At 41.5% G+C, this 65,137-nt stretch overlaps 1 protein-coding gene across 2 annotated transcripts; it reads left to right on the forward strand.

Annotated features, from left to right (window-relative positions):
* The first annotated feature begins 8,753 nt into the window (after nt 1-8,753).
* Nucleotides 8,754-50,572, forward strand: TSC22D2 (TSC22 domain family member 2). Of its 2 annotated transcripts, XM_044432804.1 has the most exons (4): nt 8,754-11,583; nt 32,203-32,283; nt 46,236-46,287; nt 48,907-50,572. In XM_044432804.1, the coding sequence occupies exons 1-4, from the start codon at nt 9,656-9,658 to the stop codon at nt 49,165-49,167; spliced, it is 2,322 nt and encodes a 773-aa protein (XP_044288739.1). In that variant the 5' UTR covers nt 8,754-9,655; the 3' UTR covers nt 49,168-50,572. The 2 variants fall into 2 exon arrangements, with proteins under 2 accessions (XP_044288739.1, XP_044288740.1); XM_044432805.1 differs by lacking the exon at nt 32,203-32,283.
* The last annotated feature ends 14,565 nt before the right edge of the window (nt 50,573-65,137 follow it).

Raw genomic sequence — 65,137 nt, forward strand, 5'->3', positions numbered from 1 at the left:
ATACTGTAGATTCTGGTTTAGGAATCATTGCAAACTACCCAGACACCTTCAGCTATTAGACAGTGCTGGAATGAAATAAAGAAGTAAATAAAATAACAACTTTTAGGCATTCAGTAAATGTTCTGTGGGCCACCAGGTATCTCCTTTCATGTGATGAAATGATTTTCTTTACTAATAGTTAATAAAGACTAGTATAACAGAAGAATACTAAGCCCAAGAATAAATAGGTCACCTCCACTTTCTGGTAGGGCTTCTGTGCCTCTGACTGCACTAAGATGGGAAATAGTTAATTGCAAGGCTTTTCTGACAGAGATGTGCTGATGGGAAAATATTCACCTGTAGCATTTCTGCCTGTCATGCCATGCAGAAGGCTTAATATAATAAGGGTGCCAACAGTATGTGGGAATGACTGCAGAATTAGCAGACATGAGGTGGAGACTAGGGTGGCCAAGTGAAAAAGAAGGCAAGACCTGTGTTTTTAACAGTTGTGTGGAAGAGTGAATTTCAGCAACTTCACATGCACCTAAAGGAGACAGATTGTGCAAAAGCATCAGCTTCTTGTCTCTGCTTTTCTCTATCTCATCCAAAACTTCTCATCGCCTTTCTTAGACTCCCCATGGGTAAACATGCATTGATAGCTTGCACATGTCCTCAAAGAAAGAGATGCAGAATATCTATTGCAGAGAAGAAGTATGATAGGAACAGGAAGTGCAACATATCTGTATTTTCTGCTCATGTTGCATCTGCATTACATCAAAAGCCTGACAACAGTTACCTTTCCATGTGTGCTGTATCCCCAGCACGTGTGTGTGCACGTGAATGTGTCTGAAATACCTACCTCGATAGTTACTCCTGATTTTAGAGAGTATGTGGTAACACCATTCAGAGTTTCTACATGGCATACAAAGTAAAGTATATTGAAACCATGTTGAGAAATTCTCTGAAACATGCATATTCATCTGCATCCTAAATTGAGAACTTATATAGATCATTGGCCCATATGCACAGTCAAATGTGAGTTGTCTTACCTGGAATTTTCTGCTCATTCAACAGCAGCAGTTTTTCACACCAGGAGCAAAAAGAAATACATGAATGCAAAACACTGAATAACAGTACTGGCATGCCTCTTTCCAACACACTAGAACAATAGCTGTTGAACCTTTCAAAAATATTATCCCTGTCATGCTGCCAAAGCCATTGTATGGATTATTTGTGAATTTCAGCCAGCTTATTCAGGGGCTGTAAGTGGACAGATACTTGACTTATAATACACTTTTCTGTTTTGTTAATGAAGCAGGGCATCTTGTGCATTCCAGTTCCTCTTCTGCCCCTCCCCCATCCATTTTTCCATTCCTTGTCCAGTTCCATTCTCCTTCCTTGGGCCAAGACAGATTCAGCCAAATAATCCATGTTGATGAACACTCATTAACTATAGCCTGCTTGAAAGAGCCTCATTACAGGGTTGTTTCAAGTTACACCAAAATCCTTGTGCAAACAATGCTCTTGAATGGAGCATTTAGTGATTAACTCTTTCAAGTTAGGATTTGGAAGTTCCTAACCTAAGTCCCAAATGTCAATGTGTTTTGCAGAATGCTCTAAGTGTGGGTTAGATCAGGATGTTTTGCATTGTGGGCCAGTGAGAACCAAGAATGAGCAAAATAATTTAGCTAGGCTTTTGTTTTACAACTATTGTTCTTCCAGAAGTATTAGATTTAGTGCATAATACTTGGTAGCTTATTTCTAAACATTTGTGTTGAGACTGGAGTAAACTTGTAATTTTCTTTCCAAACTAAGCACACATCCTTTTGAGACCACTGCATTGGAAAACAGCCCAAAAGGAACATGGGAGAAGTTAAATGGGAATCAGGTAGATGAGTCAGGCAATTGCACAATGATTTAACACAAGATCAATTGATGGTTTGCACTCTGGACAAGACTTGTGTCAAGGGAAGCAAAAGCATGGTCAACCCCATAAGCTCCGTATTGTCAGGAGCTACCACATGGCTAGCCCAACCATTAGGAAAAGTGAGGTAGTTGCCTTAGATAGCTAGCATGTCATGAAAGGGAAACAAATTGTTAGGCATTTCAACTGCTGTTCTGTTGTTGGTTGTCTTTGTATTTTTACTTCTGGATGTGGCAAGAATTTTTTACTCCTGGGTGTGGCAATAAATTTTTACTGCTAGATGTGGCACTTGTGCTATTTTCTGCATCAGCTGCCAAAGTAATTTGACTCGGCTTAGGTACTATGCACCTTGCATTGAAGTGAGGGTACCATTTGCTGTTCTGCATCAGGAGACAAAATGGCTTGCACCAGCCCAACGCTATGTTGTTGTAGTTAGTCGCGAAGTTGTGTCTGACCCATCGCGACCCCATGAACAACATTCCTCCAGGCCTTCCTGTCCTCCACCATCCCCCGGAGTCCACAACTGTTTCAGTGACTCCATCTAGCCACCTCATCCTCTGCTGTCCCCTTCTTCTTTTGCCATCTATTGTTCCCAGCATCAGGATCTTCTCCAGGGAGTCCTTCCTTCTCATTAGGTGGCCAAAGTATTTGAGTTTCATCTTCAGCACCTGGCCTTCTAAAGAGCAGTCAGGGTTGATCTCCTCTAGGACTGACCTGTCTGATTGCCTTGCGGTCCAAGAGACTCACAGGAGTCTCCTCCAGCACCACAAATCAAAGGCTTCAATCCTTTGGCGCTCAGCCTTCCTTATGGTCCAGCTTTCACAGCCATACATTGCAATTGGTACTGTCCATGGGGCTTTCATGGCAAAGATACTGGAGTGGGTTGCCATTTCCTTCTCCAGTGGTTCACGTTTTGTCAGAGCTCTCTCCTATGACCTGTCCGTCTTGGGTGGCCCTGCACAGCATAGCTCATAGCTTCATTGAGCTACGCAAGCCCCTTTGCCACGACAAGGCAATGATCCATGAAGGAGGCCCAAAGCTATAGTACAACTTAAACATGGTTTTTACAAAATAATCTTGGGTAGTTACTTATCACACTGCATGCAAAGAACAAAACCTCATTGACAGTTACATCATGAGCTAATTATCAATCTGTGCAGATTGATGTGGGCGAATCTGGGTTTGAGAAAGCATGAAATCTTAGTGGGGTAAAGCTCTGTATTTACAGAGATGCCCACTTTGCTTCATGAATTTAGACTCTTTTAATGGTTTCCTTTTGGGAAAAGTGATGATCAGCACCAGGGTACATATCATTTTTACATTATAGTCATGAAAGAAAAAAAAGCCCTGAAACTTCATTTTCTATATTCCTGGAATTATACCATAGCCAACATTATCCTGACCCCAGAAGTCTGACAAAGCTTACTAATTATAATTTTTTATTTTTTTCATTAGTCCCAATAAAGGCTGTTTCCCATCTATGTTCTGTTTTTTAAACACTGGTGAACTAGTTAAATTCTAGTGAACTGCAAACCTTTAATAAATAGACCTGCTCACTTTAAAGCTTGGGGCCTTGTTACAGATTTTCCCACTACAAAATCCTTAATTCTTGCCCCACACTCAAGTGATTCAATTTGTACAATCACCATGGTGGCTTGTTTAACCCAAGTATTATTTGCCTAATCACTCACCTGGGTATCACTGCTCACGTTGTCTGAACTTGGGACACATGTTTTGTTGGATGGGAAACAAACCTCACATACCACACAGGCTGTTGCTGAGTTATCTTTGGGTTGTTTTCCCATCCAAGGCACACCATCTGAGTTTGAATGACATGACAAGCCATGCTTTGGCAAGTGATTAGGAAAATGACATTCATCATGCTTTTTGAATCCATGGTTCATGTGCAAATGAGGTAAAAAGTTCAAACTCATTAAACAGTATAGGCAGGTGGTTTAACTCTTCTTGTCTCTTACTAGAAGATGACCTGCAGTTTTTGATGACTGGTAGCTTGCCGATACCTCTTTCTGCAACAGCCACTGACATTGTGCAAAAACCCTATTGAACTAGTCACACACTGAAAATTAGCTGCCTCCAAAAGCAGACACGAAGGGTTTTTTCCCCAGACACAACCTTTTAAAAAGAATATTTGCAAAAAGAGCTGTAAGATACTTGTGCAATAGGCCTTTACTCACATATATTTTGTCCCTGTAAATTTGACCATTCCACCAGCAACACTGCGGTAACTATCACAGTCCTTGATATCAATGCACTGATTATGACACTTTGTTCCTCCAACAAGCTGTCACTCTCTCCTGCGTGTGCATAAGAAATTCTGGGACTGGGGCATCTTCAAACGACGTATCATAGAAGGAAGCACAAATTTGTCTATTTCAGACTACAGGCTATAATTCATCTACACATAATCACACTCTCAGAAGGACTCGAACCAGTGACTCCCTGTTCAGAACACTGCTTGTTTTCCACCAGCACAGATTCTGAATGGCCTCAGCAAATCTCTTAAGATCTAGACCAGTGGTTCCCAAACTTACCGGGTTGCTGCCCCTTTTCTCTTGGGTGACAACCCTAGCACCCCCATGCCTGTTTCTGTGTATTAGATCTATTGCAATAGTAAAAGAACCAATCACTACCCCACTGGTTCTTTCTACCACCCTCAGAGGGGCAGTACCACCCATTTTAGGAATTACTGACCTCAGCAAATGGTAACAGGGAAGTGTTTACAAAAAATATTCTCAATCTACAACAACTACAGTTCTTTTCCTCTTGCTAATGGAGTTGCAACCTAGGCAACCTGGATTCCTGGACCCAGGTAAGTGTACTCTTCCTATTGTTCATCACCTTCTGAGGCACACTGTTCTACTTTCAAGTAGTACACACTGTCAAAGAGTTCTTCCTAATATTTAATCTAAATCCTTTCCCCTGTAACTTAAACCATTGTTTTGGATCCTACCCTCCGAAACAACAGAAAACAAATTTGATCCCTCAGCTATGTAACAGCAGTAGTGTAGTGCAGCCAGGGCTCACAGGATCAAAGTACCAGGACTTTTTGATCAGCAGGGACAGTGTAATCATCTGCTATCCAAATCAGACTTCCCTGATCTCTCTGAGCTTAGCTGCAAACTTCACAATAGGTAGGGTGGGTGAATGGATTTTTCCAAGCAACTAGGACATGGTTGTGAGCTATCCCTGTTGGAATGCCAAGTATTTTGGAATGGCTTAGTCTTAAATGGACAATTATGACCATTAGCCTTATAGAAGAAGATCAGTGCCTGGTGCAGATGAGCATTCTTAGAAGTAGCTCCTTACCTTTGAGATAAAATGTTTCTCTCTGGTGCTCGGAAAAAATGACTTGGAAAGCTTGAGATAGTATGTGTACACACACAGAGAAAGAGAAATGGATCACAGTTCCCTGCATTTTGGACTGTTTGGGGACATGGCTTTGGGGACTTTCATAATGAGCACCTGCACTTCAAAAAGTATCACTACACCACTAGTAACAAACAGCCCTTTGAATATTGAAGATGGCATGCTATCTGAACCTTCAAATAACACGGACAGCTGTTGGGTTCTCAAAACAAGCCATGCCACCCAATTCACGTGACGCAGCACACTACATCTGGGCAGGTGATCAAGCAAATGACACCTGACACCCACCATGGTTCAAACAAGTTGCTGTGGCTTATCTAATGGACAATGATTGCGCAGACTGGCTCTTGGTCTCCAGGTCCCTCTCATCTTAGTCACTGTCCTCTGGACTTGTTCCAGGACAATGTTTAGCTCTCCCCTGCCAACTGGCAAACCCTTTAGAGAAGTCTGCTTCAGATGTACTTGAAATTGTGACATGCTCTGAGATAATATTTTGAGATTTAGTTTTCTGAGCTATAAAGCATAAAATTGAGGTACAATGGTGCATTACGATTGAATTTTCATGAGAACTATAGTTAATGGAAGCTATTTATTTTGCAGTTTAGACAGTAAAAAGATTAATATATCATGCAAACTATCTGAACCATGTATAAACAGAAGTAACTGATGATGCAAATTTAGCTTGTTCATTTTAACACATACACACATTTCTAACCACGGAAAATTTGGGTGAAGACACCTTCACCTACCATAAGGGTTCAGTGTAAGAAGATAAACATAGTATTTTTTTCCTGTAAAAAAAGATATGCACCCTATATAAGACCTTGCAATGTACATCCACATGAGATACAAAGGACTGCGAAGTATGTAATATTTCTGGCAGCAATCTTATACAGACACTGAAGAGTCTCTTTGAATTCAGTGCAGTTTGCTTCCATTAATTAATTAATTTCTACACCACCCAATAGTCAAAGCACTCTGGGCAGTTTACAAGAGTAGGAATGCATAAGGTTCCACTGTTGATTAGATATGACATTAGACATGAAGCATTTATTTATTTATTTATTTATTTTTCGATTTATATCCTACCCTTTTCCTACAAAGGGCTCAAGGCAGCTTACATCATTCTCCTCCTCCATCTTATCCCCACAACAACCCTGTGAGGTAGGATGGGCTGAGAGTCTGTGACTGGCCCAAAGTCACCCAGTTGGCTCCATGGCTGAGCGGGGACTCGAACCCAGATCTCCTGAGTCCCAGTCCCATGCTGTTAACCACTACACAATATATTTGAAACTTGGGTTTTTTGGATATTTTATTTATTTATTTATTTATTTATTTATTTAGTAAACTTCTATGCTGCCCCATTCGCCGAAGCCTTGGGGCGGCTTACAACAATAAATACATACATATAATCATATAAAAACAATATAATGGGAAACGCCCTGGCTAAAGATATAAAATCAATAAATAAGCTAACAATTAAACATGTCCCAAAACCAATAAAAGAAAAATAATGGACCAATAATAACACTACAAAGACTTGAGCAAGCTTTCAAATTCCATATAACTTTTTTTCAGACTAGATGTTCAGCAAAAACAAGAAAAATCTGAGGCCACTAAGCTCCTGTTTTTTTAATGAATACACAGCCATTCCTTTTCTGTCCTGGTAGGTCTTGATACAACCAAAAATATATTTTGCACCTAGCCCAGTAATCTAATGTGCAACACAATCCATTGCAAGCTTGTGCAAAGAGAAATCCTATTGTGATAGGGCTTACTCACAATAAAGATAGATAGGATTGCAGCCTTGAAGTGCTTCCGGACAAGGTTTTTTTAATTGCACCATATCGCCCAACACTATCATGGAATTTTACTGGGTGTGCAGATGATGTAGCCTTCCACTTGCAAGCCTTCTGTTTTTCCCAGTGCTTCTTCAACCCCCCCCCCTTTAAACCATGGAACTTTGTTTAAAAAAAAGAATGGACAGAGTAAGTACCTTCTAATGGTTAATGTTAGGAGGCCTCCTTTGGGAAGCAAATTTAGTCAGCAAAATTATTTCCTGTATTTCATCTTGTTATATTTGTTAATGTCCAACTTTTCCATAAAGGCCTAAAACATGTTATTTTCTCCTGCAGTTACCCCCTTCCTTGTAATTTTACTAAACTAGCCTGATGGAAGAATGTTGGGGATTCTGAAAGCTTGGGCTTCATTTTAGTATGATTGTTCCTTATGAAGAGTTTTCTACTGTGTTTTACTAATTTTATAATTCAGCCTCAATGCTAGGTAGCGAGGTACATTTGCAAGTTCAGGGCATCGGAAGACTAGGTATTCGTTCTGAGATCCCCATGAGAGGCACAGATCAGGTACCTGTTACAACGCTTGTAATTGCCTTTTTGTACTCACAGACAGGATGGTTAGTGTTATAAATGCACACACCCAGACTTTCTAAGCAAACTTCATTTTAAGACAGATCGGTTCAGCTGTTAAAATCATTCATAATACCCTGCCAGAATGTCATGACACTGACTTTTTAATATTTGGAATAAATGTCTTAATTTAAAAACATTCTTAAGTTGCAGCCCTACACATTCTTACATGGGAGTAGATCCCATTAAACTCAGGAACTTTTAAGCGAACAAATACTGGATTGTACTGTAAAATGTTAAATTTAACCAGTAAGAGAATGAATTTGTTTCCATCTAATGCTCATCTAAGCACATTGGGTAGATAAAAGTGCGCCATGAAGTTACTTCGTATACTGCTCGATCTTTTATTTCGCCACACTTGGCAATAAAACTGGGCGAAAGATCTCCGAAAAATGAATTGCCGGCCATAATCTGAATCAGAGGATGTGCCTACGAAATTAGAATACCTGATCCTTAATCCGGATAGTGACACAGAATGGGGTGGTTTTGTTGTAAACGCAGCCCGAGGGCAGATGGGGGGGGCAGGAAGTTTACCTATTAGAAAGGCCATCAGCGAGACAGAAGGCTATTTAAAAAAAGGTCGTATTGCGTTTAAATCGTTAAACCACCCCAAACGGGCGCATGGGCCTTCTGGTAATTTAAAACCACTGCCTGAGGGTTTGCTTTCCCAAACCCTCCCGGACAGGGCCGGACAAGGTTAAGATCTGCACCCCACTCGCAATCTGGAACAAAATGAAGGCTGCACGACGGTTATCACATCACCGTCTCCTCCCAGAAGATACCAAAAAAGAAAGGGAGGGTCAGCGCAGTGCGAATGGAACATTCCAAACGGTTAGAATGACGAACACTGTGGGAAGGTCTTTCCCTCTGCGAAGACCCGCCTCTTCCTTATGCTCGGCCGAATTCGACCGAGGGAAGGGGCGTGTAGCATGACGTCAGCGCGCTTTTGCGTGGGGGCCGGGAGCTCTGTCTGCTGCCGCAGTAGCAGCAGCAGCGGCTTAGTTCCAGTTCCCAGGTTGCCTCGCGGCTCCATTTGAGCCCCATCTTAAGCGAGAGGAGAGAGCAGTTTGAATTTCAGCTCCTTCGGCGGCGCTTGAGAGCGGAGTGACAAAAAGGGCCCAACCCACTCTGCTCCGCCTCGCTGCCACCTCGCTGGGCAGACGGGAGAGTTGGTCCGTCGGCAGAGAGGGAGAGCGCCGAGTCCAAGAGGCCCGCCTGCTCGCTTGCCTGAGGGGGCCGCTGTGAGCCGGGATCGTTCGTCTCCCACCACCCTTTTCCCTCCTCCCAAGAAGATGCGTCTGGTGCTGATCTCCAGGTAGAAAGCGGAGGCAGGGCGGCCTGCGCCTCGCTTGGGCTCGCCGGCTGGTGCCGCCGCCCCTCTCCGAGACCTGACGGACAGACGGACTTGTGGCCTTGGACCCGCCTCGGGGACCCCGGGTCTCGCCGGAAGCTGAGCGGAGCGACTTAACTGATAGCGCCACCCCAGCCTCGCTACCCCAGAAGGACTGTGAAAGGAACCGCAGCTGCGAAAGGGGTCAGCGGAACTCCACGGAGAGGAGAGGGGGTGGTGGTGGTGGCGCCTCCGCCCGCCCGCCGAGGGGCCCGCAGCTTTACTCAGGGGGAGGAAGAGGAGGAGCCCGGCTACCGCCCCCCTTCTCTCTTTTCCCTCATCTCTAGACCCAGGCCTGCTGGCCGCCTGCTGAGCCGGGACTGCGTCGTGAGGCCGGAGGAATGTGCGATACCGCCGGCGTCTGCGCCGTAGACAGAACGTGATCCTCCCCCCTGCTACGCCAGGGCCGGCTTGTGTGTCCGGCTTGGACTAATTTCCTTCACTGCCTTCACCTAGTTTTTCACAGACTCCAGCGAGGGCAGGTGGGCGGAACCCCTCCCCGTCCTCTTTCTTCTTGTAGTCCTTGCCCCTTTCCCTCGAGAAGGCACGATGTCCAAGATGCCGGCCAAGAAGAAGAGCTGTTTCCAGATCACTAGCGTGACGACGGCCCAGGTGGCCAGCAGCATCACTGAGGACACCGAGAGCCTGGATGACCCGGACGAATCCCACACTGAGGATGTTTCTTCTGAGATCTTCGATGTGTCCCGTGCCACCGACTATGGACCTGAAGATGCTTGTGAGCGCAGCTCTTCTGAGGAGACTCTCAACAACGTGGGTGATGCCGAGACTCCTGGGACAGTTTCTCCCAACCTGCTTCTGGATGGGCAAGTAGCTGCTGCTGCTGCAGCCTCTGGAGGGATACAACCACCACTGCCTTCCCCTGTTGTGCCTGCTGCTAACGGAGGAGCTGTTCCTAGGAGCATCGCGGTGCCCCCGGCGGCTGCCACCCAAGCCTCCTCCGTGGCGACAGGAGGCAGCAGTGTGCAAGCAGTGGCTGGTACTGGAGCCATGCCTCTAACGGCTGCATGCAGTTCCCGCTTTAGGGTGATCAAGCTGGACCATGGTACTGGAGAGCCCTACAGACGGGGCCGATGGACGTGTATGGAATACTATGATCGGGACTCAGATGGTGGGGCTGTTTTAGCTAGGACTGGGGATTGCATTAGACACAATAGTACTTTTGAACAGGTTGTTCAAGATAGGGACAGTGGCCTAGGTGCTACTGGCAGCTCATTGATAGTGGCCACTTCAGTGCATGGTCCCGACTCCCTGGCTGACAGCTCTCTTGCTGCTGTGTCACAGTTACTCCAGCCAGAAAAAATAAACCAGTCCTCTCCACAGCAACCTAATTTTGTCATTGGGCAGCAGCCCATAGGCGGGGCTGTGCCTCACAGTAGTGCTCAGCCAGTCTATTCAGGAGCTACAGCAGCAAGCCAGCAAATGATGGGGCCCCTGCTGCAGACACAGGCACAGATAAATGCACAGAACATGGGACAGGCTGGACCCAATGGGAAAGGCATGCCATCTTCGAATGTAGCAATAGCCCAGACAAGTTTGCCCATACAACAACAGCAGGTACAGCAAGCTAATGTACCGGTGGCTCAGACTCAGCAATTTGCTTATTCTCAGTCGCAGATTCCACCAGTGCATTTGGTGCAAACCCAGACTCCTGGCCAGCCAGAATACATTCAACATATGACAGTACTGCAGTCTCAAGGAGCTACTCAACAGGCTGCTTCAGGCTCTGTCCCAAGCACTGGAGCATCCAGTCTTCCAGCACCCCAAGTAGCTGGTCAGAATCCCTCATCTATAGCACCAGTGATGGGAGTTTCTTCACAAACGGGTGAAACAGGACAGGGATCTGGGCTAATACAGAGTGGCCTGACAACTCCAATTCAGACTGTCATTCCTCAGCCAGGAGGTGTGGTGCAGCAAGGCATTGGACATGCAGGGGTTGTGCAACAGAAATCCATGACTCAGCAGCAAATGGCTGGAAGCAGTCAAGTGGCTGGTGCTCCTCACAGTGGAGTTGCTGGAGTTCAGAATGTGCCTGCAGCTGTACCTGGTACTACTGTGCCTACTGTGTCTACAACTTCTGTTACTATGCCAAATGCCCCTGTTACTTTGGTCCAGTCCCAGCTGACGAGCCATACATCTGTCAGTAGAAGTTCCAGTGTTGTCCAGCAGCATGTTGGACTTCCACTAATGCAAGGCACAACCAATGTACCTGCAAATCTGCCACAATCTAACATTGGACAGTTTCAGACTCAACCTTTAGGCCAGATTGATGATACTAGAAGAAAATCTGAACCCCTACCTCAACCATCACTTTCTCTTGTTGCTGAAAGTAAACTTGTGAAGCCACCTATTCCGGACACTTTAACAAACCCTCTTAATTTACCTGCAACTACTCCTATGAACAGTCTTGCCAGCTCTGTCTTTGGCATACCTATTCCTGTTGATGGTGATGAAGACAGGTATTTATCTTTTATACATATTTACTCAATGCTAATATTTAGTTGCAAATATTTCTTATCAACATTTATCAATTTTGAATACTTTGAAAAGTATTTCAAAGGTCTTTGCTAATAAGATGTGACAAGGGGAATAAATTTTATATAAGTTCATTATGTAGCAAAAATGTATAAAATAGAATGGAATACTTAGGACATGAGACAATTTAGTTATACAATTTAGGCTACTTTGTAGACTTGAACAGCAATTGAAATGAAAGAAGGAACATGTCATATTTCCATTATTTAATACAAAAAGTGGAAATAGTCTCTATATAATTGGTTAAATTTGGCCACGTTTACTTTTTTTCAAAGTGTTAATTATACATATACAAAACAGCAATGGGAATGTAATTATTAATAGGAAGTAAAATGCTACTTAAGAAAACGTGTTTACAAGGCTTTGTTGGATTTTTGCTGCCACAGACCAACAATGCTACTCCAGTGAAAAATGTTTCCTCCAGCAGTTTCAGTACTACAAAATCTTAATAACAAAAACTGTTTTGTTGAAGAAGCAAGCAAGCTGGATAAATGCATCTTCACATTAGCTTGCTTTTAAGTAAAACCATTGCTTTATAGGTGTTAGAAGAATGTGGTTATTCCAGAAAGAAAATATTCTTGATTACTTAGCAATTAATAACACTCTTCTTAAGGATGTTTATTCAGAAACAAGCCCCACTGAGTTCAGTGTCACTTCTTTCCTGGTAAGCAACTGTCTGGGATTGCTCTTTTAGCATGCTTAGTCATAAAGGAAGTGGGTTATAGACACAGCTTGTTTTAGTTTGAAGTATTTTATAGGACTTTCCTTGACACTGAGGAGAGGTTTTGTGGATAAACTATTTTATGTGGTCTCTTAATTCACTTCCTTTGAGGAAAGCATCAAATGTGAAAATGTAGTGCTCTGACATAATAGAAAGTACAGGATAGCTTTAAGCAGATAATACTTTAGCAGATCATGTCCATTCTATTTTTCTTATGAACTAAGTAGACTTGTAGTCATGAAGAGAAAGGGGTGGGATTTGGGGAAAGCCTGACAGCTTTTGCTGGAATTGAACTTAAAGTGAGAGAGAGAGAGAGAGCTGACTTGCTCAGAATTTCTGGCCTTGAAGGTATAAAGATGGAAATAGTTTTTCATCTAAAGTTACAGTCCTAGACTCACCTGGGAGTAATCCCCTGGAACTCGAGGACTTCTCATAAATGCAAATATAGGACTGCTCTGTTAACATTATTTTAGAAGTATAGAGTAACTTCTGCTAAATGTACTTTTAAGAATCTTTCAAAAATGGTATGATATCACTATGTGCATCAAGTTTTCTGTTATATTTGAATTGTATCAGATAAAAATTCTCTACTTAAGGAAATACAGGTATGAGTTGTAATTGTCAACAAATCCACTTGACTGTGGCATTGCAGCAATTTGGTAGCATATCCTTAGCAATTGGGTATTAAATTTAAAGCAATATTAATATGGTATAGTGAAGATAAAATCACTGATAACAGAGGCATGGATTTTATTTTGTCTTAGCCCTCGTTTCAATCTCTATATAAAAAACATTGATAGCAGGTTTGATATACTGACCCAGGAATTTTTTAAAAAATGGATGGGCTATATGTTAATACATCTGATGTACCAATATATGTATGATCTAATTATATTTACTTTGAAGCAAGTTGTGCTAACTTTTTGTTCCTTAGAAAACTAGCTTAGAATCCCACCTGTAGTTTTCCAACTAATGATGCTTGGTGCAAAACACCTTTATTATGGTATCCTGGAATAATGCATATAAGTAGTACCTGAAATCAAGCTTTTTTGAACTGATTCTTTCCCTCTCCTCTCTGTCTGGAGTATTTTGTGAATGTCAAGCATAGTTTAATAGCTTAGGCTACAAAGAATGTAAATGCAAAGCTATATTCCTGCGTAATGTATGCCAATGGAGATGTCTGTCGTTCTATCAAAGGCTTTCCCCCAGAATTGATACTATTAGGAGTGTGTCAACATGTGTATGCTGTTCCACAATTCCCCTCTTTCTTCTTTCTCTTTCCACCACTTTTTTATAGTAGAGATCTTCCATAGCAACAGAAGAGTGGCTTGTTCAGCTTCTTCATGTAACTCCTTGTGTGCTGAAAAGTGAGAGAAAATGTGTAGGAAAAACTTTTAGGGCAAAGCATTCTTCAGAATGCAGTGCAAGGTGGGAAAAGTGTTCTGCTTGGGTTTAACGTTATTATTTCTGTGGGTAGCTTAAGATAGCTTTGTCCCAATTTAAACAATTCTAGACTTGGCTTCCATGAGTATTCTGTCAGCATGGGGTTTACAGGAGAAACCTGTTATCTCAGTGTGAGACCATTTTTATTGATCTTGTTGTACTTTTATAAAATAACTTTTCATTTAGCCTCTCTAAGTCATAAAAGGTGCTAAGTGGAGCATATAAGGAAATATAGAACATATCCACAGTGAATTTTATTGGAAACAAATTCAGTTCTTTTTTTTAACCATGCTGTTACTATTTCTACTAGTACCAATATGTAAAAATTGTACATTAGAACAGATTGGTTCCTTGCTCCCAATTCAGAATTGGTGCTTAGTTACTCATGTCTGGTCTGGTTTTGGTTTTTGTTTTTTTGTTTTTTGTTTTTTTTAAGATGAGGAATATAGGGAGGGGTTAACCAGAAAGTTAAGAATGAAATAACATCTTTGTTTTAGGCATTGACATGAGGCAGTCAAGCAGCCCTAGTACTGTTAGGAGCATCTGTAACATGATTTGATGAGCTTTATTGGTAGTTCACCATAGCACTTCTTTGTAGTCACCCAGCAAGATACTGAAAAGTTACAGTGGAAGATAACATAAGTGGTGTTGACTGTATTGGTCTCCTCAAGAATTTAATGTAGCTGTTTCTCCTTTTGATTATTATGGTAATTACATCATTACTTTGTTCCTGTGTTGTATAAAGATGTTAAATTGCTGGCAGAGCTGTCATTTACAGAATCAGTTTTGGCAGCTAAATAATCCATATGACATATTATCCCATACCTATGGGATAATATGCCACATTAAAAGAATGTATGCAATTTATACTATATTTTATTTAGTAAATATTTGATTATGTGCTTCAGATGGCAAATTATCTTTAGTTTTATTTTTCAAAGCACACTGGCATAGATTAAACTGCCAGAAATAAAATCATAAATATCTTACTATTGTCAGTTCCATCTGCTGGGCTTCTAAAAATATAATTAACTTAATGCTATACTTTTGGCTCTTGAGAAAAATGCTGCACTCTTTAAAGAATACATCATTGGAAAAGCTTGTTTAAACCTCCTACATGTTTGGCAGAAACTTGATGCAAAATTATCAGGCTGGTTAGAAAAGCCATAGCTAGCAGACCAATATGAACTATGCAGGCCTTATTCCAAGACTCTGATGAATGGCTGCATTTGTGAACTCTCAACAGCAGCCACTAGATGGTTGAAAACCTGATTGTAAGGATTTCTTCATAGACTATCCCTCTGTGTTCAGTTAAAAAGCTTATTTGTTGTAGTGTCCTAATTGTTGCTGATAAAGATTATAAATGGTAAAAATGAACTCTTGAAGCCTTTTTCATCGAGGAACAAAACCTTGCATTGGCATCAACATTGATAAGGGTTGCCTAATGCATTACAAGTATTTTATTTAATTCATGTATATAGTATAGCCAGTAGTTAAGGCTATACTATATATTCAATTTGAAGACAGAAAAATAAAAGGATTGTGCATACTGAAAACAGTATTACTGTGATCCTGATATTGCTGAATTTTTTCCTCATGTTCAAGTTATGATGTTGAACTGGCTCAGAAATCTTAAGACTTTCAGAATGTAAAATACAATTTTGCCATATTGAAGTGATTTGTGCACGCATTCCAGAAAAAAATGTAAGCAAGAACCCTGTCTAGGCCCCAAGTATCCTCATACTGTAACACTTCAGTAACAGATACTTCAGTAATGCTTCATCCTTTTTCCCATAACTAAAAGAATTGAATTAAAAATAAAAAGAGTAATAAAGTCTGTAGTGGACAAAAAATTCTTAAGTTCATTGCATCAAAACAACTATACATTTGCTAATCCTTTGCTAATCTAAAACAGTTATGTAAGTTGGTGTTCATGACTTATAATTATTACATTCTTCTACGCTTGATATCTACTGACTGCATTCATATTGTATGGTAACAACCCTGACCACATCAGTTCTTAGAGCAGTATGACAAAGGAACAAATACTAATTCCCTAGGGAGGTTGAGGGCTTTCCCACACTACAGAGACATTCAGGATGGTATTGGAATGCCATCTGAAGAAGGATGGCTTAACTTGGAGTCCAGCACTGAGTAGAGGACTGGTCCCTTCCAACTCTACTGTTCTGTGGTTCTGTGATTTTCAGTATTATGTAGGATGGTCTGAAATCTTTTGGAATTAAATGTTGAGATTCTGTTCGTCAAATTGTTGCCTTTGCTGAAGAGAGGGAGTAAGAGAAGGAAATAGATTTTTATTGGGTGTAGAATATTTTCAAGCTTGAATGGAAACAACTTGGTATAAAGTATATTAAAATTCTTGTATGCAGATTTTGTATGTCCATTTCTAGAGGTTTTCATTTTAAAGTTGGAAGGGGCCATGAAGGCCATTGGTCCACCCCTCTGCTGTTGCAAGGCACCAAGTTACACCAGTTTCTTTTTGAATGTCTCTAGTGTGGAAGAGCCCACCATCTCTCTAGGCGGCTGGTTTCACGTCCCTTTTCTCCCTTTCAGAAGTATGCTACTTTTTAATGGAAATAAAATCTGCAAGATGTAATTCAGGGAAGTCTTAATTTTATAGTTGCATTGCTAAAGCTATGTAAAATTTATTTTTGACAGGAAGAAGTATTATCTTTAGGATATTACAGTAACATCCTCTTGTACACTCAGTTGTATAGACTGAACCAGTTTAGTGTCTGTGTCACAACTATATAGCTGTTCTCTCCCAACCTTCATATATATATAGCTAGTGATGAGACTTACAAAAATGGTGAATTTATTTATTCATATGTTACTTTTTCTAAAGTCACCTGTGCTCAATGAAGTTCACAATAATTATGTATTTACAACATTTACATACTGCTCCATATTGAAAAAGATGCTGGATCCATAAACAATAAGATATAAAAATGAATAGAATTAAACAGTGCAGAAAACCAGATTCAATAAGAGCCATGACTGGTCAGTTAAGGAATGCTCAACATTAATATATGGTTCAGACCTAGAATTTCTAGAATTGGAGCCAGAAAATACTAATAAATACCTTTAATATTCTATTTCTCTTAAAGAAAGAGAGTCTACTTTTTACTTTTTCTGTCAGTCTTTCATTCACACATCAATGCAGGGAGCCAAAAAATAATAATGTCAGTAAAGAGAATATGCATCCGTCATTGAATCCCATTACATTGTGAGAGATACCAGACATGTTTACAACATGCATTTGGTTTTGAGAGGCATGATGTTGTCTACTAGAACTGATAGTGCCCTGAGTAGGGGCAACACTCTTGTGCAGCTGTGCATTTCATGCTGTAGTGACAGGCAAGCTGTATTTTAGTGTTATCATAGAGATACAGATCTGGGGAATCCCAGCTTTCCCCTGAAACCAGTATGAAACATATTGGCTTGAGAGCATTAACCCTTAAAAAACATGTTTGTTCACACTTCATTTTATGCTTGCTAAGTTCATGTGAAAAAATTACAATCTTTGACAGAACATTTGTCATCTCACCCATTTGGAGAAGATGGAACGGCTTTGCCTACTACATGGTGGATTTTTAAAATGGATTTGTGAGATTGGATAGGGATACTTAATTGGGTTTTAAGCTCTAAAGAAGAAAATTAGGTACTCATCTGGCAATAACCTACGTTACAGTAAAAGTTCAGAAGAGAAGACTAAAACTTTGCTAGTCTTTGTTGAATGTTTTGCACAATATCTTTCACTTAGGATTTTTTTGGCCTATGTGAAAGGGTATACTGTCCTTTACAAGGGCTTGTCAGGACCCTAGAAAAAGAGAACTGTTGTTCCTGTGACAAATAATGAGATGTACTTAATTTAAGATATTGTGTGTGCTTTCAGAAGAGAACAGTTGCAGTATCAAGAGCAGAAGTAACATGTGAAAGCCATGATAGAGCACAAACAGAATGTTTGCAAAAATGCAGAGTTAGATGAACTGAAAAGGGACATAAAGCAGTAACTGCAGCACCAAAATGTTGATCTCCTTTCAAATCTCATTCTGTATGGTTTGTTAGCAGGGAAAATCTGAAACCAAGGTTTTGCTTAACAAATGCTTTGTTGTGGGTTTAAGCCTGTATGTCTTGGCAAGTATGCAAGTTTATGTGATTTATGTCATTTTCACGAGGTTAGTTATGGAGATTAATCAAAACACTGGGTACTACTGTGCAATTCCATGCATGTGAGCCCAGGGAAAAGTCCTACAGCTCCTAGCATTTTTCAGCCAGCCATGCATGTTGGGGAATTCTGGGAGTTGAAGGACTTTTCTTTGCTTAAACATGCATGGAATGGAATTCTAAACTTCTGAAAAGTGAAGAAAAAATTAACACTTTCCTGAAAAAATTCATCCAAGATATTTGTGCAACATAACTCAAGTAGTATTTCTAACATTTTGATCTGTCATCTTGGGATTCTGTGCAGCCAAATACTACAAGCTAGAAGAGATGAAGCTGGGTGTTCTCTATTTTATATTATTAAGCATTTATCCACCTTTCTTTAGCAAAAATCTCTCAAAGCTTCCTTTTCAGTTTCCTTTTCCATCTGGCACTGATGATTTTGTGGCTACTCAGTATGCTTTCTCTTCTTTGAGCTGCTTTTCCCATAGGTTTTTCAAAAGTTCTTCATACCTCACTGTTCTTCTGGACAAGCTGATACCTCTATTTAGTTTCTCAGAGGTCTGTTTTGCCTCCAGTCTTCTTGGCACTCAGCCCCTGAATTCACTGTTGGATGGAGTGTGTATTGACTTTTCCTTTGGAAAGATGATAAAGTCTCACTAGAAGACTGCTCAAAGTTAACAATGACTTCTAAAGTAGAAATATGGGGGAGTGCTATTGCTATGTATTTTTTACCTGATCTATTCTGAAGGCTCAGGTTGTGGGTAACTTAGATAATTATTGAATGTAATAGGACAGTATGTTTTCTCTCTGCAATTGGTCTGTGCAAATTTATTACTAGCTGCCAAAAGCCATCCCAAATAAGACCCCTTGCCAAGTGTCAATGGAAAGCAAATCCCATAGTTGTCAGGCAGCTGTTAAATATACTTAAGCCTTACCCCACACTTGGAGAGAGAGGATTAGGTTCTATTCAATAGTTCTGTTGCCAAGTCAAACCCAGGAACTTGAACCCTTTGCCTTAAATGTTTTGATCACCAGAAATACATGTTCAGAGACAAAACTGGGGATTCATTGAGACACTCAAGTTATTGATTGTTCTAAAGATGTAGCCTGACCGTTAGTCATCTTCAGGCTGTATAAAAAGACACTGCTTTGAGAAAAGTAACTAATAGCTAGCAATAGGCAATATTTTGGCTTTAGATTTGTGTGAGGTGGAGCAAAATCAGTAAATGGTGCCTAATTCTTTTTTTTAACACTGCATTATTATTGCATTATATCCTGTGTTTCTTACTCTTGTAGAAAATATGAGGTGGCTTATAAGGACCTCCTCTCCATTTTATTCTCACAGCAACAGCCCTGTGAGGTAGGTTAGGTCATGAGCCAACACATTGGCCTAAAGTCACCCTGTGAAGTTCATGGTTTAGTAGAGACTAGACCCCATATTTCTGGAGTTCTGGCCCAGAACTCTTAGCCAATATATTTTACTGGTTCTCAGCCTTAAGATAGCATTACTACTCTAAAATGTGTGTTCTATCTCTTCTGACACTTTCTGCTGGGTGTTTGTGAAGGTACATGTAGAAGAATGATACTTAGATTTCCATTGCCTTGACAGGTAGAAGTAAAAATGGGAATACTGACAGAGGTGTTCATTTTTTCTTCTTAAATGGAGATGGCATACTGAAATTACATTCTGTCTGTGACAATACATTAAGAAATGGTTTATGTGGATAGAAACCAAACCTATCAGGTGATACGTATAATTATTCCATTTCTCAAGAATCCATGATTTTCTACTAAAATGGTAATGGTCACATTTTCTAGCACTTTATACAGTTATTTCCTCCAGCATTTTCAGTAGTAACTAGTAGTGGAATTATTTATGAGTGGGAAGCCCCCTTCTCAAATCAAGAGATGACAGCTATGAACATCTGTTTTCTTGAGTTACTCTTTCACAACAATAGAATATTCCGCCAGCTGGAAAAGAGACTGCAAACAGGAAACAAACTCATGGACAAAATACTCACAGTGTACTCATAATTAATATAATATATATGATATATTGAATATTTTAGGAAGAATAAAAACATAGAGTTGGACCCAGTAAGCTAATTGAACAAGTTAGTTATGATTCAGCTTTAGTGAACTCAGTGGAAATCAGGTGCTGAAGCTATCTTCATCTGTATCCAAGTTACAGAATTTACAGATCATTCCTGGGAACCATAGAGTTTAGAGCATTTGAAAGGAAAGTGAATGCCTGGACTGACAGCTACTTTCAAATTCAGGTGCTGTGGCACAATTGAGCAGCATACAAAATTTTTAAATAAGTAAATAAATCTCAATTCTTTTGAATATTCTGTCATGTTAGTATGACAAGAACACAGTTATGGATAGTCTTTACCTTTTTGTTTGTAATTCTGTTGATACTAACTTGAACTGTAGCTTATTTTGAGCGTGGCTCAGACTTGTATGCTCAGCTTCTAAGTCAGAAAATACATGAGCTTTAAAAAAAAGCTATATTATAGATAGGGCTAGACAAATAAGATACCTGAGGACATAGAAGGCTAATAGAATTTGAAAATTTTAGCTTGAAAGGTAGTTGTCATCAGTTAATTGCTTTTTTAGCCATGTGTGTAGAAATTAAATTAGTATATATATGATGACCATCAGTTGAATATGAAACAAATAACTACCATATCAGAATAAAAGTGTAAGAAAGGCATGATTTGAAATCTGGTAATGTATCATAATGTAAGCTTATTGTAAGTTTTGTGTGGATGTTTGCTTTGCTCTAAGATGTAGTCACTCTGGAGTCTTAAAATGTAAACTGTTATGTATAGCAGCATTACCAGTTTTGCAGAACACAGTTTTCATAGATTTGAAAATCTATATGGCTGGATCCAGAATAAAGTCCCACTGATTTCAGTGGGCCTATGCTAAGAATCAGTAAATGTGAATCCAATACATTCTATTCCAGAATGTAGTGAGCTGCTTATATACTGCCTTCCTCTCAAAGTGTTCAAAATGTTTTACAATTCAGAACACTTAAATCAAAATAAGGGATAAGGGATAAAGTAGACTTAAATCAAAATAAGGGATAAAGCAGAAAGTTTAAATTAACTTTTAAGCCTGGGTTGAGTCTTTGGTCATAGCTTTTAATAAAGTTCTCAGTTCCACCTCACCACCTTACCTTTAAAACTGTGCAACTGCAGCCACTGGAATAAACCCTATCTCCTTAAAAGAAACTCAGTAATATGCTTCCTGTAGTGTAGGTATGATATTATTACTAGAGGCAACCTTTTAAAACAAACAAAAATAAGATTTTCATAAATGGAAATAATTTACAAAATGAATTAAAGTCTTTCTTCAAATATTCGGTTGCAATTGTTTTAAGATTCTTAAATAAGGGTACTCACCATTCAGAATTTGAGTTTTTTCTAGAGCTGAATCAAATTTCAGTAGCTTTTTCCTTTTACTACTTGGTGAAATTTTCTGTGGTTAGACAAAATAAGAACCTAAAATACGTTATGTATAACTTGGTTTGCTCATAAATTATGTTTGCTATATTAAATTTAAAATATAATTTACTCAGATGATAATTACAAATATACTGAGTTTACATGTAAAAATTTTTAAAAATAATGATCATTTTATAAGCAAACCAAGTCATGCATAACATAATTTTAGGAACATAAAGTCTGCTTTATGTTCTTAAGGCATCCTACCCCCATCTGGTACCTTCCATATATTTTGGACTTGAATGTCCAACATTAATCATTGTTGGTCATTCATACTGAGGCTAGTTGTACTCCAAAGCATCTGGAGAGCACAGGTTGGAGAAGGTTGTCTCCAATGAATAGACTTTGGATCTGTAAAAAGCACTAGTCAAATATATTTTTTAATTTTTCCATAAATTCCAGTTTTTCCAGCTTCCCTGAAAACATGGCTTTTTCCCATGACTTCAGAGTTTCTGAAAGCATTATGTCTCCATCTCAGACATGTAGCTACTTAAATTTCATATTTCAAATTTAGAGAAAATAATGTATTCTAAATGTTAAGTATTCAACCTTGGAAATTATTGGTTGTGTCATTATTGAATGAACTGTTCTGCTCGATTGGTAGGATTCGTGTAGAGCAGACTTCAGCCACTCAGTTTTCTGTAGGTGTTTTGATAAAGGAAGGTAAACATTTTCCAATTTATGTCTTAAAATGAAAAAATGAAAGAATGTGGAATAAATCTACCCTTGCAGATTTTTTCCCAAAGATCTTTTCCATTATAAATGTCTTCTGAATGAAACAAGATAAAGTTTTAAATATAAAAACATAAAAACCTTAACATCATTCTTGTGCTTACTACAAGAATAATTGCAGCATCTTCTTTAAACTTACACACCTTTTGTTTGATAGGGTTTAGATTTAAAACACTGGGAAGAATAAAAAATAAGTCAGGCACTTAAGTTGCCCCTACTCCACCCAAGTCATATGCTGAAGCATAGCCTTGCCCTGGAATTAAGTTTCCAGGCATGTTTTGTTTGGCACTGTGTATACTTAAGATATTTGAACACTCTAACCAAACTGTAGCATGTCCTTAATCAGAACTAGCACTCTGTTTTAGTATATTTTGTTAACCACCCAAAGAACCTTAGCTATTGGGCAGTATAAAAATGAATTAATTAAATAAATAAATTCATGCTTTTCCCCTTACAGACCCAGAAGGGAAAATATAATGGCACGTAGGAAAAATGAGGACAATGTTTTCAGACTTGTAGTCCTTACTTTGAGTGAATAGTAGGCAAAGATACCCCTTCCCTATAAGAATCCATGTTTTTAATCTCTGTCTCTTCATTTTCCTTCAATTCATAGAGCTTCCTGTATAGGGCAGTATAGAAATAAACTAAATAATCTTATTTAAAATAATAGGAATGAACATTAGTAAATATTGCTTGCTTTAGAATTTAAAGTTCTCAAACTTTCAGGTGCCACTTCTAAATTGTAGACAACTTCAGAGGAAGTTCAACCAACAACATCATCAGTATGCAGTCTGACTTACCTCATCAATGAATCATTACAATTAATGGCTGTTTGCTTTGCTGATTGATACTTCTGGCCAGTGGGAATGCAGTAAACATTCTCTAAATGTTGTGCAAGAAACATTGCTGTCTAGCAGGGGTTGGGCACATCACGTAAGAATGCAACAGCCAGAGTTTTGACTGGCACAGCTTGCTAGGATCATACCTCTCTAGTTTTAAAATGTTACTGTTTGCCCACTTGTTTCTGATACAAGTTCTTTTTTCCTATAGGGCCTTATCATATCTTGTAAATAAGTTATTAATGAGATCTGTTCCTGAAAATAATGAAATTTGTCTTTAAGTTATTTAAAGACTTAAAGATTAAGACTGACTGAGTTCGGAAGGTGTTGCTGGAGGTACCTCAGCCTCATCACTCCTGCATCATGGAGTGCTGCAGGGTTCCATCCTATCCCCTGTGCTGTTCAGCATTTACATGAAACCACGGGGAGAGATCATCTGGAGGTTTGGGCTGAAGTATAATCAGTATGCTGATGATATTCAGCTCTACTTCTCATTTACACTTGATACAGGTGTGGCAGTGAAGAACCGAAAGCAGTGCCTGTGCAGAGTGATGGACTGAATGAGGGCTAATAAATTGAAGCTTAATCTAATTAAGATAAGAGTTGCTATTAGTAGGGAAAACCCTGAGCCAGGGGGATTCTATCTGCCTTGTCCTTGACAGAGTTCACTCCCACTAAAGAACAATGCAGAGCCTGTGGATGCTTCTGGACCCAGTATTGTCCCTGGAAACTCAGGTGGCATCTATGGCCAGGAGTGCCTTCCACTAACTTCACTTGATTTACCAACTGTGTTATTATCTGGACAGGCAGAACCTAGTAATGGTGATCCATGTACTGGTAACTTCATGTTTCGATTTCTGCAATGCATTCTACATGAGGCTGCCCTTGAAAATGGTCCAGAAACTTCAGTTGGTGCAGAAAAGGACATTTCATCTACTGACAGAGATGAACAGAAATGAATACATTAGCCCAGCCCTATATCATCTACACTGATTATCAAATTGAAGTTTGGGCCCACTTTAAGGTGCTTACGCTAACATATAAAGCCCTAAATGACTTAGGGACCTAGATATCTAAAGGATCTTCTTCTCCCATATAAGCCTACCTTGTCCCTTAGATCATATTCAGAGCTTCTTTTCAGCAAGCCACCCTTGAAGGAAGTCACGAGGGTGGCTATGAGGGAAGGGTCTTCTTGGTTGTGGTGCCCCAGCTGTGGAATCAGCTCCCCAGGGAGATATTCCTGGTGCTGACACTATATATGTTTTGACAACAAGTTTAAACTTTCTTATATTCTCACCATTTTAACTGTTGATTATTTTAATATTGACCTTTAATTGTTCTAGCGCAGGTGGATTACCTGTTGTTCTGTATTGTATTCCATTGCTTTGTTTATAGTTGTTACATATGCCTCAAATTTTACTGTTACAGGGATGTTTTATGGCAGGCAAGTCTGCTTTTAAGTCTGTTTAAAATTGTTGTCATTTGGTATATTTTACTTGCTTGCTGTAACCATTCTGAGACCACTATGCTAATTCAAATGATATAGAAATACTTTAAACATAAATATAAGTCAAATTTATATGTAACATGGACCATATATAGCTGGGGTCCTCAAACTTTTCTACCAGGGGGCCAGTTAAAAGCTGCCGGTGCTGGGCGCAGGCTGGAAAGGTGGTGCTGGCGGTGAGCGCGGGCAGCAGCTTGCTCGCTTTGAGAGCGTTTTCTCTGAGCGAGCAAACCGCTGCCTCCCCGCGCGCGGGGTGAGGTGGGCAGCAGTGGGTCCAAATGGGCATGGCGGGCCAGGTAAATGGGCATAGCGGGCCGCATCCAGCCCCCGGGCTGTAGTTGGAGGACCCATGATATATAGTCTGCCCTCCACCTTTGGAGGAGTTAGGGGCATGAGACTACCTCAGCGCCCCCTCCCAAATTCACCAGAGCCACCTCTTTGCAGCAAGGAAATGCCAGAGAGATTTCCCTCTCTGGATGGGCAGGGCAGAAAGGCATGTTTTAGAGGCCTCTCTCTCCCCTTTTGCTTCCTCTCTTTCTATGGTGATGATAATTTTCTGCAGTTTTTATTTTTTTAATTAATAAGCTTTATGGCAGTTCATTTGTCACTATGGTTTGTTTGTAACTTGGGTACTGCCTATAACCCGAAAATTAAGGGGTAAGTAACCCCATTGTCATGGTAAGATTGTTTCCTGGTGACATATGAGCTCACATATGGGTAGAGAAAGGTAAGGAGTTGAGAGATCACCAGGAAGTTGGTAGGCAAGACTCAGCTGTGATCTAAAACTCTATCTGGAGGTAAAGCTAGGTTGAAAATAAAGGATAGTAAAGCAAAGTAAAAAGTGGTGAAAATTATATAGGTAGGAAGAGAAACATTTGTAAAGAAATTGAAAAAATCCTGAAAAATAAGTCTGAGGCTAAGTTGCTCAACAGATGTGTGAGAGAATAAGTGAGGGGAAGAGGCATGAAGTAGTGAAAATGTTACAGGCTTTGGTCCGGTCTAATCTGGTTGACAGTTGCATACTCTTCATGCTTTTTGAGCTGTGTTCTGAATGTTTTCTTTAAATTTGTATTGGGAAATACTGAAAGTACTCTTACTAAAACATGGAGTGTTAATCCTATTTTCAGGACTAATAATAGAGGAAAATGTAATCAATATTTTTCCTTAGATGTTGTTGTTGCTGCTGTTGTTAATTGCGAAGTCGTGTCGGACCCATCGCAACCCCATAGACAACATTCCTCCAGGCCTTCCTGTCCTCCACCATCCCCCGGAGTCCATGCTGACTGCTTCAGTGACTCCATCGAGCCACCTCATTCTCTGCCACCCCTTTTTTCTTTTGCTGTCAATTGTTCCCAGCATTAGGCTCTTTTCCAGTGAGTCCTTCCTTCTCATTAGGTGGCCAAAGTACTTGAGTTTCATCTTCAGTATCTGGCCTTCTAAAGAGCAGTCAGGGTTGATCTCCTCTAGGACTGACCAATTTGATCGCCTTGCAGTCCAAGGGACTCGCAGGAGTCTTCTCCAGAACCACAATTCAAAGCCTTCTGTTCTTTTGCACTCAGCCTTCCTTATGGTCCAGCTTTCACAGCCATACATTGCAACTGGGAAAACCATAGCCTTGACCATACGCACTTTTGTCGGCAGGGTGATGTCTCTGCCTTTTAGTATGCTGTCTAGTTTTGCCATAGTTTTCCTCCCAAGGAGTAAACGTATTTTAATTTCTTGGCTGCAGTCCCCGTCTGCAGTGATCTTGGAGCCCAGGAAAATAAAATCTGTCACTACCTCCATTTCTTCCCCATCTATTTGCCAGGAAGTGATAGGACTGGATGCCATGGTCTTTGTTTTCTTAATGTTGAGTCACAAACCAACTTTTGCGCTCTCCTCCTTCACCTGCACCAAGAGGCTCTTTAGTTCCTCTTTCTGCTATTAGAGTGGTATCATCTGTACATCTGAGGTTGTTGATATTTCTCCCAGCTATCTTAATTCCAACTTGATTCCTCTAGCCCCACCTTTCTCATGATGTGCTCTGAATAGAAGTTAAATAGGCAGGGCGACAGTATACAACCTTGCTGAACTCCTTTCTCAATTTTGAACCAATTAATGGTTCCGTGTCCAGTTCTCACTGTTGCTTCTTGACCCACATATAGGTTTCTCAGGAGACAGGAAAAAAGGAGATTTGGCCAGCTCTTGTTCATTTCCAAGCTACCCATTTTGAAGTACTATGCCCCTAAATGTAGAAATGCTGTATTACAGAGGCAGGTTTAGCAAAATACTAAATAGTTTCTAAGCTGATAGAAGAAAATATGCCAAGTATTTGAGCACTGGTAAATTCTTACATAGGCAAAGACCATAAGCACCATGAGTGAAGGAAAAATTGTGTAAAAGGACATTCTTTATCCCTCCTTCCTACTTCATTGCTCACTGAACAAAATCTTTCCACCCTGCTCCAGGTTGGGCAGAGGTACTTCCTGTGAGGAATGAGATTGCACAAGGGAGCTCTTTTGAATTTGGAGTCCCAGTTGTCAGGAAGCCACTTGCACCCCATTTCACTCCCTATCCTCAAGAGAGATTTTTGGGTGCTGGAGGGCTGAGGAGGGAATGGGGAAATCTTGTGAAAGCTTCCTTCTGCTCATGGCACTTAGAATTGAAGCTATTGGAACTGTTGCTGTGATTGCAACAAATTGTAGATAAATTAACCTGGGATATTGCTATAATGCTGCAGCTTTTTAAAAATATTCAACTCCTGACAAGACCATTTGAGTTTGCTCTGTATTGTCCATGGTATGTTAATTAAGCAACTCACAGTTAACCTATAGCAGTGGTGGCGAACCTATGGCATGTGTGGCACAGTGGGCATGCCGATTCCGCCCTCTCTGTTAGCACGCGAGCAAAGTTGCCCCAGCAGCTGAGCATTGGATAACAGGAGTACGGGCGCCAGGCGATGATGTCATGAGCCGCGGCTCATTAGCCGCGACTCGTCTGACCTTTTGCATGGCTGGTCAGTGCGCTGCCAAGTATATATACACACACGTTTGCTTGGTCTGGCTGTGAGCTGTTTTTTCTAAACTAAACCCTCAGTTTTCAGGTTTTATTGCAGTGTTGGCACTTTGCGATAAATACGTGGGTTTTGGGTTGTAGTTTGGGCATTCGGTCTCTTAAAAGGTTCACCACCACTGACCTATAGTGTCTGAGTTTGGACATCATGTGATAAGTCTGATTGTGGAGGTTAAGTACAAAATGGCCTTGGAATGCACCAAATACACAGCAGGGCAAATCCCACTATTACAGTGGTACCTCAGCTCATGAACGCTGCAGTTCACGACCAAATTGGGTCGCGAACGGAAATTTCAAAAAAAAATTCCTCAGTTCGCGAACTCCACATCAGGTGACGATTGGTGCTCGTGGGGGAGGAGATGGCCATGATCACTGCCCTGCATGAGTGCACCCGCGATTGTGCCCATCTTCCCTGTGATTAAAATATATATATATTTACAGAACGGATTAACCTTATGTACATTGAACCTTATGGGGAAAATTTGACTTGGTTCCCGACCAATTTGGGTTGCGACCAGAGTCATGGAATATTCGGGTTAAGTTCGTGAGCCAAGGTACCACTGTACATGTGAATTGGGTCAATGTCTTCTCAAAGACAGCATGCAACATCCTGTCACTTAGTTACTAAAATACAATTTTTGTTTTTGAAGAAGTTTGTATCATGCACATTAGTATGACATTTCTGGCTGCTTATTCAGTAAGCAAAATCCTACCTGAACTGCTCATGTTCAGTTACAAATGTATCACTTTTGGTAATAATTTTAAAAGTTGGATTGGGGTCTCCTGTTTGAAAAGTAAGTGTGCTGACCTTCTCTGGAATGCTTAAAAAACGTTTTCTTAGAAGAACTAAAGTACAGAAAGGAAGCAAAATGTAAAAGAAAAATAAGACTGTCAAGGGATCATACACAAATACAACACATACATTCATAACCTACAAATTCCCAAAACTAAAAATTTCTATCTTTCTGTCTGTTAGCACTTTGATGAGGCTTGCATTTTACAATCACAATCATTTTACAAACCAACACATTTTACAATCACTTTGAATCAATGATAAATCAAGATTATTTTTACTAGTTTCCTTTTCTATATTAATTAAACTGCATATAATAGAATTTCCATTTATCAATAAATTCTTCAGTTGGTCTTTTGATTCTCTGGAATGCTTGATGAAGTCAAGAACAATGACATCTTAACTATAATTTTAAAAGCTTGTACAAATACTTGAGGAAGCATGCATTACCTGTTTAAATGTATTTAGCATTTCATTTGTAGAAACTATTTTCCATATTCATTTGCATATTTTCATCACATGAATAAGATTAAAATTATTCATGTGATTTCTGGTACAGCTGTGATCCAGAGCTACTTCAGTTGTGCCAAAAACTTGAACATACTCAAATAAGTTTTTTGCTTGAATTTTTAAAAGCCATTGATTTGAGGTATCAAATAATTTTCCATGTCTATAAATTCTACAAATGTTTCATAAAATTAATTAGTAGCATAACAAAAGGGTCATCATACAAGTAAAATCAGGCAAGTGGATAGAATATTAGTTGAACCTTAAAAAGTTAGTTACAACTTTGATTTCAAAATGACTATTTAAAAACAGTGCACATAATATGCACAGCTTTTTAGTTATGTTAAAGTTAGTATATTAGCAATTTTACTACCTTAATTTTTCTTGAAATAAATCTTAAGGCAAGTGTATGCTATCAAATTATATCTTCAGTATTTACAAACATTCCAGTAAAAATAATTTCCAAGCAAAGCTTTAGATTTGTTTTTAATATAATCTTTAAAATTTCATTAGGTGCACAATATTGATTATGTCCAATCAAATATTTCAGTTAAATTACTTCTGGTGAGGAGAAAATATTTCAGATTTTTTTTAGGGCATATAAAATTAACATTAAGTGTTTACTTATTCAAGACAAAGCATACTAAATCAGATCTCTTGATTTTTAGAGCAGCAGATTTTTCAATCTAAAATGTTTAGGAAACACAAAACACTTGCAAACTGCTTTTGTAAGTCTTCAGTTCAAAAAGCACTTTACTGTATTTCATGGTGGGCAGTTCGAAAGCTCCAGGTCCAGGAAGTTTGGGAGCATGTGCAACTAGTTCCAAAGATCTTTTCCATTGTGTAATGTTCTTTAGAGGTAACTTAATTCAGTTTCTATCATTAATGTTTTGAAAGGATAACAATCATCACATTCCATACATAATAAAAATAGCAATCAAGTATAATTAAAGGAAGTGGTAGAAGTAACTAACATTGAGGAAGCAAATCATTAGCTTCTGTTTTTGCTATTGATTCATAAGAATTTTGGAATTAACCTTGCATTTCCAGAGTGTGACCTGGAAATATTAGCAGCTCATGAAAAAGGATATATCAATTGTGTAAAATTTCTTTGAGTTATATGTCATATCATACATGCCTGCATACTTAGCAGATGTAATGTCCCTTTTCTCACCACCACCAGCTCTCCCTACTTTAGTCACCCTACCACCACCATGACAGCTGTCCTCCCTGCCAGCCTGCCTACATAGTTAAGCCTTGGAGAAGGAAAATAGTTAAAATTTGTTTAAGTATTTGTTTGTCCTGTTAAAAACTAGCTTTTTCTAGGAAATGTATGAATGATCAGTTTATTGTTTCATGTATTGTGGTTTTGAAATCTTGTTGCAAATGTCACCCTAACTTCATAGCTTTTAAAAAGACTGCAAATCAGAATACTAAACTGTGTGTACCACCATTTCTGAACTTGTGAACTGTGATAACGAGGACAAGTGAACAGAGTTTTTCCAGACTAATACAGCTTACTTGTGTTTTGTTCAGATACATCCGTTTTTCTTTTTGCTTTTGTAGGCTTTATCCACGGAATAGTAAAATCATTTATGGAACAATGGAATTCCTAAGGATGGCTTCTGTAGGAAGAGATACTATGAGAACTGCTGATGTGAACCATTTTTCATGAGCCTTTTGAAATTGTTGGTGACCTCAACAGACCACTGATACTTTCTTTGCTCATATTTTGATCTGTAATGTACTGGATGTTCCTTCTGTATGAACAAAGTTCAGGGATGCTGGATCTAATGACTGGGTTTGCATGACCCAGCAACCCATCATGGGTACCAATTTATGATGGGTTTGTGTTTCATGTGAACCTGGACTATTTCCCGCAAGGTTGCTTTTTCATTGGCAACAGGGCACCTTGTCAAAACATGGCTAGTTTTAACAGCTCTGGAACCCATAATGGGTAGATGTGTTCCCCAAACAAAAGTGACCAACCCCATCATAGATCCAGGAAAACCTCTAGCGAGTGAATGCTGTCCTTTGTGAGCAGGTACTACAAGTGAAGCTACTCAGTTGGGCCTGCTGGAAGCTAACACATGTGCAAGTATAACTGCATCTTTAAAAAATAGAAAATATTTGTGCACATTTGGAGAGTTGTTTTTTAAATGGCAAACCTGTGAAAGCTCCTCCAGTATGCCTCAGGCCTTTGAATGGGCTGTCACTGGCTGTCAACTTGGAGATCATGCAAGATGATCTGGGACAGGGAAAGAATCTATGACAAGTGGAAAAGGCTTCAAGACTGCAATAAGATTAGGCAAGTTGGCTTTAGTCACCAGGTCCCATGGAATATCTGAAGAAAGAAAGAGAGGGGACAATACATGGTGGGTCTGATCATCTGTTGGGTGTACCATGTGTTGTTTCACAAATTCTCTGTAGCATATTCACAAAGTTGGTTATTGTGTCATATGAACCCACCTTGTTTATCCTCTGGTGAGGTCCAGCATTCATTCTGTCTCTGTATTTGGAAAAATAGGGCTGTCACCCTTTCCGTGGCTTTAAATGGAAAGAATACTTGTTAGAGAACACCTGCTATAGATGTAACTTTTCCAAGTCCTTCTTTCCAAAGGCTGAACTTGATATTTTCTGAAAATTACAATTGTAAAGTTTCCAAATATGCTTTGACTTTTAAACTTACAAATACTTTTTGTAGAGTTATCTATGTAGCAGTTTCCCAATTAGCAATGAGAATCCTTCAGTGTACATGCTTTCCAATTTCTAAACTTGAATTTCCATTGCTTGCTTAAAAGTTGTGAAAAGCTACCTTGTAAGAAGTTCTCTTAAGGAGACCATGCCGATCCTTCTGTGAATCCTAAGATGGAACACATGGTAGCTAAGAGTCTCAGAACCACCATGTAGAGTGGTTGTACCTTTATTAGATGCTAGGTGAAAACAAGAAGGCTATCTGTTTCTGAACGTCCAGAGGCATTTTGGCTTTCCAGATTTGGAAATGTTGTATTAGATTGACCTTGGTTTGATAGAGATACACACTTTTAAAGATTTTTTTCATGTTTCTAAGGCATTCAGTTTTTATATACTTTCTGCTAATGTACAGTTGAACTTTTAGGCTGAGCTTACCTTTATGTTGTCTAAAGCTACTGCTAAGCCCTTGGGCCTAGGGTCTCTAAATGTTTAAACCTAAAAACTAATGATCTTCCTCCAAACCATTGCTACCAGTTCTCAATCTTCTTTCATTTCCTAGCTCTCATAGGAATCCTTCAACTACTTTCTACCAGGTGTTCCATTCGAACAAGTTACGGGGATCAAAGAACCTCTGGGATAGGTATGAATACTTAAGTATGGAAAGCATACATGCTAAGTATGCATGAGCAGCTTTGCACTGTGCAGGTTTCTCGTCATCAACTAGTGTTTTCCCTTCAATATCCTCAGATTACCTACTGTGACTTGACTAGTGCAGCCACAGTATTGAACGTTAACTTAAAGGGTGGTTGTTTTCTGGACTTAATGGAACATAGCCCCATACTGTGAATTACTGCCTTTTCCTTTTGTAGCTGGAAGAAGAATGCTAGTAATGTGGTGCTCACTAGTGTGAGAATAAGAAATGCTGTTGATGGTAGTATTCAGCAGCCACAACCTAGCATTTGAAGCCTAGGAGTAATGATCTTGGATGACTAAATATTTTGGAAAAATCAAGCCAATTAAATTGCAAAATGAAAAAACAGGGTCTACTTTGATAGAAATCTCTGGTAAAAGCGCTGTTACAACTTGAGCAACTATAAATTGAGACATGAATGGGGAAAACCTATGAAAGAGGATTCAGGCACAGCCAGGCTCTTGGCGAGAAACTGCAACAAATCCAGCTTTGAGGATACCACTTGTCAAAGTTGCATTACTAATCCAACAGCTGCAGTTTGGCTTTTTCACAATATTAATCTTATGGAAATCCTGGTGGCTTTTCTGGTTTACAGTGTCTGCTTTAGGATTCCTGTGCTACTTGAACATTAAGCACCATCATTTGTTTGCATTTGGCTTATTTGAAAGAAGGAAAACCTAATGGCTTGCTTGATTCATATGTTTGCTGACATCAGAAGATATTCATTCTGATTTGAAGAATAACAGAATTTAAGATCAAATAGCAATCTCAAGTGCTGTCATATTTAAGATTAAATATAGAATTGCTCTCAACTGCTAAGAACTCTATTTTCTAGATGGAACTTCACTTCAATTACTGATTCTCTACCATAGTTCAGGGATATCACCACATCAGTGCAAATTCAGGAGAAGAAGAGAGATAACTGGGTGTCCTTAAAATAATGATGATACTGTACTGCAGATCCCCTGATGACTTCACCTGCTATTTTCACACTGATGCGTAACAGTGTAGGGCACAGAGTTGAACCCAGGGGCATCAGTCTCATCGATGCATTCCCACAGGATAGAATAGCATCATGTTTGAAAATCAACACAAGTGGGAACAGAACCATTGCCAGTCAATGCCATCCACTGCAAATCAGTACGAAGCAGGCTATGGCTATTGAATGCCTGGTGAATGAAATGAACAGATCTCTCAAAGCAGAGCTGCGGAATGAAGAATGTTGACTTAAGACAGCTTCTTCGTTGTGGCCTCTGTGCATCACACATATGGGTTCTGTGCCTGCGCAGTGCCTTTGGCCGGAAGATTAACAGCTAACGGTTTTTGGCGGGAACTCCGCTCCCCCCCCCAGCATTATATAAGGAGCAGAGTGTCCGCCATTTTCCAGTCTTTGTGACCGCCGTTCGTTGTGCCTAATGCGACTTCGCTCTCACTCAGATTGTTATTTATCTTCTTGCTTGTTCGAAAATCTCCTTTTTTCTCTTACCAAGTTTTTATAACCCTTGTTCTTGTTGTTAGTATTTCACTTATATTTCTTTAACTTTGCACCATTTTTCTTCTTTATCGTTCCTATAAAAAAAGAAACCAAAAATATTACTTTCCCGCTTTACTATCTCCTTTTTTTCTTCTTTCTACGATGGCACAACGGGTGGTGTTCTGCAAGTGCAGAAAATGCGGTTCCAAAATGTCCGCCGTGGACCCGCATGATCTGTGCCTCCTTTGTTTGGGGGAAGGGCACAGAACCGATAAGTGCGGCCATTGTTTGGCCTTCTCTAAACAGGCGAGGAAGAACAGGGAGAACCGCCTCCACAAACTCCTTTGGGATCAGGCTCTCCTCCAATCTGATCGGCTGGTGGCTAAGCCTTCCACTGTTGTGGCCCCACCCAAAGGCCGTCCAACTTTGGCTGACCTGCTGCAATGTTCTTGCCTCTTGTTCCATTGCTCCACCCTCACGCCCTTCTGAAGAAGGCGCTCAGGCTATGGCCAATCAGTCTGTTTCCTTGCCGAAGAAGCAAAAGGAAAAGAGAAAGCAGAGCGACTCAGATAAATATCCTGTGCAGAAGAAGGCCAAGAAAGATAAGACAGGCAAACCGGTTAAGAAGCTGAAGAACCCCGAGCAGGCAAAACACCGTCACTCGGGCTCGGCCTCTTCCTCAATTCTGATACCTACTTCAGAACCAACCCCCTTGGTCCCGACCATCCAGGTGGCTATGAGGGTTACTCCACCAGGCTCACCACGCCGGCCGGCAGCCGAACCCGTTATGAATTTGAGGAGGGGTTCTATCTCTGATGGGGAAATACGAGACTCCCCACCTAGGGCTCGATCACCAACCCCGATGCCTCTGATCCTGATGGATACTGAGATAGCCATCTCCCCTCCGAGAAGCCGTAGAAGCCGTTCCTCGGATGCGAGGTCTGATGATTGGTACCACTCCAGGTACTCCTCTGCTCCAAGACGGGAAGAGTACCACTCTACAGCCTACTATCCAACCTCTAGGGGACAATCTTCACCATCAGCGCCTCAGCAGCATTTCCATTCAATGCCCAGAGACGACCCAAGGGCACCATCTAGAGAGAGTGGCAGATCGGAGTCTCCAGGAGATTCTTCCTCCAGTATGCTGCCCCCCTACTGGATGGAATCCAAAGAGTCTGAGGCTGACTCAACCTCGCTGGATGCTGTAGTTTCTTCCCAGGGTCCGGGGTCGCCCGAGGAACCGTACATATCGTTTAACGATCTGATGGCCAGACTAGTAAGATCGCTTGATATAGAAGCCCACCAACAGCCGGGACTGAGCACCGATCGTTTGTATGATGTGGTTAGAGGTGAACGATCCACATCTATTGCCTTGCCGTTTATTACGACCTTACGGCAGGCAATGACCCAGCCATGGGACCTCCCAGCTAATCCACAACCAGCCTCTCGTAAATATGAGTCCATGTATCGGGTGCGGGAAGAGGACATCCCATTTCTTTTCCGCCACCCCAAGCCAAATTCGGTTGTTGTAGAATCCTCGCAGGGTCGGGAAGCCCGTGGACACACCTCACCTCGTGACAAAGAGGGTAGAAAGGTTGATTCTCTCGCCTGCCGGGTATACGCAGCTTCGGGCCTTGGTTTAAGAATCTCCAATTACACATCTGATGGATGGGTGTTATCTATCATCCACCACGGATATGGAATCAAATTCAACGTTGTACCATCACCGAATCCTATTCGATATACTCCGACTTCTTTGGTACTGTTAGACGAGATTCACCAACTCCTCGCTAAAGGAGCTATTTGTCGCCTGTCGTTATCGGAAGGATTCCATGGATTCTATTCCAGATACTTTACAGTTCCGAAACGAGATGGGGGTCTCAGACCAATATTGGACTTGAGAGCTCTCAATAGATCTATAACACCAAAGAAGTTTCGGATGACTACACTTCAAAGTATTCTTCCGTTGCTGGGAAGAGGGGATTGGTTCACCTCATTGGATCTGAAGGATACCTGTTTTCATATTTCAATACATCCAAGTTATAGGCGTTTCCTTCGTTTTGCGGTGGACTCTGAAATCTACGAATTCAATGTGCTACCGTTTGGATTGGCCACTGCACCAAGAGTTTTTACGAAGTGTATGGCCCCTGTTTGTGCACACCTTCGATTACGTGGAATTAAGATATACCCGTACCTTGATGATTGGTTGCTGGTCGCCGACACAGAAGCAGGACTTTTGTCTGCTGTTGAGTTTACATGTGCTCTATTGCACGATCTCGGACTCTGTATTAATCGACGGAAATCTTCCCTTCTCCCTACGCAGGTGATCAACTTTATCGGAGCCCGACTGGATTCGATGTTGGCAAGAGCCTTCCTTCCTCGGGACAGACGACATGCGATTGCTCATTGCATCGCTCGGATTCGACAAACAAGAACTGCTCCCGCCCAGTCTATTCAGAGTCTGTTGGGTCACATGTCTGCTTCCATTGCTGTGGTTCCACACGCCAAACTCAGGCTACGTCCCCTTCATCTGTTCTTCAACGGGGTGTTTCGACCACAGATGGACCCCCCCATCAAACGGATTCGACTCCCAGCTTCCGTTCTTCAGTCCCTGTTATGGTGGATAGACCCAGCCAATCTAACTGTAGGCGTTCCATTCCGACCCTGGTACCCTACAATAACCCTCGGTACCGATGCGTCTCTACTGGGATGGGGAGCAATCTGTTCCGATCTACGTACCCAAGGGATATGGAGTCAGCAGGATTGCAGGAACCATATCAATTTCCTGGAACTTCTTGCCGTTTTCAAAGCCCTTCAGTCATTCGAGGATGTGCTTCTGCACCAGGTCGTCCAGGTGACCTCAGACAACATGGCGACAGTCTTTTATTTAAACAAACAAGGGGGAACCCGATCCCGAAAACTAGCCCGCCTGGCCATGCAGATTTGGGACTGGTGCATACCGAGAGGTATCGCTCTTGTAGCAGTTCACCTAGCGGGCACGGAAAATACAGACGCCGATCTCTTGAGCAGACATATGTCGCGGTCCCACAAATGGGAGCTAGACCATCGGGTTCGCGACATGCTATTTCACCGATGGGGCCAGCCAGACATCGATCTGTTTGCCACACAATGGAACAGGGCATGCACGGCATATTTTTCCAGAGCGGGAGTGGGTCAGGACTCCCTCGGGGACGCTTTCATGATTCCCTGGACAAACATGACCTTTTATGCTTTCCCTCCAATCCCACTCATCATGAGAGTGTTGGCAAAGATCATTCACGAAGGGGCCACAGGGATACTGATCACCCCCTGGTGGCCACACCAACCATGGTTCTCAACTCTCCTTCACGTCTCCAGAGAAGAGTTTCTCCAACTCCCTCTTCTTCCTTATCTCATTACTCAGAGAGAGGGCGCAATCCGTCACCCAGATTTGCTATCACTGAAACTGACTGCATGGAGGATACAATGATCGCCTCTGATACAACGGTATCGACACCACAGACTGTTCCAACTATTCCTGCTCAGCAGAGTCTACACCCAGACCTACAGTATATTCTTGAATCTGCTCTACGACCATCTACTAAGAAGTCGTACGGGGCAAAATGGCAGAGATTCTCTAACTTTGCCAATTTACACTCTTTTCTGGTCCCTTCGGCTTCTGTTTCACAGATACTTCAGTTTCTCTTTGAATTGCATCAGTCTGGACTCAAACTCTCGTCCATAAAGATTTATACAACAGCGATTTCGCATTATCGAGGAGCTATACATGGCCTCTTCATCTTTGCTCAACCTCTGATTAAAAGATTTTTAAGAGGATTGAGAAATCTACATCCAACTATAAGACCTCTAATGCCCACCTGGAGTCTGTCGGTGGTTTTACAAGCACTGTCTTGACCACCTTTCGAACCCATGGCAACGATCGATCTACACCTTGCTTCATGGAAGACGGCCTTCCTTGTTGCAGTAACTTCAGCCTGTAGATCATCTGAACTCTGCACCCTTCGGGTAGACCCCCCCCCACTTCCTAAATTTTCATAAGGAAAAGGTGGTTCTTCGAATGGATCCGTCTTTCCTTCCGAAGATCGCTACTTCGTTTCACATGCAACAGGAGATTGTTTTACCGGCATTCTTTCCAACCCCTTTGCATCCGATAGAGCGATCTCTACATATGCTGGACGTTGCTTAGCCTTTTATAGGTACAAGACTGAGTCTGTTCGGCGTTCCAATAGACTTTTTGTGAAATATTCGGAACATGATCGGGGTTGCCCAGTCACCTCACAACGTCTTTCGAAATGGATAGTAAATACAATTGTCCTATCTTATCAGTTGGCTAAGTTGGACTTACCATCTACTCCAAGAGGCCATTCTACAAGAGCTGTCGCTGCTTCTTCGGCCTTTGCATCAGGAGTCCCGATAGAAGACGTGTGCAGAGCGGCCATTTGGGCTACTCCGTGTACCTTTGTCAGACATTATAGACTCGATGTCCGTGCCAGACAGGATTGCTCTTTTGGCAGAGCTGTTTTTTCTTCTGTCCTTCGTTGATGACACCTCCTTCCTCCATTTCGGGTAAGCTTGCTATTCTACCCATATGTGTGATGCACAGAGGCCACGACGAAGAAGAGCAGGTTGCTTACCTGTAACTGATGTTCTTTGAGTGGCCATCTGTGCAGTCACACAACCCACCCTCCGATCCTGCTTGGTGTCATGGGTGGTCCGACTATTTTCTGCGATACTGTATCTTTTTTCCTATGTGTCTTACCACTACTAAATTTGGATTTCTTGTCATTCTGACAAACCTTTTATTATGCAACAAACGCCGGTCTTTCAAAGACTGGAAAATGGCGGACACTCTGCTCCTCATATAATGCTTAGGGGGAGGGGGAGCGGAATTCCCGCCAAAAACCATTAGCTGTTAATCTTCTGGCCAAAGGCACTGCGCAGGCGCAGAACCCATATGTGTGACTGCACAGATGGCCACTCGAAGAACATCAGTTACAGGTAAGCAACCTGCTCTTCTTACATGGATTCAGTTAAAGGCTGCTGATCGCTTATCTAAAATTTGAGTTAGCCTCTTGGTATTTTCGAGTCTGGTGTTTTCTCACTGGGATTTCTCTTTAATGTGTGGTATCATTAAGATCTTCCTATGGGCGACTCATCTTAAAGAACAGTGCGTGGTTTCAACACTAATTAGCTTTAAGTGAACCGTAAACTTTTTAAAAATTTGCTCAGTGTTTTACTTTGTGTATAGTTAACTATACTAATGCTTTTGTGTTTAGTCTTAGCTATTTTAATTTTAAGCATTATGTAATTTTATCTTTTAACCTTTTATAAGCGGCCTTACGAGATTCTTTTTTATCTTGGGGGATGGGTAGTAAACTGCCCAGAGAGCTTCAGCTGCGGGTGGTATAGAAATGAATTTAAAAATAATAATCGTTTAAAAAGATCAAACTAAGAAAACTTAAGTATACCTTCTACACTTTCCAGATAAAAAATCGAAGGAGGCAGGATTGCTATATCTTCCTGTACCTACTTTTTTATAGTGAATGGGTTAGATCCAGAATTTACCTCCTACATATACAATCTCTCTTACTCCCTTCTGATTGAGCAAGGAAAAATGTTGGTGGAAAAGGAGAGGAAGTAATATTAGATTGTATTCCCCCCCCCCCCCAATCCATTCTCCTGTGCCTTCCAAAATCTGTTGTGGAGGGTAGGGGGAACTCTTGGACAAGGTAGAAGGACCTGCTTGAGACTACAGGGAGAAGAGGAAATCAGCGAATATGATATCTGCCCCCTTTGTTTAGGAGATGCTATTGCTAATAAGCAGACTCTGAATCGAACCCATTGACCTCTACTGAAGCTTACCCACCCTTAATTAAAAAACAGTTTCCTGTTTCAGCTAAACAGTATTTGGGTTTCAAAACTATATTCAGGTATGTTATATCAGTAAGTATTAAAGAACATAAAAGGTACATACTTAATCCAGTTTAAGACATGATTTCTCTCTTTGTAAAATTCAGAATTGAAAGTTAGAATTTAACATAGTCAAATGGAACTATCCATGCTGAATAGCAAGGTATCAGCAGGTTCTGAGAAATCCCACAATCTGTAGAAGTAAAATCCAGTGAGGAAAATGTCTAGTGAAAAAACAGCACACCCCAAAAGATAATTGATAACTGTCTTCCCAGGGGCTTTTCTGTACTGACTGAGGGGGTGGAAAATGGCAGTGGATTAATGGAACATTAAACATACGGCAAAATTTATTTGCAAGTTCCTCTTGTTAAAGCTATTCAAGAAAATATAGCACAAACATTTTAAGATCTTGAGGAACTAAGAAATTTTTGAAAGATTAATTCCAGTTAATATGTATACTTTAATGCCACTTGGCTGATTTATACAGGAAGTATGGACAGGGCATTGCCTTGAGATGAATTTGGCAGATGTTTGTTATTTGTATGCATGTTTGAAACTACATGTAGAATCAGGCATTCGTTTGCAGGTTTCCCTATGTTGTGCTTGTGAAAGCTATTAAAGTGTTTGTCCATACTTATTGGCAATTTGAATATGTACTAGAGCTGTTAAGTCAAATAGGTTACATCTTGTGTTTATTTCAGGCCATTCTGTATGTTATGCAGCATGGCTGGATTCCAGGCACTATCTGCTCCACAATGATGTTGTCATGCATGAAAGCTGTCCCATTGTTGAAATCTGCTCTTAGAGCAGTTTGAGCAGAGCTCTGTTGGCACATAAAAACAAAGAGAATAATGTTATTTGTGTTGATTGTGCACTTTACTGGCTGGCATGACTTGGAAAGCCATAACTGAGCAGAGACTGAATGCGTGGGAGAATTGAGTGATGAATAAATCCCATAATAGTGGAGTTGTCTGGTTGAAATCTGCCAAGACTGATCTACTGATCTTATTTTGTTTAGTCATCTGTTTTAAACTTGAACACATGTTTGGATGTTAAGCATAACCTATAAATTTGGAGTATATTCAGACACGCTTCTGTTCACAATAATAGCAGGGAACCATTCATATGATAGATAACATCTTACAGTTTTAACTTCACTGAAAAGAGGTCAGTAGCAGCAGATAGCAAAATTCAAACAGGCTGCTGCTGTATGGATGCACTCTGCTTAAATCACTAAGGAGACGTATTTTCAGTGGAGGGAGGGTATGCAATACAGTATTCTACAAAACTGTTATTTCTAGCAGCTTTTGCTATGGTGAGGTAAATGGGACTTGGTTTAAAAGCATACCACTTGGCTTCAGCATTTAATTAGCAACTACATTGTTCAGCTCCAGGTTGGCCCACTAGATAGGGTTACACTTTTCTTCACATGCAAATGTTTCCGAGTGGGGAATGGGGCTCTCCCACACTAAAGAGGTATATTGCCTTGCCAGAGATTCTTTTGCAGCTGTTATACACATGTAACATTACAACAGCCTTCATGATCCTGTTTCTTGGAAGGCAGAGGAGTGAAATTGGGGATGTGCAGGTGGTTTGGTGCACTTGCCCGTTTTCCATTGTCTTTTGGGTAGTACATAGGTTTCTGCATAGCAACTGTTGCATGAACTCTCAGTTTCCACTCTTTCCTCTGCCCATAAAATCTGAGGATGAGGAGGGGTTGGAACAAAGAGTAGATAGAGAAATGTGATATTGGATTTGGTTAGACCTCTTGGTGATTTTCAGAGCCTGCTCTTGTCTTTTCCTGAATAGCTATTTCAGCATTCCTTTGGAAAAGAGATTTTCAGCAGCTGTAAACATAATACAGTTTCCACCAGAGTGTCATTTGAAGCTTCTGCCAGAACTGGGTTTGAGTCTTAAAGGCCACCATCGAATAGTACTGTAGTAGTATCCTCTTATACTCTAATATATGAAGTATATTATATATTATATTATATATTAAAAGTACCATTTTAGTGAGACCTTTCTAAATAGATATGGTATGTCTCTTGTGACTGGCAATTTTCCTGGGAGTATTTTCAAACCAACAGAACTGTGAAGAAGTAATTAAAAGAGACCAAATACTATGTAACACATGGCACACAACAAAATGAACTAAATTCTAGTATTTGAAGATACCTGTATTTTATTTGTGAGCACAGCTGCATAATTTAAAGCTTTTTTTACATTAAAGTTGATCACACTGTGAATGTTCCCATTGTTTTTTTTTTCTACACCACTTGAACATTGGTTGCTAGGTACATTATTCTCTGGAGATTTCCCCTTCTTTGCTAACTCAAAATAGGAGATTAAGGAGAGGCATTGAGTAAATACATTGAAGTCAAATTTCTTATTCATTATAGTTAACAAGCCTTACTAAAACATCTTTACATTTGCTTATTAGCAATTAAAAGCTCTGAAAAGTCATAGGTCCCAGTGAATGATCCTGGGAATGTCTGGAGCAGTAGCATTAAACTACAAAGAGCCCCTGGTAAAGTAAGGTGGAAGTTTAATACATAAACATAAATAAAACAGCCTCCAGGAAAATTATAATGTATTGATATGAGGGGTTTTCAAAAAGTTTCCTCACTTTTTTATTTTATATTTTATATATTTTTTGCTGATAGCATTAAAAGTTGGTATGACACTGGGAAAAATGCATTGCGAAGGAAGGTTATGTAGAAAAGTGATGTAATCTGTTCTTTTTACATTCTTAATAGTGTTTAAAAGTGCAGGAACATTTTGAAGAACCCTTGTATATTGCATTTTAATGATTTATCAAATGTTTTATTACCATTTGAAAAACAGGTTATTCCTTAACATTTAAAGTGGCTCTCTAAAGACATTTTTTCTCATTTCCATTTGTCTCAGTGTAAAATGAAGATCTTATTTCAGAATTTAGCTTTTGTTCCTGCAAGACCTATGCAACTAGCTGTGATCCTGTACCACTAAAATTATTGCAGATTTTATGATGGGACTTTGTCAGTATGGATTCACATATTTTTCTGGTGAATCTGCCCTGGGAAGTATCCCTGGCATAATAAAGCTTGCATTTTCCTGATGGTAATTACAACAGAAAATAATTTTTGGTGTTGAACATGTCATGGTTATTGCAAGCCTTGCCCCTAAGGCACCTACCTAACATGTGAAATGTGCTTGTTTTTGTAAACTGTTTATAACAGGGCAGAGCAGAATGGAGATCTTCTGAACTTTCAGCTTTCAGTATTTTTTAACAATTGACCATTCTGGCAGGGACTTCTGGGAATTGAAACTGAAAATATCTGTAGATCTATTTTCTGCTTAACTTAGATGTATTGCATTTTTTTAAAGAACTGAGTTGTTGCTACATGCTGTCAAATCATCTTCGACTTATAGTGACCCCTGTGAATGAATGCCCTCAAACATGCCCTGTCCTGGGCAGTCCTGCTCAGCTCCTTTAAACTCAATAGCTTTATGTGGCTTCCTTTATGAAATCAATCCATCTCACAGGTGGTCTTTCTCTTCTTCTGCCTGCAACTTTCCATAGCGCTCTGGTAAGTCCCCCTTTCATTATGTGCCAAAACTATCATAGCTTCAGTTTCATCTTTTTTGCTTCCAGGGAAGGCTCTGTCTTGATTTGCTCTAGGACCTACTCGTAGTCTTTCTGTCAGTCCAGGGTATTCAGAGAGCTCTTCTTCAACACCATACTTCGAACATATCAATTTTCTTCCTCCCAGCTTTCACACCCAGTAATTGTGACCACAGGAGTGTGGATGATCTTGGTCCTGGTCTCCAGTAAAATGTTCTTACACTTAATGATCTTTGCACTTCCTTTACTGCTGTCTTTCCAAGTTGTAATCTTCTCCTGCTGTCTCTCTTTGAATTGATGATTGAGCCATGGTATGCAAAATCTTTCACAATTTCACTTTCTTCATTGTTGACATTGTTGTTGTTGTTAGTCACGAAGTCGTGTCCGACCCATCGTGACCCCATGGACAACATTCCTCCAGGCCTTCCTGTCCTCCACCATCCCTCAGAGTCCACTCAAGCTCACACCAACTGCTTCAGTGACTCCTTCTAGCCACCTCATCCTTTGCCACCCCTTTTTTCTTTTGCTGTCAATTGTTCCCAGCATTAGGCTCTTCTCCAGGGAGTCCTTCCTTCTCATTAGGTGGCCAAAGTATTTGAGTTTCATCTTCAGTTTCTGGCCTTCTAAAGAGCAGTCAGGGTTGATCTCTAGGACTAACCGGTTTGATCGCCTTGCTGTCCAAGGGACTCGCAGGAGTCTCTGCCAGCACCACAATTCAAAGGCCTCAATTCTTTGGCGCTCAGCCTTCCTTATGGTCGAGCTTTCACAGCCATACATTCCAACTGGGAAAACCATAGCCTTGACTATACGCACTTTTGTTGCCAGGGTGATGTCTCTGCTTTTTAGTATGCTGTCTAGATTTGCCATAGCTTTCCTTCCCAGGAGCAAGCGTCTTTTAATTTCTTGGTTGCAGTCCCCATCTGCGGTGATCTTGGAGCCCAGGACATTAAAGCTGTATAATTTTTCTGCAGTCAATTTTTGTTCTCTTAATGTTCAGCTGCAGTCCTGCTTTTGCACTTTCTTCTTTTACTTTCAGCAGAGTTCTTTCAATTCATTGCTGCTTTTTATCAGTAATATGGTATCATCTACACATCTTAAAGTATTCATAGATCTTCTACCAGTTTTCCTCCTTCCTATGATCCAAATCCAGCTTTCCATATCATACACATAGTGATTAACAAGGAGATTAAAATATATCCTTGTCTGATACTTTTGCCTACAGAAAATTGTTCTGTTTCTCCAGATTCTGACCTAGCAATAGCTTTTTGTCCATGATTCAGGTTATACATCATGACAATTGAGTACTAAGGCATACACATTTATATCAGAACCATTCAAAATTTCTCACGATCCACACTGTAAAAGGCTTTGCTGTGATCTATAAAACAAGGCTAATCTTCAATCCTTTGGTGTGCTTTCTCACTACTGAGCTTCTCATTCCGTCATAGAATCATAAAATAGTAGAGGTGGAAGGGGCCAAAAGGGCCATTGGATCCAACCCCCTGCTCAATGCAGAACTCCAAGTTCAACCATCCTCCTCAGGTGCGTGTCCAGTTACATCTTGAATGTCTCCAGTGTGGGAGAGCCCACAATGTCCTAGGTAATTTGTTCCATTGTTGTACTTCTCTTAACAGCCAGGATTTTTTTCCAGCTATCTAGCTGGAATCTGACTTTCTGTAACTTGAGCCTGTTATTCCATGTCCTGCACTCTGAGATGATTGAGAAGAGATCCAGTCTTTCAAGCCTTTGAAGTACTTGTAGTATGCTCTCATATCTCTACTCAGTCTTCTTTAGTCAGGGGTAAACATGCCCAGTTCTTGCAATCTTTCCTCACAGGGCTTTGTTTCCAGTCCCTAGATTATCCTTGTTGCCCTCCTCTGAACCCTTTCCAGCGTGTTTCTATTTTGATTAAACTGTGATGCCCAGAACTGGCCAGATTACTTCAGATGAGGCCTAACCAGTGTTGAATAAAGGAAAACTAGTACTTCACATGATTTGGAAGTGATACTTCTGTTAAAGCACCCTAAAGTACCAATTGCCCTTTCTGTGCCCACATTACATTGTTGACTCATACTGTGATCTTCAGCAATTCCTACTGTTGATCCCAGTATTCCCCATCTTGTAATGGTGCATTTGGTTTCTTTTTCCTAGTTGCAGAATTTGGCATTTGTCTATTAAATTTCATTGAAAGTAGTGTAGTCTCTATTTATACTGAGGTTTTACTGTAGACAAAAAAAAAAAAAAATCTGCTTTTGCCATAATAGTTAGCATTTACGCTGGCATTTAACATAATGTCATACTGAAACAAACCAAACTGGCATCATAATGTCACTGTCGTGCACACAAAAGGACCTTGAGTGGTTGGCTTGGTTATGATTGTGAACTATTCCAGCTGCACTTAAAAGCTGCTCAGGTAGGGCAAACCATGACAACCAGTAGGACAATGAAAGTACTTCCTTCCCCTGCACACCTTGAAAACAACCATAGCCTTGTGTAGGTTCACCTTGGCCCCAATCTGGCAAGAACTAGCCATGTTTAAGTCCCATTAAAACATTAAAATATTCAATCCCCACTGATTTTGTTGGGATTTAAATATGTTTCACTTTGACTTGTGTATAGCCCTTGTTTGAGGATATCATTCTTACCTGCTTGTTCCTGAGTATATGGAGGTAAGACTGGTTAAAATATATAAGTATTATATTTTTAGTATTATAAACATTAGTAGATCACTAAAATATATAAGTAGTACTTGGACTGTTGAAGAGCACTATGTAATTGCTAAGGTTGTTAAATATGATGGAAGCCGTTATAAAATGCACAAATAATGTATGTATCTCAACCAGTTTTGTTGGGCAACATTCCAATAATCAGTAGAGTTCATGTACATGTGTTCTGTCTTTTTCTTTTAAACAGTGCATCTGGTGCAAGTGTTGTAGCCATTGACAACAAAATAGAACAGGCAATGGTAAGTACAGAACCGAGTCATTGATTCTTCTTCTGCTTCCACTGATTGTTTATCCTTATATCTTTTACTTTACATAATTTCCATTGTTGGATTCTAAACCTGTTATCAGAAAGAGGTATTATTAAAAGTGGAAAAACCCAAAACAGATGTGCAAGTATTTGCCAGCACAGAACAGCAGCCAGTTTACGTAACGATAGTGTGGTATAGCTTCAGGCTGCTGCTTGGCAATATTTGATCCTTGTGCAGCACCATGTAAACAATTCTGTTCTGAGCAAAGTAGCTTAGAAAATCATTTTGGAGGTAACATAGCGCCTATCTCCATAGCCAGTCTTACCTCCCCAGTACATGTATGAACATGTATGAACCTTCAGTGAAAAAAAGTGTCTGTAAAGCAATATAAAGTATGTGATGCAACTAATGTTCACCATCCCAACTTCTGATTATACTAGTTTATGACTGTATAAGTTCCAGTCAAACAAAACAAAAACAGTCTTTTGCCCAATCAGAACTCGATTGTAAAGAGATCACCCCCCAAAAAAAGGGGGGGTACATTTTGTACTTCTAAAGCACCTAGAAAAGAGCAAAATGTGAACGAGAATGTGGACCACCTGGAGAGGAGTTGGCAGAAGATGATTATCTTGCCACAAAGGGCAAGATGACTCATACCACCCTCTTTCCATGAGCACAGCACCTTTGATTTCACTTGAAAGCCCACTTTTTTGTCAACTGCCAAAAGAAGCCAAAGTGGGGGAAACAATTTGGAGGCTCTTCTGGGCAATGGCCATGGTTGATACCTACTGCACCTTGACAACAAGTACACACACATGGACATTGCCTCAGCCAAAGCTTCACATCCTCATCAGGGTTTGGAAAGAAAAATTAAAAGAGCTGAAATCTTTAGTGAACTTTAAAAGCATGCAAAAACAACAACAACAGCAACAAAATGGGTTGGGGAGGGACCATGGAAAGGCACATACCCTTTCTTTCTCCCTGTCCAAAATCTAGGTAAATATTGGCCAGAAGGATATAGAGTCTTGCACTCCTTTGACCTGTGAATATTTTTATGTTGTATCCTGGAAGTGTTAGCTGTTGCCGACACTTACATAAAGTTATTTACAGGCATTGAAAACACCTGGAGCATGGCCTTTGAAAATATAACTGAATAGGCAGGTTCATGTAGACAAAGGCTACCCTCCAGACAGAATTTTCTGGTAAGACAAATGTTGCCAGTTCAAGTTGGGCAGAGCCAGCAAGTCCTGTATTATTCATGATTATTTATAGCCCATGGAGAGCTGTTGTGGGTCCCTGTAGCTCATGTTCCGTAAGTTTCAGTGCCACTACTGCAGTAAGAATAGAGAATAGACAACGAGTTTATTAATGTATCTAATGTACAGAATTCAAAGATAAATGCTATAGTAAATTTGGGGGTGACCTCAGAGGCAGGAAGTTAATCACTCTAAATAGTTTTGTTGAAGAATAAAATGATGGCGTTGTATATGAGAAGTTTGGTGAGACAGAATTTGCCTATGCATAGGATTCTCAAACTTCCAATAATTGCCACAGCCAAGAGGAGCAGTTCAACTGATGGCAGTTGCTTTGTTATGTGTTGTCCGCACATACCTGCACCAATTCATTTAGGAATTATTTGAAGTATTTAGGTAAAGAAGAAATTACTTTTCTTTTTGCACCCAGCTTACATTGGTCTTTCAATGCTGCTTACTTTGCACAGAAAACAAGCTCTTCTCTGTGCAGCCTGGAAGCCCACTTGAGGTCCTTTGCCAACTCCGACTCTGTCTAATCTACCTCACAGAGGTTTTGAGGCAAAAATAATATCTTGAGCTCCTTGAAGGAAGCGTGGGTTGTTTTAGCAGTTTTTAAAGACCTATGTGTCTTCAGCTGCCATTTTGTAGATCTCTGAACTAGAGCTTGACCATACGTACATGCATGCATGCATGTATTATTAAAGCCTTTTGTATAGATCTTAATTTTTGAGAGGTAGTATAGTACATCATGTTAAGTAAATAGCATGGAGCTCTTTTTTAAGGACAAGACCCCTGATCTGGATCACATCTGCAGTGCATGAGAAAAAGAAATAAATTCTTTCTCTACAGCTTTATTCCCCTTCTTGAAATTCCCTCAGGCATGGCATTTACCAGAAGTGGAAAATGATGGCTTCAGTTAGAACTTCTAAAGTTTCAGGAACTGCTGTATGTGGGGCAAATAAGTTTTAGAGTGAGTTATGATTGGGGAAGGAAGAATTTGTTGTGGTATTAGCCTGGATCAGGGCATTCTACCATACATCTGAGTAATAGAAAACCAATTGCTCCATGCTAGGTTTGACCTTAATAATCTTGAAACGATGCTGTTCTCTGAATCAGCATATCAGCTACCACATTGTATTTTAATTTAAAGTGATTTAGGAGAGGGGCCTCTTATAGTAACATCCCATAGCTATGTGTGTGTGCAGTTAAACCTTTGTTTTTGATTTCTAGCTATTTCTACCTTACTTGTATTTATACAATCCAAATTTAACTGGCACAGAAGTGATGCTGATTTTTTTAAAATCAAAGTTAGGAGTCTATTATGAAAACCTCTAATGATTGATTTTGCCTTTTACAGGATCTGGTGAAAAGCCATTTGATGTACGCAGTCAGAGAAGAAGTGGAAGTACTGAAGGAACAAATAAAAGAATTAGTTGAAAGAAACTCTTTACTTGAACGGGAAAATGCACTGTTAAAATCTCTCTCAAACAATGATCAGTTATCCCAACTTTCAACCCAACAGGCCAACCCTAGTAGCACTTCTCAACAACAAACAGTGATAGCACAGCCTCTGCAGCCAACGCAACCTCCGCAGCAGCCGAATGTCTCCTCAGCATAAAGCTTTCTTGCCTCGTTAAGAAACTGAAAGCAATCTGTCCTTGTGTGCCACTGGTGTTCTTTCCACTTTATGAAAGCGAGTAGCCATGCTTCAGTTGTGTGTTTTGGCCTTTTCAGTATTAGACAATCATTCTACAAGAGCTTTCCCTCACAGAGATGTCATATAGCACAGTTGGTGTCCAATTATGCCATCAGTGCACAAGGGAAATGATAGAAGGAGTTATAATGCAAAAGTCTGCATTTATTTCGTGCACATGAGTGGGGTCTTTAAGAGCTTTGGTGTGAGGCTCTTCAAAGTTTCCATTATTCATGGATTACTTTGAGCCTTGCTTTTTCACATAGTAACAATTCATTTTAGAGCCACTGTTCTTTCAATTACAAATAACATTTGCCTACATTAGTTTCATTTATTTGTGTTTTATTTATTACAGGGCTGCTATTCATAATGTACATGAACAATGTCACAGAACTTTTAATTTTTTAAGAATAAATGTAAGTATCAGTAAAATTGATAGACAGGATTGCGTTTAATAGATAAAATGTTTAGGCAATAATTGAACAAAAGAATCCTGGCATATTTCTAACACTAATGGCAATTTACCTTTTGGTATTTATTTTCAGTAGTTAAGACCCAGCTTGAATGTAAATTTTTGTATAGTGTAAGTATGAAGACCATAGTGCATCTGTACAGGTAGTCGCCAGTCATTGTGATATAATAATTGATGGGCTATTTTGATGAAGAAAACTTTGCTCATTTCTGTTTCTACTTTCTAATAGAGAAATTGCCATGATTCCTCTCTGCTTTTTGACATTTCGTATGATTTTTTTTTTTTTTTTGGGTGGGAATAAAAAGCTGTGAAATTGTTCAACCTACTTTGTAACCAAAGAAGCAAAGCTGTGTAATTGAGTTTATTTTATAATGCACATTCTTTATGTATTTTTATTTAGTGTTCTCATTCACATTTTTCTTTGCTGTCTAGCATGATCTGCATGACCTATAATCTTTGAACCACTTTCGTACCTCATGTTTTATCCAGCACACTTATTGTGATATGTAATAGTCTGTGAACAATGTCAAATAAAAAGAAAGAACAGCTGGTGTTGGTGGAGCTGAGCTAGTGTGCTACACACTAGTTTAAAAATGAAGTGAGCCATCTTTTGTTCATTTAAAATGGTGTTTTGAATTTCGTATGCAGAAAACGTTTTGTTACATTGCAGATTTTAATGTATTTAATAAATGCAACATGCAGATTAAGTGCAGTGTATACTGAGTATTTAAATTAAAATGTACATTTCATAAATACAGTTTCAAGAGACCATTTGTGTATACTAACGTAGTATGTCAGAAGTTGATGTACAATATATTTTAACACTTTCTGAAATTAAACTGCAGTTTTGTTGAAAGATTTGGCTCTACATGTGTTCAGAATGTGAACAGTGCTTAGGTCAGTACAATTAGTTTCAAAATAGATGAAACATGTTTGAACTACAGTCCTGTGCACATTTACATGGGAGTAAGTCACATTCCCTTTTGAATACAGCACATTGTGCTGTGCTGCACATTTTTCTTAACCAGTTTCATAGGCTACAGTTTTGTTTTTTTCTTTAATTGCTTCAGAAAGGAACCATATGAGGCAGCAAAGGATTTATTGTAATTAACATCTATATTTTACAGTTCATATCTATGGTTCATATCCTACTTTCTATATAAGAAGAGTACTTAGTTTTGTAAAGTAATCAAGGATTGACCACTATATGTGCCACTTTGTTGTTGAAATAGTAATTTATTTTATTAGTTATATAAAATATGGAATACATCCTGCATTTTACTCCATTATGTCACTGTAAATATTCTCATTGTTTAAATGTGGATTATTATTTCTATGGTAGAACAGTATTTATCAAGTTTATAATAAAAAGGCCACTGGTAACTCCCAGTAAAGCCAGCTGCAATATAAAACAGAACTGCCACCCAAAACAGCAGTTCACAAATTATCTCAGAAATTCACCTTGTAGAACTAGCATCCATAATTCTAATTTGGTCACAACACAAATGGGCCATATCTAGGATACCTGGAGCCTGCTGCTTAGCTGTGTATTTTAAATGGGAAAAATGGTAATATACAATCAGTGCACTTTAAAGATACATTCTGAATATTCTGTATTCTGAATATTACAGAACAACTGATGCATCTTTATAAAGTGGGTGGGAAATTTCCAAGCTTTAGTGATGTCCCATCTGGCTGTGGAGTCTCATTAGATGCCTATAGTGGGTGGAGTTCATCTTCCAAGCCCCCTGCCCCCACCCTGAGGAATGTGATTATCTCCAATATGAATAACAACAGTTACACTCTTGACAGTAATCAGGACTTGGGCATGTTAAGCCTTTCACCACTGGATAGGCTGTGGAATGTGTGAAGTGGCCCTGGCCTAGACAGTACACTGAATGCTGTGGGCACCTGCATTAGTTTGGCTTTTCTGGCACTGTGCCTTCCCCCAAAGGCACAACGCCAGAAGGACACACCGCAGGGGAGTGTCAGTGACTGAAGTTGGAGCACTCCTACAGAAGTTGCCTTAGTGGAGCACCTTTGCTGTGTGTGAGCTTCAGCCAAGTTGATCTGTGGCCCCCATACTATGGAGCATTGCCAGGGTACCCATTCATACTGTGCCTCACCCCCATATAAAGTCATTTTAAAGGGGCTTAAGCAAAAAAGCTGTTTCTCCAGGTTAGTCGCTACATGCAGTAGCAATCTGTTGCAGAACTGACAGGCTGCCTGCCTAGTAGTTCTTTGAGCTTGCATCTCTACTCACACATGGGTTTTGCTTCTGCAGAGCAGTATTCAGGCCATTCTAGAGCTGAGCAGAATTTTGTGGGAGTCCTCCCTATACCTATAGCACAAGCCTAGGACATGGTTCACAACTTCCTGCTTCTGGTGTCAGGACTTAAGTGGGACAAGGATGGATTAGGACTACAGACAAGCAGTGATAAACAACCAGTTATTTATGGTCCGTGTGACTATCACCTGTGGGTGATTACCAAGCTAACTTACTGACAGGTGGGTAATGTCACACCAGAAGAAGGGGAGAGAACAGCTGGGATGAAATAGTATCCAGTCATGCTCTGGTTTCCACCTGTAGTGTTAAGTGAATATAGAAGGTTGACACCACATGGCTGAATGACAGAGATCCAATAATGTAACATGTCTTTAAGTCAGTAGATGTGGCTTTGGCCCATCTTAGTCATTGGCAGGAGATACGCAAGCTGGTAGCAGAGCAATATGGCTGAGGGGTCACATTTTGCAAAGCATTGTCGGAACAGACTGTGGCTTGTCCACTAACATGTACAGAGGCTCCATGCACTGCAGCAAAAGAAAAAAAGAGTATGTTTATGTACAGCACAAGAGCACAATTAATATCCAAAGAATTAATGCAACTTCTAACTGAGAAGAGTTCTAAATTTTATCAGATGCATGGAACAGGAATGAAAGTTTTGTTAGACATCATGAGCAATACCAGGATAGTCATAGGAGTCACCAGCTGGACCAGTTGCTCAACTGGGTCTGCTAGTAGGGGAAGGAGAACATTCATTTCAAGACCAAACGATTGGCCATCTGAAATGGAACACATATCGTTAGTTTGCCCCCTGCAATTGTATCTTGAGAGGTGAATACCACCAAAGGTGACATGGAGGATGAGCTGGAACAACAAGCATCTGTGTCTGTGGACCTAAGGGATGCATGGACGATGGTGGGTTTAGCAACACTCCACAGAGGAGTGGCACTAAAATTGGTGCAAAGAACATGTCGGGGCTCGAGCTGGCACTGGAATCCTTGACTGAGCCGAAGCTGACATTGTCAATACCAGGAGCACGGGCCTGCATGGCACGAGCTCATGCTGTGATATTTTAACAGGCAACAGGATCCCAAACTACATACATACGATGGGCAGCATTAAATGCCTCAGAAGGCAAGGCCCAACTCGGTGCTGTATACATTTTGGCAAACAATTTGGAAACAGTTGACCCACATGGAGGATGGATCCCATTGGGGTGGGGGGCAGGTGGCAGTGACCAACTGCAGTACTGACCATCACAGCAATCCATTTATTTCCCCCCATAGGCTGGATGCCATGGTCCTGTGGGTCATTTTGAACTCTGTACAAATAGGAAAAAATCATTTGGCCACAGTGAATGCAATCGGATTCAAAAGTGTACAGTAGTTTGCAGCCTGCAGGACTGCATGCTGCATTTTGTATGTCCTACCTCTTCTCTATTTGTAACATACATGTGTGTGTATGAAGTGGAAAAGGAAGTGATTCCCAAAGGGGCAGTGCAGAGAACCAGAGAGAACTCACAGCATCCAAAGAGCTGAGGGCCAAATGAAATTAGGAAAGGGTTGCAGGTTCCTCACCCCAGTTCCTAAGATTACAAATTCTACCTTTTACATCATAGTTGCATCAATAAATCAAGAATTGATTTGTCTGCTGTTTATCCCTGGATGAAAATACTGGGGAGAGAAATGATAAGTGAAGTCTTTGTAAAACTATGTGCAGGAATATAAAGTATAGAAGATCTAACTCCAGCCGTGGAAAGGTCTAAGAGCACATATTACATTTTAGGAATAATACTGAATTGGACGTATTAACCTGCCTGTGTATGGAAAATTCAAGAAGGCAATTCATAGAGCAGATCAGTCTCTGCATGTCAGAGCCATTGCTGAGATGTTCCTTATTTTATTTGCACAGCTGGACAAATCTTTTGACACAGATCTGGCAGCATCATGGATTGTTAGCTGCTTTCTGATCATGCAACCAGATTCCGTTTCCAGAAAAGCAGTTTGACTGATTTGCACCACAATCCAGTGCATCTCTCCTCAGAAGTGTGTTCCATTGAGCTCACTTGCTGCTGCTGTTATGTGTTCCTGAGTCATCTCCAACTTCTGGCAACCCTGTATATGAAAGCCCTCCAAAATGTCCTGTCCATTACATTCTCACTCAGCTCTTGCGATGACTCTTACTCCCAGATAATTGTGTAAGTGCACAATTCTTATACAAGAATTAGGGAAACTCTGTGAAGACAACAAAGCTCATAAAAACTTTGAATACCCATTTTGGAGGTTTGTTCTTGACATAAGAGCAATTCTCACCCTGTTGAAATCTTATCTTTTCACTCCATTTCTTAGGCAGCTATTAAAACATGGTTTGTAACAAAAACTGAAAATGATACATTTGTCCATCAAAACCAAATATTCAAACTGAGTTTGGAGAGTGGAATATTCACATTTCACAGCCATCATTACAGAAGTTGTACATTTGGATTTCATTTCTTCTCAGGACATTTTCTATTTCATCCAGCTGCAAAAAGAAAATAGGTACTTCTGCTAGGTCTGAAGAAAAAAAAGACTGCTGTGGTGGTACTCGACTACAGAATCCCTTCCCTACTGTTCTTGGAACAAGTGATACAGCCTTACTCCAAGCACCTTATCCATCAGATCTAGTAACTTACATGGTATGTACTCTGTTGGCTTTTTTGGAACACTGTAAAGGCCCTTCGGAAGGGTTTGCTATTTGTGTTGTGAACTGTGTTATAAGGATACATGACAGGTCACAGGGTTGTAGCCTCACCAGCGGCGTATTCAGCAGTCATGAGAAATAGCCCTACATGTTGAGCACAGAATGCCGCAGCAAGAAGAACTCTAGGCTAGTCAAGATTCCATCTCCTCGCATGGGGGTGCCCAACGCCCCTTTGCATGCCTGCTAAATCCTGCACTGGTGAAACAGCAACATTTAGCAACATAACCCCACCATGTGCTCCGACATGCATGAGAGGGTTTCACTCCCCCCGCCCCTTTTTGCCAGTTGGTTAAGATATCTAGATTTTTTTTTATTGACAATGTGTTTTGTGCTGTGATGCTTCGACGAGCTTCTGCTTGCTCCTGGAGGTACAGGTTCACATAACCTGCATTCCCTCCTCTCTTTTGGGCGTATGTTTTCTCTGCCTACTACCGCTTTTGTGTCATTTGCTTTAACCATAATTTGATTTAGCCTTACATCAAGATGAACACCAGTTCTGGTTCGCTGACCATAGCCATGATTGCCTTGAAACCATGATTTGAATCAAGTTCTGCAAACTACTCATACAAGGGCATGCAATCCTCATTGGGCGTAACTGTTATTAGCCTCCATGTAGACTGAACCAGCATAAACCAGGTTGAGCAAATCGCTGCCCTCCAGAAATGGTTGGGCTATAACTCTCATCAGCTCTAGCCAACACAGTCAAGGCTGAGGAGAAGGAGAAGGGGAAGGTTGCAGGCAAACAATAGCTTCAGGGCTAGAAGCTGCCTACCACTGCTGCCAAGCCATGGCAGCAAAGAGGCTTTTACATCCAGAATGGGGACAAGATGCACGGGTGCCTGCCTGCAATCTGCCTCCAAGATAAAAAATGCTGCCTATATACCAGGCCTCCCCCTTCTCACCCCAGTTTTCTCATTCACAATTTCCTGCTAATTTCTATTGTGCAGAGGGGCCCATTCTGTTGCCAGAAGGCAGATGAAAAATAATGACATTTTTTCCCTGAGACCCATGACTTTTGCACTCTGTAGCCAGATAATATCTTCATGATCTAAAGATGTAGCTGACTGTAGGCAAGCTTCAAAGATCACTTCATTCAGCAGAATGTTACAAAATGCAGGGGAGAAAAAATAAGGCTGCCTTTATGCTGAAGTCATGAACTCTGCATGACCACGCAGTCTGAAAATGGAAGGGAAGACGAGGCTCTTCCTCTAATCCAGCCCTCTTCACCCTGGTGCCCTCCAGATGTTTTGGTCTTCAACTCCCCTCGGCTGCAGAAAACATGACCGATGGCCAGGAATGCAGCAAACTGAAGTCCGAAACATTTGGAGGGACCAGGATGGGAAAGCTTTGGTCCATTTTAAGACTCTGACCAGGGAGATTTCACCACTTAAGGAAATGATGGTCCCAAAAAAGATTCCATCCTGACTGTGGATTTTGGATTATTTTTCTTAGGGACAGTTTGCTTTGTTTTACATGGGAGGTATAGAATTGCTTTCAGCCAATTCTGCTTCAAGATCTGCTCTTTCAGGGGCAACCTCCTAGCAGTGGTTTGTAGGCAAGCAGCAAATGGGGTAGGGCAAAGAAACAGACAGGCAAACCACTAGAAACTTGTAGATTACAGCTCTTACTGCCAGTAGCTAAGGCTGAAGAGCGGTTTTTCAGCCTATTGAAATGAGAAGAGACTGTCAGCCAGGCAGCCACCCAATATCCAGTGGTCAGAGGGAAGGGAGCAGAGCTGGAGCCATGGCCATCCGGGGAAACCCAGAGGACCTTGCTGTGATCTCGAGCTTGAAGCCCCCATCCCTGTTCTATATGAATATTGTAAAATTATCTGCAACTCCCTTGCTAAGCTCCCTTCTCTCCACCCCCCTACTTTTTAAAACACGGTTTCTCCAAAATCCACCTTCCTTGCACAAACACCGTGCTGCTTCAGCTGGTTGTGACTAAATGGTAATGGTTTGAGTTACTGCAACAAGTCTAGCAAAAATGCGAACGTGTCTGCAGAAGGAACAATAAGGATTAAAATGAAGCCAAGACCCCCATCTTCGCCCAGAGATGTTTTCACACATTTTTACGTGTTTCTCTGCTCGGCTCTAATTAGCAGGAGTGGGGTTAAGGGGTGTGTTGTGCACGCACGTGCTTGTTGGGGAGCAATGCCATTGTTTATATGTGCTGTTGCTAGTCTTTTATGGGCTATATCAGCCAGCTCCCATCACTGCAAAACCCCTTCTTTGTCTTCTGTGTGACAGCACCAGCTTAGTCAATCAACTGCTGCAGTCAGTGTTTGCATCACATGATAGCAGCTAACAAAGAAAACAAAACCTTTTGAACATGAGGCAGAGGGGGAGGGCTTTCCCCACCATGAATGCATACAGAGGAGCCATGCCAGCTGCTCCCTGCTACTCGGTCTGCTTGCCAGTTGGGCCTTTCTCTGTGCTCTTTTTCACGCTATTCAGCAGAGTGGGTAGGTGCCTGCACACGCAAGAAAACAGCCAAAACAAACCAAAAAGACAGAGCACACCGGGATTAGTTGGAAATCCCTGTCCCAGGAAAATGCATGAGGAAAAGCATAAGAGGTTCTTTATGTTTCATGGCTTTCTTCTTCCTTTCCTTTGACGGGAAACTGAATTTTGATCCTTACTTGGAACTGGGTAAAAGGGACCCTTTCTATTACAGGGGAAGTGTGAAGTTAACTACACCTATGCAGATGATTTCATTAGCTTTCTCAGTGAAGCAGCTTTGGATATTGGTGAAGAACTGACAGATGGAGGAACACATACTACCCTAAAGTCACTTCTCCACTTAATGATGGGCTGGATTCAGATTTACTCATGCTTAGAGAAGAGACTTTAAATAAGGCAGGCTCACCCCTATACATTGTGTCTGCTAAACCTGAATCTAACCTTCTGCCTGTTAGTCTTTCAAAGGGCTTCAGCAATATCATTTCTTGGATTACTTTTTTTAAAACTTCTATAACACACCCTTTTTAGCAAAAGAGAACACTGATTTAGGTTCCACAGTAATCCTATTATAGGAAGGATAGGCTAACAGACCAAGAGCTGGTTTCCTGATAAAGCAGGTTTCCTGGTAAAGCAGAACTTTGAACCTGAAGTTCCTCACATCCACAACCAATCATCCATGTGTTCCATTAAAATTATTGGAAACCAGAAAAATGAAATGTAAGGGGAAAGCATATTAGGGTGCAGTCTTAGGCATATTTAGAAGAAAAAGGTTTAATGCTGCCCAGGGAATGCAAGGAGTTATATGGAACCTTTTTCTGTCTGAATATGCATAGGGTTATGTTCTTAGATGAATGCACATTTGGAATAATCAGCAATGAAACCAGTTATTCCACTGTCAACAGATGAGTTTCTAACATCATAATTCTGTCAACATAGGATCAACATGACATGCAACTCAGTTGGATTAACTCAGTCTTGCACAATCTGGATGTGTTGGGCTATAGCTCCATTATCCCCAGCTAGAAAGACCAACGGGAACTGCCGTCCAGCACATGTCAAAGACACCAGTTGAAGGAAGACTGGAGGGGTGCCAAGAGCATAAGTAGGTCCCTGATGCCCGCAGCAGACAACCAGATGTGTCCAGGATGCCTGCATGCCAGGGCCATTTAGCACAGGTGACTAATTTCCAGGCATATCCCCTACATGCAAATGCAGGAGTGATTTCCAGGGCTCTTGAGTTTATGGAAAAATCGAACCCTATACAAATTAGTGCCAATACACATAGGCCAAATGTTTTAGGAACACACAAAGGACTATTCAAAGGACTTGTGGCATGCCTACCAAACGGGTTCGTGGGATAGCTATCATTCTAGCTTATACTTTATCGCCACCTGCTGGCAGCAAAGGTTTATAACAAGGCCCAATTCTGAATAGTATTTGTTATATTTGCATTGAGGGTGAGGCAGGAAGAAATACATCCTTTCTTATCCTGGTCCCCTCCAGATGTTTTGGACTGCAACTCCCAGAATTCCTGCTGATTGGGGATCATGAGAGTTGAAGTGCAAGACATCTGGAAGGCACCAGGTTGAGAAAGGCTGATGTAGTTGATCCAGCATTCTCTACAAACTAGAGAAATGAGAATTCAAGTCTCCATGGTGCTGTGGATCTTACTGAGTGGCCCTCAGGACTATTCACCCCAAAAAGTACCTGTAAAAATCAAATGCACTTATTGCATATGTGTTCCCCTGAGCTGCTTTGAGTTGGTGCAGGATACAAGGAGAGGAAATAAATATGTAGACTATAGCATCTCTCACATGTATAACGTAGAGAGGAGTATCCACTCTCCCTTCTGGTGTTTCTATTTGCCCTTGGATTTATTTCCTCCTTCTCTAAAACAGGTGGGTAGAAAGTAGATCTTAGATGTTCTGTTGGATTTCAGCTCCCGGAAGCATGACCAGTGGGTAGGAATGCTGAGAACTGACATGTACAATCACTTGAAGATCTACTTGCTGCCCATTGCTGCCCTAATCAAGAAGGCAGGTTGTTGATCTTTTGCTGTGTGGCGGGAAAGGAAATATACTGAATGGTGTAGAAACAAAGCCACCCTCCCAAATGCCCTTTACGGATATATATATATAATGCTATGTACTTGTCCCGTTCAATGTTCTGTGCCCTGTGTTCTTACATCTCTTTTCTGAGAAATGGTATGTGATACTTCCCTTTGTCGTTTCCTACACTCTGGTTTAAATTAGCTGTAAGACCGCATCAGTCTGAAACCATGCATAGGTTCCTTCAATTTGAAATCCTTCTTGGAAGTTCCTGACTAGGCCAAACAAGGATTGATTGCGTAAGTGAAAACCATCAAAACTTGGTGAAATGCTTGGCTAACCACAGATCAGAGTGTGGGTTAGTAGTAAGAATGCAAACATGCAGAATTTTCATTCAACCCCTACCAGACTTCCTCCTCCAGTCATATCGACCAGTGTGGCTTCAGAAGGTCACTTCAAAAAGTAATAACATTTCTATTACTGTCTTCTAATTGTATAGCAGCCTCCCCATATCCTGATATCCTCCAGATGTTGCATATAACAATGCCTATCACCCCGACCCAGCCTGGCCCATAGTCCAGTAAACCTGGAGGGGGCCAGACTAGGGCAGACTACCATTCAACACACTTCCCGAACACTGCGCACTTCGCATACATGAGCAACCTTCCTGTTCATATAACTGGGCATTTTGTGGGTTTGTGATGGGGCCACATGCACACACAGCAGTGCCTGCTGAGCTGTCCAACTTTGCCAGGATCTGAGTGGAAGAAGGCAGTCCTCAAAAGACGTCTGCATAAGGAAATGTTAATTATGGGTTAGGCCTTCCTTCAGCTGGATCGTGCTGGCAAAGAGGAACAGGCGACTTTGGTGAGTTGTCCTCGCTCTGCAGCTGCCAATGCCACGTCCGACACCACTGGAGAGGGACAGCCAAACTTCAAGAGATATTTGGAGAACGTAAGGCACTGCAAGCCTTTTACTTGTCCTGAATCTGCGCATTCAGTTTCACTGAGTGCCCGGGGCTATAATATTATGAGAAGAGAAACCGTCTCCCTCTCCCCTTTGTCATCACCATGCCTAATATTATAACCTAAAGTTACCTAAAGATTCTCTCTGTTCTTCAGAAGAGGGATTGCTCCAGCTCCTTTGATGATCTTGGTTGCATTCTTATGAATCACCTCAAGTTCCACAGTCTCTTGGATGGGCATCCCTAGTGTCGTTACATCATAAACATGTTATGCTATTATGACATGTGGGTTTGCTGCTCTTGAACACAGCTAGAGCAGCATTACTTTAGGGGGAATAATTCAATTTCCTCTAACAGTGCCTAAAGGTCTTCTTGGTGAGGCACGGTCTTGCAGGACCTATGGCCTCCTGAGGCAAAGAGCCAGGTGGTGCTTTCTCCTTCCCACCTCAAAACACCACCTGGATTGGCAGCTGACTCCTTCCTCAGTCCCGGCAGTGGGGCAACGTCCTTTTCTGCGTGGCCCACAGCTCCCTCTGCAGCACCTTGATGCCCCCTCTCTGCTTCCGCTTCTGGAGACAACCCCATCCATCTGCCCAATGGAAGGGCTAGCCCCGGGCATGGCAAAGGGGTTCTGGTTCGAGCAGCCCAGCCCACCTCAGCACCCCGTGAGAGAGGGTGAGGGAGCCGGGCGGCCAGCTGCCCTCCCAAGCAGTGACCAGCTTAGGTTCACCTGCTTCCCTTGCCACTCCACCCCGTGAGAGGACACACGAGCAGCCCTCCCCTCTCCTCCTTCCTCACTCGCCCTGCGTGCCCTACAAAGCCCTACAAAGCCCAGCTGGCTTTTTGCCCACAACTGCTGCACCTCCTGTTGCCCCTCCCCAGATCTTCCTGCCTGAAGTCCGTTCCTGAAATGTAATGCCTTCTTCCCATCCACCCACCCATCCATCCTTTGTACAAATAGGGGTGTCCTTAGGAGGCAGGGGGCTTTGTAGACACACACAGTCTTTAAAGTATGCGCTCTGAGTGTGTCCCCCCTCTGGGCTTTGGCCCGGGACATTTTCAGCACCTGGCACTGCCCTGGGAAAGAGGTAGGAGCAGCCGCGTCCTCCTTTGGCTTGCATGCTTTCCCCAGCTGCAATGCTCAGAGGAGTTACCACCATGGCTGGAGGTGGGAGAGGTGGCAACTTCTTGGCTGGGGAATTTCTCAGTCTTGCTCCTCTTCTAAGGAGGAGGACAGGAGAAGAGATTGCTCTTCATTGCCTGGTTGCTTCTTCTCATCCATTAGGCTGCCTTTATCCTGAAGTGAAAGTAGTGCCATTAAGCTCTGTTGGGAAAATTCAGATAAATTAGGGCAGAAAAGGGTTGCTTATATGTGCCTTTGTGTTATAAAAATACCTGCACCCCTTTCTCAGAAAGCACCAGAATTCCAAGTTAGGTTACTTTTTAGCATTTGCTGTTACTTTAAGAAGTTGGAACCCATAGCTCAGCTAACAAGGCTACCGGGTTAACAGCATTGCATCCTAATTTGCATGACCAAACTTGCAGGGAAGACTGGCAATGACTCCTGATTGTTAAACTAAACCTCCTGAAATCCGTGGTGTTGTATTGAGCTGCCTCTGCAGACCCCTCACCCGCTTTTGTCATCATGAACACAGTCCATTGATTACAATACTATTGAGAATTAATCTGAACTTTCCCAACAGCACCTATCTGGTTAAGTTGCAGTCAGGTCCTCAATCTTCTGGGAGAGCCCTCCAAAATGAACTATGTTAACGGATATGGCTGATCTAGCCAGTAGCTGGTGATGTTGGACAGTACAATTGTTGCTTGGACACAGCTGTACTGCAAAGGCTCCTACAGAAACTGTCAGAGATGTTGTTGGAGGGTTACCTGGCGTAGGCCAATAGATGTTCAAAGCAGGAGCATCAACATCAGCAGCATGAAGCCCTAACAGGATTTCAGTGCCATTTTAAAAGCTGGCATCCACAGCTCCATGGAAACATTTTTATGCCTGTGGAAATGGTTGTAGCCCATCAAGGCAAGGAAAGGGAAAACCCGTGCAGCTTGCTAGCCACCCAGGGCAAGTCATAAGCAAGCAGCTTGCCAGGTCCTCCACTCCTAGCACACAAATGTGCAGAGCGGCTTGGAAAGAGTCTTGAGCTTACCTGTAAAACTAGATTATGAGCATTAGAAACATAGAAAACATAGAAACATAGAAAACATAGCGAGTCAGAAGGGGCCTCCCGGGCCATCTAGTCTGACCTCCGGCACCGGCCGGCTCTGCTCATGACATGCCCACCATGTGGCCGTCCAGCCTATCCTTGAACACCCACACCGATGGGGCCTCAACGACCTCTCGTGGAAGCCCATTCCACACCCTCGGGGTCCTGCCTGTCAGGAACTGCTTCCTGGCATCCAAACGGAACCTTGGCTCCCTGAGCTTTGCTCCATTGGAGCGCCTTCTGCCTTCCTCTGCAGGGGAGAACAGATCTCTACCCATCTCCATGTGACATCCCCTCACATACCTGTATGTCGCCAACATATCCCCTCTGAGTCTCCTCTTCTCCAGGCTGAAGAGAACCAGTTCCCTCAGTCTTGCCTCATACGGCATCCCCTGCAAACCGGCCACCAACCTTGTGGCCCTACGCTGCACTGACTCCAACCTGGCTATATCCTTTCTGTAATGAGGGGCCCAAAACTGAACACAATACTCCAGTTGCGGGCGCACTAGAGTTGTGTAGAGTGGTAGTAATACCTCTCTTGATCTAGAAGCCACACTTATGGCTATGCAACCAAGGGTGGCGTTCGCCCTCTTGACCACTGCATCACACTGCTGACTCATGTTTAGCCTGCAGTCAACCAGCACCCCAAGGTCCCTTTCACAAGTGCTGCTCTCCAGCCACTTATCACCTAACCTGTACTTATGACAGCTATTCCTATGCCCCAAGTGCAAGACCTTGCACTTATCCACATTGAACGCCATCCTGTTGTCTCCTGCCCACTTTCATAGTCTGTCCAGATTCTTTTGGATCTGGAGTATCTGCTCCTCAGTCATGGCCACTACTCCAGTTTTAGTATCATCTGCGAATTTGATCAGCAGACTGTTCACCCCTTCTTCCATGTCGTTAATGAAAAGATTAAATAGGATCAGCCCCAGGACAGAGCCCTTGGGGACCCCGCTTGTCACTGGCCACCATCCTGATGATTCCCCGTTAATGGTTACCTTCTGCTTTCAGTCAGTCAACCATGCCCTAATCCACTGGACAGTGCTTTGGTGTATCCCAAAACTCCTCAGTTTCTCCACCAGGATATCATGGGTTACTTTGTCAAAGGCCTTGCTGAAATTCAGGTATACCACATCCACTGCATCCCCTCCATCTAGCCATCGCAAAACCTTGTCATAGAATTCCACAAGGTTTGTCTGGCAGGACCTGTTTTTGTGAAAGCCGTGATGTGTGGCTGTCAGCCTCCCTTCCCTATCTAGCATCACTAGATCTCTCTCTATTATGAGCCTTTCCATTGTTTTTCCTACAATGGACATAAGGCGAACCGGTGTATAATTCCCCATGTCCTTTCTACTACCCTTTTTGAAAATTGGGACCACTGATGCCACTCTCCAGTCCTCTGGAACTTCACCCGTTCTCCATGAGGTCTCAAAAATGGAGGCCAGCGGGCGTGAGAGAACCCCTGCCAACTCTCTAAGTACTCTTGGGTGTAACCTGTCAGGGCCTGGTGCCTTTGTAGTGTCCAATGCCCTGAGGAGCCCCTCGACTTCAAGGAGGGGTGATTCTAATCTGTGCCCCAAGTCCCCAGCCTCATCTAATCTCCTATGCGGATATCCCCCGTCCTGCTTTGGGGAGAACACAGAGGCAAAATAGTCATTTAGCATCTGTGCCTGTTCCCTCATATCAGTCACTGGATCTCCTTCCTCCTTATTTAGTGGTCCCACCACTTGTCTCCCCTTCCTCTTCCTATTTACATGCTGAAAGAAGCCCTTTTTATTGCTCTTGATATTCTTGGCAAGTCTCAGCTCGTAATCAGCCTTAGCCTTGCAAAGAATCCTTCTGCAACGGGCCTCCTCCTCCCGGTATACCCTTTTGTCTATTTCCCCCAGTACCCATTTCCTACGGGAGGTTCCTCTTTCGTCTAATCCCTCTAACCACCTCCTTTTGCATCCATGGCGGCACTCTCCTCCACCTCCCCACCTTACTGACTAGAGGTATCGTCAAGACTTGCGCCTCCAAAACCTCCCTTTTTGAGTGCCATCCACCCCTCCTCAGCTCGCTTACCTTCCAGTAACCTATCCCAGGAGACTTTTCCCAGTCTGGCCTTCAATTGGCCAAAGTTGGCCCTCTCGACCTGCCGCAGTCCCCTGATCTCAAAGCAAAGGATGGAGTGATCACTCGCATCCAGAGCTCCCCTAATCTGTACTTCATCTATCAGTTCCTCCCTATTGATCAAGACCAAGTCAAGGATATTTCCCCCCCTCATCGCCTCTCGGACCCTCTGTGTGAAAAACGCTCCCTCAGTAGCTTCTAGGAAGCAACATGACCTGGCTGTCACCGCCGAGTGAATCTCCCAAGTAATATCCGGGAGATTGAAATCTCCCATAATTACCATGTCTCTCCCCCGAGATATCCTTAGGATCTGGCCTGTCAGGACATCATCCAGGGTCTCAAGTTGACCTGGAGGGTGATAACATACCCCCACTGTCAGGTCTCTTTCCCTGTCAAGACCCCTAAGTTTCACCCAGACTGCCTCTACCGAATCCCCATCTGTGCTGCATTCTATCTCACTGCATCCTATCCCTTTCCTGACATATAAAGCCACGCCCCCACCTCTCTTTCCCTTCCTGTCCTTTCTAAAAAGGTGATACCCTTCTATGTTCACATTCCAGACTTGCCTTTCATCCCACCAAGTTTCTGT

The sequence above is a fragment of the Varanus komodoensis genome, unplaced genomic scaffold (genome assembly GCF_004798865.1).
Source record: "Varanus komodoensis strain SLA01 unplaced genomic scaffold, ASM479886v1 scaffold25, whole genome shotgun sequence".
Classification (NCBI taxonomy): domain Eukaryota; kingdom Metazoa; phylum Chordata; class Lepidosauria; order Squamata; family Varanidae; genus Varanus; species Varanus komodoensis.

Bases quoted from the DNA above. Each gene is read 5' to 3' on its own strand.
- TSC22D2 (XM_044432804.1), top strand. From the start codon at position 9,656: ATGTCCAAGATGCCGGCCAAGAAGAAGAGCTGTTTCCAGATCACTAGC. The intron at 11,584-32,202 runs GTATTTATCTTT...TTCATTTCCTAG, and splicing joins GTTGATGGTGATGAAGACAG to CTCTCATAGGAATCCTTCAA. The intron at 46,288-48,906 runs GTAAGTACAGAA...TGCCTTTTACAG, and splicing joins ACAAAATAGAACAGGCAATG to GATCTGGTGAAAAGCCATTT.